The sequence below is a fragment of the Helianthus annuus genome, chromosome 9, assembly GCF_002127325.2.
Source record: "Helianthus annuus cultivar XRQ/B chromosome 9, HanXRQr2.0-SUNRISE, whole genome shotgun sequence".
NCBI classification, from domain to species: domain Eukaryota; kingdom Viridiplantae; phylum Streptophyta; class Magnoliopsida; order Asterales; family Asteraceae; genus Helianthus; species Helianthus annuus.
This window is the reverse complement of record NC_035441.2, coordinates 1750476-1822564: the sequence shown is the minus strand read 5'-3', so window position 1 is coordinate 1822564 and position 72089 is coordinate 1750476.

The window sequence follows — 72089 nt, the reverse complement described above, 5'->3', positions numbered from 1 at the left end:
CCAATATCAAGTATTATTCTCGGACCCATTAGAATTCATTAAACTCGGTCCATGTGTGACATTATTCTCGGACCATATATCATCATTATACTCGGACCAACCAATTAATCATTAAACTCGGACCACTTGCTTACATTATACTCGGACCACTTGCCTACATTATACTCGGACAAGGGGTTCCAAGCTTAAACTCGGACCACCTAATCATCAAGTAACTCGGACATACAACATCCATTAAACTCGGTCCAAGGGAATTGATTAAAGTCGGACAAGGTTAACTTAATTAAACTCGGACCAAGGTTAATTTACTTAAACTCGGACCAAGGTGGTCCATTTATACTCGGTCCATTACAATTCAATTATATTCGGACCACTCTAAGTCTTTATACTCGGACCATTCTAATTCATTATATTCGGATCATGTTATACCTATTAAACTCAGACAATCAATAACATGAATTCCAATACAGGAGACGATCATATCAGTTACGTTCTCATACGATGCAAACCCTAACTCATGCATTTTCACAACGAACTGATCAATTAACAATCATCCATTCATCATATCTAGCATCTTAAATCATCAAGAGAATCGATTATACGATTAACACATCATCAAAATCAGAATAATCATACTCAATTTAGTGTACAGAACCATCAAATCAAGGCTAGGGTTTACAAGAATTCACAAGAATCAAGAATTTGAAACAATCAAACAATCAACCATTAATCACAACAATGATTAAACAATTACCTTGTGTTGATGCTAGAGAAAGAAAGTAATCAAACTTGTGGTGCCTTGCCAATGATTTGGTGATGATTGCTAGGAGGATTAGAGAGTTGCAAGTACGTGATTTAGTTTTGTGTGCAAAATGATTAGAGAAATGAGATTAGGGTTAAGTATTTAGGATTTCACTAATTACCATCTACATCCCTAAGTATTATAATTTACAAATGCACACCATCTCATAACTGTTTCATAGTTCCACCACCAAGTTTACACATTTGACAAGTTTCACAAATAACCAACAACTATACACAATCAAACAATCAAAACATATATAATTTCATGGCAATCAATACATGATCGTGCAACAAATACGAAATAGAAATCTTGGAAATTTTGAGTTGTCACAGATGTTAACCACTTTGTTTGATCGAAATCCATGGTGTTATGAAACTGATTAATTGTTAATTGATATGACAAGTTTGGAAACTGTTAAATAGATTGTAACTGATTGCTTGATAATCGGAATGATTGGAACCGGTCGCACAAGACCTCTTAAGCATACAAGAGGTCCAATCGCACAATACGATCCAATCACACAAGGTGGTCCACTCGCACAAGGCCCCTTGGATCGCACAAGTTGGGCTGGGTATACATACTGGACTGGGCTGGTACGGGTCACACAAGCCCAATCCCAATCGCACAAAGCACCTAGTTGCACAAGCCCTCCAATCACACAAGTAGTAAACTCGTTTAACTGTTTGGGTCGGATGAACGTTTTGGGTTGGGCCTGTCTAATCGCACAACCCAACTCAGTCAAGATTGTTATATGTTAATTAACTTTGGGCCGTATGTTAGTTATTGGGCTGGGCTAGCTCATATCGCACAACCTGATCCGGGCCGCACAAGTCACTTATGTGTTAAATAAATATATATGGGCCGCTTATACTATTGGATCACATATATTATTTGGGTCGGGTACCATTGGGGTAAGTCGTTCAATCGCACAAATGTATAATTATATTATACTATTGACTGTTAGCGTGCAATAAGTATTGCCATGATCTATACGTGTTCCTAACGTGTTAACTTATATGATACATACGTGTATTACTTGAAGTCAAAACCTGACTTGTATAATAACCCTGATAGGACGTGGTTGACCACTTACTAGCTTACCTGTACTTTTGTGTATCTGCCGAGCAAACCAAGGTGAGTTCACACAGCCAAGGCATGGGATTCCCGGGTTGGGAATTGGGTTGGAATGTTTGATATGGAATGATTACTCGTACTTACGCAATCACTAGACTATAGACCATCGTCCTCAGGATAGTCAGGACACTTACGTAAAACCTACGTAAATTAGTATCTACCATTGTCTCCCGGGTCAGGAGGACACTTACGTAAATCCTACGTAACCTTATACCCACAACTGTCTTCCGGGTCGGAAGGACACTTACATAAATCCTACGTAAACCCCACGCGTACCATTGTCCTCGGGGAAGGGCACTCACGTAAATCCTACGTGATCTTGTACGTATTCCTGTTCTCGGATTAAGAAGACCACATGGTTGCACATAGTCTAGTAGGTACCATAATGGGAAACCCCCATTATAAAGGATAAATGTGAGAATCCCTCACCAGTAGTATATACTTGTATGGGAAGCCCCCACTAGATGAACATATGCATTATTGATACGAACTTACTTTCTGTGAACTCGCTCAACTAGTTGTTGAGTATCTGCTGCATGCCTTGCAGGAACTTAGGTACATTATGGAGCTTGCACAAGGAGGAGCAGGTCGTTGTGGGAAAATGGATCGTGATTACTTATGTCATTTCACACAATAATACTTATGATTGGGTTTTTACATTAATGCTTCCGCTATACTTAACTATGTTGGTTTTGATAAACACCTTTCGTATTGATGGGTAACTTTTACTATATACTTACATGTTCAATATGATTGGTGGCTTGATCCTGGTCAGTCACGCTCCCAAGCGGTGGTACTCCGCGTGTGGATTTTTGGGGGTGTGACAGATTGGTATCAGAGCCATTGGTTATAGAGAACTTGGTTTTAATATGGGAAAACGTTTTATTAAAACCAGACTATAACCAGAACAGTGCTCTCAACGATCCACAACGACGCTTCGCTCTACGTGCAAGACTCGACATCTTAGGTAATATGGTTTATGTTTACTGCCTGTATGCTAGAACTATGTAGAACTTTGCTTGTATTGCATCTAGATACACATGACACTATAGCATGAGAATCCCTACGTGCTTACTCTTTTCTGTCATCGCCCTATTCGCGAACCATTCTCATTTACGCTACTTTTGCAATGAAGATCATGTCTGGACGAATTAACATGACTCAAGCCCAGCTAAAGGCTCTCGGTCAAGCTCAAGTTGCTGCGGCACTTGCGGCTGCCCAAGCAGGTCAACACGCGCAGCAGCCTATCTGCACTTTCAAGAACTTCATGGACTGTCGTCCAAATACTTTCAGTGGTACTGAGGGGGCAGTGGGACTCCTCCATTGGTTTGAGAAGCTAGAGTTAGTATTCGAAATGTGCGAGTGCCCTGAGGCTCGCAAGGTCAAGTATGCCACTGGCACCTTGGAAGGAATCGCGCTAACCTGGTGGAACGCGCAGGTACAGATTCTTGGGTTGGCAGCTGCTAACGCCACACCCTGGAACGATTTTAAGGAACTTATCAAGAGGGAATATTGCACGCGTGAAGATATTCACAAGTTGGAAGACGAGCTGTATAATTTGAAAATGGTTGGGTCAGAGATCGAAGCGTATACTAAACGGTCGAATGAGCTGGCCGTGCTGTGCCCAACTATGGTGGACCCTCCAGTAAAACGCATCGAGATGTATCTCAAAGGGTTGGCACCAGAAATCCAGAGCCACGTAACCTCGGCTAATCTTGACAACATCCAGGCTATTCAACGCCTCGCTCATCGCATCATCGACCAGGCAGTGGATCAGAATAGGCTGCCTAAGCGTGTCAACGCTATTGCTACCGTCACTACTGTCACACCCCGACCGCGTATAACATGCAACCGCGGCGGAAAAAGTCGGGGAGTGTTGTGAACAGAATTAATTGTTTCATAACCATGGCGTACAAGTTGTATTTTATTTATAAACAAGAGTAGTACATTGTTTCAAAACAAGAAATACCAAGTTCGTAAAATATTTATACTAGCCTATCTTCATTGTTAGGCTCTAAGGCACAGGTCCGCCCTAGTATTGTGATCAACGTCTTATGGAACCACTCCTGAAAACACATGTGAAAGTAGGTACGTCAGCATAAAAATGCCTGTGAGATACATAGGTTTTGTGAAAATGTGATTCATGACTTGGGTTTAGAGAATGTTTAATAACAGTCAGTCATGAACCTTGTACTTTGTCTCGCTTTGTAAATCATTTGAAAAACGATAACATCAGATGATATATATAGATAAGTGCAAGGTTAAATGAGTAACCAAGTAAAATGAGTTGAATATGATAAGTTGTTTTGTAAGATGATGTTTTATGAAAAGTATGTTATTCGTAAAAAATGTTATATGTTTAAACTGAAATGATTTAGATAACGCTAAGATATGTAATATTATACAAACATTTATATATAGGAAGTACCGGCGGCGTATCCACCATGTTTGCATCATATTGCATACTCCACGTTACTCAAACCATTTACCCAAACCAATCTACCATGTAAATTGTTCATGTATAACCCAAATGTCAAGTGTTAATGTGGAAACCTTGTCAAATGTCTATGTTCAATGTAAATCACCAAATGTGTATGTCAATGTCAACGTGTTTATGTTCAATGTAAATCATGTAATGTGAAATCCCAAAATGTATCATGTATGGTAAGCGAAATGTATCAACTTAAACCATATGCACAAAACAAGTCGTTGAAGTAAAACGTGGTTTAAATCAACGTTATGTTCTGTGGAAAATGCATGCTCAATTGATATTAACATTTATGTGGTATTGTAAACTATGCATACATCCAAGCCTTGAGACTGCGGCGATAAACCCTTTAAACAAATTAAAGGTTTATCTAAGTTATGTATATCGAATTCGGTCATTCCTTCCAGTCCTATCAAACCCAGGACTTCAGGAATGGGAGTTGTCAATTCCTATGGTACCACTACCTACTAACGAATGGCGTAGCTAATGTTAATGAATGTATTGTCCCATGTTAAACAAACCAAATGTCATAACAAAATGAAGGCATGTGATGTAAACAATGGTACTAAATATGCTAGGTAAACATACGAAGCCGAAATGTTCATGTAAATCAATGTGTCCATATGCTGAGTAAACATATGCAACAGAAATGTTCATGTAAATCGATGTGTCCATATGCTGAGTAAACATATGCAACAGAAATGTTCATGTAAATCGATGTGTCCATATGCTGAGTAAACATATGCAACAGAAATGTTCATGTAAATCGATGTGTCCATATGCTGAGTAAACATATGCAACAGAAATGTTCATGTAAATCAATGTGTCCATATGCTGAGTAAACATATGCAACAGAAATGTAATGTAAATCAATGTACTAAGTACGCACACAATGGGCATACATAGCATAAAATGTAATGAAATCGTGTACTATAATGTACTAACAACGTAGCAGGTATATGATGTGAAAACATGGAAAACATGAATGTAACAGATAGGCACATGTGTTTCACCCCAAAACAGTTTGGAAAACAGTAAAAGAGGGGTCCTGAGATTGCTTTGTTGTTCTTGTGTAATAACCAGGTAATGCGAGAGATCACGGAATATCAACGACACCTAAATAGGTAGCGATGTTAATATACCGGACCAAATTGGAAGGATCGGACAGTACGCGGGTTCGTAAACCAAACAAGTATGGAGACTCGTGTAATATGGTTTGACAAAGCCTACATACTAAAATGAAACTTAACCTAAGTGCTTACGGTCCATCACGACCCGTTTAGGTAGCTTATGCTACCCTAACGCGTCGTTCGCGTAGAACGCGTTCGGAACGCCTAACATCGTGACCACAAGGTATAACCTCGAAAGGTTATAGCTATGGTCACCTAATGTGTTTGGTCGGATCCTAATGATCGACCAAATGGTTCGGGTTCGATAGTATAAGCGATGGTTTAGATCGCTTACCTTACGACCCTATATAAGCACTACACTAAAAGTGACGAGCTAAGCATGGTAGAACATGCTTAACTAAGCTTAGAAAACAGGTTCGGCATCAAAGGAAACGGCTTTGATGCTCACGAGTAGTTTGGTTACAAAACACGCAAGAATGCGCATTTTGGCCGAAACTACGGCTCGTCACTTAGCCTAGATAACGGGGTAATCAGTAGGTATGGTCACTATGGACCATAACCATCGTGATCACGCTCACGTTATGAAGTTCTAACGAACTTCGCATCGACCATAGGCTGGTCAACGCAGAAAGTCAACTAAACGTCGACTTTCGGACTCGAAAAGCGAATAAAAGAGCGAAAGAAGACTTACGGAGGGTCCCCGAGTGCTAATCTAGATCAAATAGCTCAGGTATGAAACAATGGTTTCAACTTAGAGCTTTAGATCTGATTCTTGTGGATTTTTACACAAAAGGGGGGGGGTATTTATAGGAAAAGTGGAACCGTTAGGATCGTTTTATCGAATATCGTGCCTTGATCTTGTGCGTACATGTGTTACTAGGCTAGATTCAGTGAATATGGCCCTTGGCCTTTCATTGGGTGAAAAGGCATTTGACCCTTTCGCAATCTGAAGAGCCAATCAGCATTAAATGTTGATTCTGCTGATCTGGGGACCCTTTACGGACCGTATGGGTTTTGCCTTACGGTCCGTAAGGACCTAGTTTGGCAGAATTACAACTTTAGTCCCTGCAGCGCCAAAACTTGGTATTTGATGCGTTTTTGGCACGTTTAAGCTCCGTTAACCCCATTTCAAAGCTCTAAAATGATGTTAAAGTATAGGGAACTGAAAATGTGCTCAAAAATATGTCGGATGTCGGTTCGTTTAGCCGTACGGTCGCGATGTTCGGTTAATTACGACGGAATGCGCATAAGCGCAAAAGACGATCCAAATTGCGCGACGAACGGATTTTTCTCATGCCATACACTTGGCCATAATATAAGGATGCTTACATAAATTTTTGGATGTCCAGATGTATTCAGAACATAAGTTATGCGCAAAAGTGCAAACTTGTGCACTTTTTGACACTTTTAGCCCCTGAATGATCCAAAAGTTTGTTTTAGCATACCAAAACCCTTCAAAGCCTATTTCTAAGCTATGTAAAGGATATTTATGGTATGTTTAACTTATGGAAATGTTCCGGAATGTTCGTTACAGTTCAAATTGGCATACTTTCGCAGTTTGTCAAGTTTAGTCCCCGTAAGCGAATTAACTTGTTTTTGCCATACCAAAGCCTTCAAAACTTATTTCTAAGTTATGTAAAGGTTATTTAAGGTATGTTGAGTATATGTTGATGTTTCGGAGTATTTGTCGCATTAAACTGAGTACGTTTACGCACCAGTTTGCGTATAATTCTCTAGAAAGTGATGTAGAGTTTGAAATTGAACAAAAGTCCAAACACGAAAAATGTATAACACAACAAAACAAATATTGGGATCAAATAAAATTATTTTATTGAAAATTGAACTGTTCACAATGATTACAGGCACAGATGTTACAGTCTCCCCTACTTGTGGAAATTTCGTCCCGAAATTTATTTAGAGGAAACTGATGGAAAAAGATGCGGATATTTTGCCTTCATTTGATCTTCACGTTCCCAAGTAAACTCGGGTCCACGTTTAGATTCCCAGCGAACCTTGACCAAAGGAATGCGCTTGCGTTTGAGCCACTTGACTTCACGTTCCATGATTTCCACTGGTTTCTCAACAAATTTCAATGTTTTATCAACACAAATTTCATCAAGCGGTATGTGGAGATTCTCATCGGCTAAACACCTCTTGAGATTGGACACGTGAAAGGTTGGATGAACATTTCCAAGTTCAGGAGGTAACTCAAGTCTGTAGGCTACCTTACCGATTCTTTCGACGATCCTGAATGGTCCAACGTATCTAGGTGCAAGTTTTCCTTTCTTTCCAAATCTGATCACACCTTTCCAAGGTGAGACCTTAAGTAATACACGATCACCGACTTGAAAATCCAAGGGTTTGCGTTTTAGGTCCGCGTAACTCTTTTGACGGTTTCTAGCTGTCTGAAGGTTATCACGAACTTTCTTTACCTTTTCTGTTGTCTCTAGAATGATGGCAGGTCCAGTAAGCTGAGCCTCGCCAATCTCATTCCAGCAGACTGGTGAACGACATTTTCGACCATAGAGAGCCTCGAAAGGAGCCATGTTGATGCTGGAGTGATAACTGTTGTTGTAGGAGAATTCAATCAACGGAAGATGTGAATCCCAACTACCACCAAAGTCGATCACGCAAGCTCTGAGCATATCCTCCAGTGTCTGGATTGTTCTTTCAGATTGACCATCCGTTTGCGGATGATAGGCTGTGCTCAGATTAAGTTGGGACCCCATAGCATATTGCATGGTTCTCCAAAAGTGAGAAGTGAAACGAGCATCTCTGTCAGATATGATGCTCAAAGGAACACCATGTCTAGCTACAGTTTCATCCACGTAGATTTGAGCAAGTTTGTCAGCCGAAAATCCTCACGGATTGGCAAGAAATGCGCTGATTTAGTAAGACGATCAACGATTACCCAGATGGCATCGTGACCTTTCTTTGTGCGCGGGAGTTTAGTAATGAGATCCATAGTAATGTTTTCCCATTTCCAAACTGGGATGTCTAGTTGTTCCAATAAGCCAGAAGGACGCTGATGTTCAGCCTTAACCTTAAGACAAGTAAGGCATTTTGATACGTATAAGGCAATGTCTTTCTTCATACCAGGCCACCAATACTGAATACGAAGATCCTTATACATCTTATCTGAGCCCGGATGAATAGAGTAACGAGACTTATGATCTTCATCCATAAGCAATGTACGAAGATCATCTTGGCTTGGGACCCACAAACGGTCCATGAAGTAATATGATCCATTGTCCTTCAGTTCAAGAGCAGGTGTTATGTGGTAAGGAAATTCCTTATCCATTAAACCTTGTGAAACACAAGCTTGTTGAGCCTGAGAAATATGGGCTTGGATATCGGTTTGAATAACAGATTGGACACGTACACAATGAAGCTTAGTACGTTCCTTGCGACTTAATGCATCGGCTACGACATTTGCCTTACCAGGGTGGTAGCGAATCTCGCAGCCGTAGTCGTTTAGAAGTTCAACCCAACGTCGTTGTCTCATGTTGAGCTCTTTTTGATTGAAGATATGTTGAAGACTTTTGTGGTCCGTGAAAATCACACATTTTGTACCGTACAAGTAGTGTCTCCAGATCTTAAGAGCGAAGACAACTGCACCCAACTCAAGATCATGAGTGGTGTAGTTTTTCTCATGTATCTTCAACTGCCTAGATGCGTATGCTATGACTTTGTTTCTTTGCATCAAGACGCATCCAAGACCTAATTTAGATGCGTCGCAATAAACGACGAAATCATCATTGCCCTCGGGCAATGTTAGGATAGGCACGTCGCAAAGCTTTTGTTTCAAAGTCTGAAACACTTCCTCTTGTTTGACTCCCCAATCAAATGGCTTGTTCTTCTGAGTTAGAGCAGTTAGAGGAACTGCAATCTTCGAGAAGTTCTCAATGAAGCGGCGGTAATAACCCGCTAGACCAAGAAAAGAACGAACTTCAGTAGGAATAGTAGGTGTATCCCAATCCTTAATCGCACTGATCTTGGAGGGATCTACATGAATACCTTGTTCGTTGACAATATGTCCTAAAAATTGAACTTCTTTAAGCCAGAATTCACACTTGGAGAATTTGGCAAAAAGTTGTTCTTTCTTTAGGAGTTCCAAAGTAAGACGAAGATGTTGTTCATGATCAGCTCGCGTCTTAGAATATATCAAAATGTCATCAATGAAAACGATGATGAACTTATCCAAGTAAGGTTTGCAGACCCTATTCATTAAGTCCATGAAAACAGCAGGAGCATTAGTCAGACCGAATGGCATAACTGTGAACTCATAATGTCCATAACGAGTACGAAACGCTGTCTTTGGAATATCTTCTTCATGCACACGGAGCTGATGATATCCAGATCGAAGATCAATCTTCGAAAAATAAGAAGCGCCTTGCAATTGATCAAAGAGATCATCAATGCGAGGTAGGGGATATCGATTCTTGATGGTAAGCTTGTTAAGCTCACGATAGTCAATACACATCCTAAAAGATCCATCCTTCTTCTTTACAAAGAGAATGGGAGCACCCCAAGGTGAAAAGCTAGGACGGATAATACCTTTGTCGGAGAGCTCCTAAAGCTGTTTAGATAATTCTTGCATCTCTGACGTGCAAGACGGTATGGAGCTCTGGCAACGGGATTTGCACCAGGTACGAGATCAATACGGAACTTGACTTGGCGTGCTGGAGGTAGACCAGGTAAGTCTTCAGGGAATACTTTGGAATAATCCCGAACGACAGGAATATCTGAAATAGACTTACCCTTGCCCTTATCTGCTGTAACATGTGCTAAAAAGGCTACATAGTGCTTTCGCAGATACTTCCGTGCTTTAAAACAGGACATGAGTTTGAGACCACCAGCAGGCTTCTCACCATGGACCTGTAGGATCTCACCTGTCGATAGCGGTATACGAACAATCTTCTCAGAACAAACTATCTCTGCGCGATGCTTAGATAACCAATCCATTCCCACTATAACGTCGAAGCTTCCAAGTTGCATTGGTGTGAGGTCAATAGGAAAAAGGTGGTCGTTAAGGTTTAACTGGCAGTTGCGTAGAACGGAATTTAGAACAATGGGTTCACCACTGGCCACCTCTACTGTCAAAGGCTTACCTAGTTTCGTTCTAGACACGCGAAGCATTGTCTCAAAAGACAATGACACGAAACTCTTGTCGGCACCCGAATAAAAAAGAACAGATGCTGGCTGATTATTAATAAAGAACGTACCGTTCACCACTTCGTTGTCTGCTTGTGCTTCTTGTGCATTCATGTTGAAGACTCGACCTTGAGCCTGTGCTGGATTCTGGTTTGCATTTCGGTTCTTGTTGACTAGTCTTGGACACCGATTTCTGTAGTGGGTCAGATCCCCACAATTATAACATGCACCTGGTGGGTAGTTTGGTCGTGCAGCCTGACCCTGTTGCTGAGCAACTTGTGGAGCAGGGTTCTGGACTGCGTGATTCTGAGCAAACCGACAAACATCGGCAAGATGACCCGACTTCCCACAGTTAATACAGAAACAACACTGATATTGTGGCTGGTGGTGACTGTTGCATCGATTGCACAAAGGTGCATTTCCTGAATAGGGTTTCTTGGCTGGAGGCTGGTTGGGAGCTGCCTGGTTAGCTTGGGCAGTGACAGCATAGTTTTGGGAAGCCTTACACTTCTTCGACCTCTTTGACGAACTAGAATCCTTTCCATTCTTGTTTTGACCTTTCTTGTTATCTTCCTTGTCAGCCGACTGCTTTTTGCCCTTGTCACCCTTCCGGTGTAACTTGTTCTTTCGAATCTGCGACTCAGTCAACGTCGCTGATAACTCGATTGCCTGACGTAGTGTGGTAGGGTTGCTACCAGTAAGAATGTCTTGTACTGAGTCAGATAGGCCGTCGATGTACCTTTCGATGGCCTTATCGAGTGGGGTAACCATGGTTGGGCAAAGCAGACTCAACTCTTCAAACCTATCAGTGTAAGCCCTGTGCTCACCACTATCTTGCCTCAAAACATCAAATTCCTTCTCTAACGCTCGTTGTTCATGACGAGGACAAAACTCCCTCATCATAAGAGCTCTCAGTTCAGCCCATGTCTGAGCTAGAGCAACTTCTGCACCTTGATCTCTCATAACCACATTCCACCATGTAAGAGCCCTCTTCTGAAACACGCTCGAAGAAAACTCGACCTTGCGATTATCCGGACACTGCACGTGGCGAAAAGTGTTCTCGATGCTCTCGAACCACTGAAGAAGCCCAGTTGCTCCTTCAGAACCACTAAACTTGAGTGGCTTAGCCTGGTTAAAATCCTTGTATTTGCATATACCATTGTTGTTTTTGTTGGCTTGGTTCCATTGAGCGAAGAGATTTGGGAATTGAGCAGCCATCTGCTGCGCAATAATCTCTGCCAGCTCGGCAGTGGCGATCTGGTTGTCGCGTCGAGGAAGCATTCTAGAAGAGAAAAACATGAAATGAAACGAGTGAGATGATTGGATGTAGAGAATGAGATGAAACATAATCAACAAAAGCAAAGATGGTGGTTATGCATCGCAACGCAAATAAGTGATATGAAATGTCTAGTCAAAGTAAATGGGTCAGAGTTAGTGTATTGCGAAGACATGCTCGCCTATAAGTGAACACTCACCCCAAGAGTTCCCAGGTAAGAGTGACTTGTCCGATTATGTGGATTTGTACGAACACTCTAGCCTTAGACAGAAAACTTAGGGTACAGGCATTCACCCTTCCAGTTCGCACGTGTTCACACTATTAACCCAACACTTTGACGGGATTTTTGAAAATCCAAAGGGGTTCAAAACCTTATAATAGAGGGTTCAAAACCTAGTAATCAATCATCCTAGAACAGATGATTAATTTTCAAAGCGGATTTGGAACCGAAGTTCCCGTTGTGGTTATCACCTAAGGATAGGTGATGTGCATGTTTTAAACTCTAAACACAAGATAACTTGTGTTAGGGTCCTAAAGTTATAGTCTAGGTCAAAGCATTACTAATAACCTAGTTCCCCATAACCATTGGCTCTGATACCAAATCTTCTGTCACACCCCGACCGCGTATAACATGCAACCGCGGCGGAAGACGTCGGGGAGTGTTGTGAACAGAATTAATTGTTTCATAACCATGGCATACAAGTTGTATTTTATTTATAAACAAGAGTAGTACATTGTTTCAAAACAAGAAATACCAAGTTCGTAAAATATTTATACTAGCCTATCTTCATTGTTAGGCTCTAAGGCACAGGTCCGCCCTAGTATTGTGATCAACGTCTTATGGAACCACTCCTGAAAACACATGTGAAAGTAGGTACGTCAGCATAAAAATGCCTGTGAGATACATAGGTTTTGTGAAAATGTGATTCATGACTTGGGTTTAGAGAATGTTTAATAACAGTCAGTCATGAACCTTGTACTTTGTCTCGCTTTGTAAATCATTTGAAAAACGATAACATCAACGAGTAACCAAGTAAAATGAGTTGAATATGATAAGTTGTTTTGTAAGATGATGTTTTATGAAAAGTATGTTATTTGTATAAAATGTTATATGTTTAAACTGAAATGATTTAGATAACGCTAAGATATGTAATATTATACAAACATTTATATATAGGAAGTACCGGCGGCGTATCCACCATGTTTGCATCATATTGCATACTCCACGTTACTCAAACCATTTACCCAAACCAATCTACCATGTAAATTGTTCATGTATAACCCAAATGTCAAGTGTTAATGTGGAAACCTTGTCAAATGTCTATGTTCAATGTAAATCACCAAATGTGTACGTCAATGTCAACGTGTTTATGTTCAATGTAAATCGTGTAATGTGAAATCCCAAAATGTATCATGTATGGTAAGCGAAATGTATCAACTTAAACCATATGCACAAAACAAGTCGTTGAAGTAAAACGTGGTTTAAATCAACGTTATATTCTGTGGAAAATGCATGCTCAATTGATATTAACATTTATGTGGTATTGTAAACTATGCATACATCCAAGCCTTGAGACTGCGGCGATAAACCCTTAAACAAATTAAAGGTTTATCTAAGTTATGTATATCGAATTCGGTCATTCCTTCCAGTCCTATCAAACCCAGGACTTCAGGAATGGGAGTTGTCAATTCCTATGGTACCACTACCTACTAACGAACGGCGTAGCTAATGTTAATGAATGTATTGTCCCATGTTAAACAAACCAAATGTCATAACAAAATGAAGGCATGTGATGTAAACAATGGTACTAAGTATGCTAGGTAAACATACGAAGCCGAAATGTTCATGTAAATCAATGTGTCCATATGCTGAGTAAACATATGCAACAGAAATGTTCATGTAAATCGATGTGTCCATATGCTGAGTAAACATATGCAACAGAAATGTTCATGTAAATCGATGTGTCCATATGCTGAGTAAACATATGCAACAGAAATGTTCATGTAAATCGATGTGTCATTATGCTGAGTAAACATATGCAACAGAAATGTTCATGTAAATCAATGTGTCCATATGCTGAGTAAACATATGCAACAGAAACGTAATGTAAATCAATGTACTAAGTACGCACACAATGGGCATACATAGCATAAAATGTAATGAAATCGTGTACTATAATGTACTAACAACGTAGCAGGTATATGATGTGTAAATATGGAAAGCATGAATGTAACAGATAGGCACATGTGTTTCACCCCAAAACAGTTTGGAAAACAGTAAAAGAGGGGTTCTATGTACTCACCTGAGATTGCTTTGTTGTTCTTGTATAATAACCAGGTAATGCGAGAGATCACGGAATATCAACGGCACCTAAATAGGTAGCGATGTTAATATACCGGACCAAATCGGAAGGATCGGACAGTACGCGGGTTCGTAAACCAAACGAGTATGGAGACTCGTGTAATATGGTTTGACAAAGCCTACATACTAAAATGAAACTTAACCTAAGTGCTTACGGTCCATCACGACCCGTTTAGGTAGCTTATGCTACCCTAACGCGTCGTTCGCGTAGACGCGTTCGGAACGCCTAACATCGTGACCACAAGGTATAACCTCGAAAGGTTATAGCTATGGTCACCTAATGTGTTTGGTCGGATCCTAATGATCGACCAAATGGGTCGGGTTCGAAAGTATAAGAGATGGTTTAGATCGCTTACCTTACGACCCTATATAAGCACTACACTAAAAGTGACGAGCTAAGCATGTTAGAACATGCTTAACTAAGCTTAGAAAACAGGTTCGGCATCAAAGCAAACGGCTTTGATGCTCACGAGTAGTTTGGTTACAAAACACGCAAGAATGCGCATTTTGGCCGAAACTACGGCTCGTCACTAAGCCTAGATAACGGGGTAATCAGTAGGTATGGTCACTATGGACCATAACCATCGTGATCACGCTCACGTTATGAAGTTCAAACGAACTTCGCATCGACCATAGGCTGGTCAACGCAGAAAGTCACCTAAACGTCGACTTTCGGACTCGAAAAGCGAATAAAAGAGCGAAAGAAGACTTACGGAGGGTCCCCGAGTGCTAATGTAGATCAAATAGCTCAGGTATGAAACAATGGTTTCAACTTAGAGCTTTAGATCTGATTCTTGTGGATTTTTACACAAAAAGGGGGGGGGGTATTTATAGGAAAAGTGGAACCGTTAGGATCGTTTTATCGAATATCGTGCCTTGATCTTGTGCGTACATGTGTTACTAGGCTAGATTCAGTGAATATGGCCCTTGGCCTTTCATTGGGTGAAAAGGCATTTGACCCTTTCGCAATCTGAAGAGCCAATCAGCATTAAATGTTGATTCTGCTGATCTGGGGACCCTTTACGGACCGTATGGGTTTTGCCTTACGGTCCGTAAGGACCTAGTTTGGCAGAATTACAACTTTAGTCCTTGCAGCGCCAAAACTTGGTATTTGATGCGTTTTTTGCACGTTTAAGCTCCGTTAACCCCATTTCAAAGCTCTAAAATGATGTTAAAGTATAGGGAACTGAAAATGTGCTCAAAAATATGTCGGATGTCGGTTCGTTTAGCCGTACGGTCGCGATGTTCGGTTAATTACGACGGAATGCGCATAAGCGCAAAAGACGATCCAAATTGCGCGACGAACGGATTTTTCTCATGCCATACACTTGGGCATAATATAAGGATGCTTACATAAATTTTTGGATGTCCGGATGTATTCAGAACGTAAGTTATGCGCAAAAGTGCAAACTTGTGCACTTTTTGACACTTTTAGCCCCTGAATGATCCAAAAGTTTGTTTTAGCATACCAAAACCCTTCAAAGCCTATTTCTAAGCTATGTAAAGGATATTTATGGTATGTTTAACTTATGGACATGTTCCGGAATGTTCGTTACAGTTCAAATTGGCATACTTTCGCAGTTTGTCAAGTTTAGTCCCTGTAAGCGAATTAACTTGTTTTTGCCATACCAAAGCCTTCAAAACTTATTTCTAAGTTATGTATAGGTTATTTAAGGTATGTTGAGTATATGTTGATGTTCCGGAGTATTTGTCGCATTAAACTGAGTACGTTTACGCACCAGTTTGCGTATAATTCTCTAGAAAGTGATGTAGAGTTTGAAATTGAACAAAAGTCCAAACACGAAAAATGTATAACACAACAAAACAAATATTGGGATAAAATAACATTATTTTATTGAAAATTGAACTGTTCACAATGATTACAGGCACAGATGTTACAACTACTTCAGCTACTCCTGCTACTCCTAGGGACAGCAAAAGAAAGTGGGAAGGGGATTCTAGTAAAGGTTCAGCATCCGTTCAGTCTCAAGCTCAGCAACAGAAGACTGACCACTACCAGAGTCCCAGTCAGCAATCCTCTGGTGGTCATAGACAGAGAAGATATCAGGGATTTCACCTCAAGTGTCACAACTGCAACAGACACCATAGCGGCCAGTGCAGCAAGGGTCGTTGTCAGAGGTGTCTCAAGATGGGGCACGAGGCCAAAGACTGCAGGAGCCCACGAGCTGCAAATCAAAACCAGTAACCTCAACTACCAGCTCCGCAGAACCAGAACCAGCAACAGCAGCCACAGCGTGGAAACCGGGGATGTTTTCAGTGTGGGGCTAAAGGTCACTTCAAGCGTGATTGCCCCCAATTGAACCAGAACCAGAATCGCAACAACAATCAGGGCAACGGGAATAACAACAACGGAGGAAACAACAACAATGGCAACGAAGCTCGTGGTCGTATGTTCGTGCTGGGTCAGGGCGACGCAAGGAACGATCCCAACGTTGTTATGGGTAAGTTTCTCCTCGACAATATTTATGTTACTGTTCTGTTTGATTCGGGTGCGGATACAAGCTATATGTCTGTGAAAATGAGTCAACTGTTAAAACGTGCACCAACACTTTTACCCACCAAACATGTAGTAGAGTTAGCTAACGGTAAAAGTTTAGAAGCCACGCACGTAGTTCAGGGTTGTAATCTTATCCTAGCTGGTCAAGCTTTCTCTATCGATCTCATTCCCATAGTTTTGGGTAGCTTCGACGTCGTGATTGGGATGGATTGGTTATCCCAACACCAGGCAGAAATCTTATGCAGTGAGAAGATAATCCGCATTCCTCGTTCTGGTCAAGAACCTCTCGAAGTACAAGGCGACAAGAGTGGTGCAGTGGTTGGCATCATCTCCTTCTTGAAGGCTCAGAAATGCTTACGAAAGGGTCACACAACCATTTTGGCTCTTGTTTCGGATACACCGACGAAAGAAAAGAGACTGGAGGATATACCAGTTGTACGTGACTTTCCTCAGGTATTTCCTGAAGACTTACCTGGATTACCGCCTCATCGTCAGGTCGAATTTCAGATCGAGCTCGCTCCAGGAGCAGCACCCATAGCTCGCGCACCATATCGTTTAGCTCCATCGGAATTGGAAGAGCTGTCAAAACAGCTGCAAGAGCTCTTGGAAAAGGGCTTTATACGTCCAAGCTCTTCGCCTTGGGGAGCTCCAGTACTTTTCGTGAGAAAGAAAGACGGTACGTTCAGAATGTGCATCGACTACCGTGAACTCAACAAGGTAACGGTGAAGAACCGTTATCCTCTTCCGCGCATAGACGACTTATTCGACCAGTTGCAAGGGTCGAGTTACTATTCCAAGATAGATTTGAGGTCAGGGTACCATCAGCTGAGAGTCCGGGATGAGGACGTCTCCAAGACAGCCTTCAGAACTCGTTACGGTCACTACGAGTTTCTCGTCATGCCATTTGGGTTAACGAACGCGCCTGCTGTATTTATGGACATTATGAACAGGGTGTGCAAACCCTGCCTAGACAAGTTCGTCATAGTATTCATCGACGATGTTCTGATCTACTCCAAGAGTCAGGAGGAACACGAGCAGCATCTCCGCCTTATTTTGGAACTCCTTCGGAAGGAACAGCTGTACACTAACTTCTCGAAATGCGACTTCTGGCTTCGTGAAGTCCACTTCTTAGGCCATGTGGTGAACAGGGATGGGATCCATGTCGATCCATCCAAGGTAGATTCGATCAGGAATTGGCCGACACCGCGTACACCGACAGAAATACGCCAATTCTTGGGTTTGGCGGGTTATTATCGGCGGTTCATCAAAGATTTCTCAAAGATCGCTCAACCGCTCACATTACTGACGCAGAAATGTATCGTTTATAGATGGGGTAATACGCAGGAAACTGCTTTTCAGTACCTAAAGGATAGGCTTTGCAGCGCACCTATTCTCTCATTGCCAGTGGGCATGGATGACTTTGTAGTATTTTGTGACGCATCAATACAGGGTCTAGGTTGCGTATTGATGCAGCGGGATAAGGTTATTCCCTACGCCTCTCGTCAATTAAAGGTTCATGAACGGAACTACACGACGCACGATTTAGAGCTGGGAGCTGTTGTTTTCGCGCTTAAGATATGGCGACACTACCTGTACGGTACCAAGTGCACGATTTACACCGATCACAGGAGTCTCGAGCATATCTTCAAGTAGAAGGAGTTGAACATGCGTCAACGACGATGGGTTGAGCTGCTTAACGATTACGAATGCGCTATCAAGTACCATCCAGACAAAGCCAATGTTGTGGCTGACGCCCTTAGTCGGAAAGACACCCTACCGAAGCGCGTGCGAGCGCTACAACTTACCATTCAGTCTAGTCTTCCTGCTCAGATACGAGCTACTCAGATAGAAGCACTGAAGCCCGAAAACGTCAAGGCTGAAGCCTTACGCGGATCAAGGCAGCGAATGGAACTAAAGGAAGACGGCGCCTACTATGTAACGGGGCGTATTTGGGTCCCACTCTATGGCGGTTTACGAGAGCTTGTGATGGACGAAGCACACAAGTCTCGCTACTCGGTACATCCAGGGTCGGATAAAATGTACCACGATATCAAAACAACATACTGGTGGCCAAGTATGAAAGCTCTTATCGCGACCTATGTTGGCAAGTGCTTGAACTGTGCGAGGGTCAAGGTTGAATATCAGAAACCAGCGGGCCTACTTCAGCAGCCTAGGATACCTCAATGGAAATGGGAAGAAATTTCCATGGATTTCGTCACAGGCCTACCTAGATCTCAGCGTGGGAACGATACGATATGGGTGATCGTGGATCGACTCACCAAGTCTGCACACTTCCTGGCTGTAAAGGAAACGGATAAGTTCTCCACCCTTGCAGACATCTATCTCAAAGAAGTTGTTTCGAGGCACGGGGTGCCCACCTCTATCATTTCGGATCGGGATGCACGATTCACGTCAGAACTATGGCAAGCGATGCACAAATCTTTCGGCTCAAGGTTAGACATGAGTACAGCTTATCACCCTTAGACGGATGGGCAGTCTGAGCGAACGATTCAAACTCTTGAAGACATGCTTAGGGCATGCGTTATTGATTTCGGCAACGGCTGGGAAAAGCACCTCCCTTTAGTGGAGTTTTCTTACAATAACAGCTATCACACCAGCATACAAGCGGCTCCATTCGAGGCATTGTACGGGCGTAAATGCCGGTCACCCCTCTGTTGGGCAGAGGTGGGAGATAGTCAGACTACGGGTCCAGAGATTGTTGTGGACGCCACGGAAAAGATTGCGCAGATACGACAACGTATGGCGGCAGCACGAGACCGTCAGAAAGCCTACGCGGATAAGCGTAAAAAGCCATTGGAATTTCAAGTCGGGGACCGGGTATTACTAAAATTCTCACCCTGGAAGGGTGTGGTTCGTTTTGGCAAATGAGGTAAACTCAATCCGCGATATGTCGGACCATTTGAGATTATAGAAGGAATAGGCCCAGTAGCCTACAGACTGAACCTACCAGCTGAACTCGGGGCAGTTCATAATGTTTTCCATGTGTCGAACCTAAAGAAGTGCCTATCAGATGAAACCCTCATCATTCCTTTTAAGGAACTTACTATCGACGAGCGGTTGCAGTTCGTCGAGGAGCCTGTAGAAATCACGGACCGGGATGTGAAGGTCCTCAAACACAAGAGAATCCCTCTTGTTCGAGTTCGTTGGAACTCCCGTCGTGGCCCAGAGTACACCTGGGAACGCGAAGACCAGATGACAGAAAAGTACCCCCAGTTATTCGGAACCAATGCAACCACTACTGAGGCCGAAGCTACTACTGCGGAATTTCGGGACGAAATTCCAGATCAACGGGGGGAGGATGTGACACCCCAGGAAAACCAGTGAACGATACAATTTACCTAGCTTCCTCAGTAAGTGCATACCAAATTTCGGGACGAAATTTCTTTTTAGTTGGGGATAATGTGATAACTCGAAATTCTGAACCTATCTTTGTGTAACGTTTATGAACATAACACGACTATATGAACTTGATTGACTAAGTGAATGATTAATTGAATGTATGTTGTATGCTTTGTGTTATACAATGTGTGTATGTATTTAATGACCCGAACGCACAACACCACTCGATCACACAAGCCCAGTTGGGCTATACATTGTATTCGGATCAATGGGCAGCCCATTGAGGGTTCGGCCCATCCTCTACTCATTTACACTTAGGGTAGGGAAACTACCGCTCACTCTTTGCGAAACACAATACACACACAAGAACTCAAGTTCCTCTCTCTCCCTCACGAAACCCGACGGCAGCAACACCTTCCTTTGTTCGAAGCCCTCTTAAACGGGATCAATCTTTGTTCTAATCGGTTAGTGTGTTGTTAATTATTTACTTGTATGATGATTGATGTTATGATGCTATAACCTTATATGATAGTCTAAGGTTTTGTTAATGGAATCATTGATGATATGGATTCATAAGATTGATTATGATGGTAAATGATAGAATGAAGTGTTTATGAAAATAGTTCACGGGTTACTAGATTGAAGGGTTAGTTGATTCGTTTGATTTACATGAGGAATTGGTTGACGTTTATGATTTGGATTGCATGATCTAGAGTTAGAACCGAACACCTAGTGATCGGCTGTGATGTGATATATGTTAAGGATTGTGTTTGATGTTCACGTTATGATTAGGTTAGGGTTCATAAGAGTTGGATGTTAACCACTTTGTTTGATCGAAATCCATGGTGTTATGAAACTGATTAATTGTTAATTGATATGACAAGTTTGGAAACTGTTAAGTAGATTGTAACTGATTGCTTGATAATCGGAATGATTGGAACCGGTCGCACAAGACCTCTTAAGCATACAAGAGGTCCAATCGCACAATACGATCCAATCACACAAGGTGGTCCACTCGCACAAGGCCCCTTGGATCGCACAAGTTGGGCTGGGTATACATACTGGACTGGGCTGGTACGGGTCACACAAGCCCAATCCCAATCGCACAAAGCACCTAGTTGCACAAGCCCTCCAATCGCACAAGTAGTAAACTGGTTTAACTGTTTGGGTTGGGCCTGTCTAATCGCACAACCCAACTCAGTCAAGATTGTTATATGTTAATTAACTTTGGGCCGTATGTTAGTTATTGGGCTGGGCTAGCTCATATCGCACAACCTGATCCGGGCCGCACAAGTCACTTATGTGTTAAATAAATATATATGGGCCGCTTATACTATTGGATCACATATATTATTTGGGCCGGGTACCATTGGGGTTAGTCGTTCAATTGCACAAATGTATAATTATATTATACTATTGACTGTTAGCGTGCAATAAGTATTGCCATGATCTATACGTGTTCCTAACGTGTTAACTTATATGATACATACGTGTATTACTTGAAGTCAAAACCTGACTTGTATAATAACCCTGATAGGACGTGGTTGACCACTTACTAGCTTACCTGTACTTTTGTGTATCTGCCGAGCAAACCAAGGTGAGTTCACACAGCCAAGGCATGGGATTCCCGGGTTGGGAATTGGGTTGGAATGTTTGATATGGAATGATTACTCGTACTTACGCAATCACTAGACTATAGACCATCGTCCTCAGGATAGTCAAGACACTTACGTAAAACCTACGTAAATTAGTATCTACCATTGTCTCCCGGGTCGGGAGGACACTTACGTAAATTCACGTAACCTAATACCCACAACTGTCTTCCGGGTCGGAAGGACACTGACGTAAATCCTACGTAAACCCCACGCGTACCACTGTCCTCGGGGAAGGGCACTCACGTAAATCCTATGTGACCTTGTACGTATTCCTGTTCTCGGATTAAGAAGAACACATGGTTGCACATAGTCTAGTAGGTACCATAATGGGAAACCCCCATTATAAAGGATAAATGTGAGAATCCCTCACCAGTAGTATATACTTGTATGGGAAGCCCCCACTAGATGAACATATGCATTATTGATACGAACTTACTTTCTGTGAACTCGCTCAACTAGTTGTTGATTATCTGCTGCATGCCTTGCAGGACCTTAGGTACATTATGGAGCTTGCACAAGGAGGAGCAGGTCGTTGTGGGCAAATGTATCGTGATTACTTATGTCATTTCACACATTAATACTTATGATTGGGTTTTTACATTAATGCTTCCGCTATACTTAACTATGTTGGTTTTGATAAACATCTTTCGTATTGATGGGTAACTTTTACTATATACTTACATGTTCAATATGATTGGTGGCTTGATCCTGGTCAGTCACGCTCCCAAGCGGTGGTACTCCGCGTGTGGATTTTTGGGGGTGTGACAGTTGACGTTCGCATTCGGGTTTGCATTAGCATTTGCGTTTGCATTCACCAGTCTTGGACAGTTGTTGCGGTAGTGCCCAAACTCTCCGCAATTGAAACAGGAACCCGGTGGGAATCTTGCAGCATTCCCCTGAACCGGAGCTTTAAACTGAGCAGCCTGATTTTGTCCCAGACGACAATTATTGGCCAAATGCCCAAGCTTACCACACGTTGTGCATTGCTTGCAAGCTTGTTGTGCAACGTGGTGACCGTTGCAGCGCGCACAATGTGGTGCGGTACCTGCATACGTCTTCTTTGCAGGAGGCTGAGCCGGTGGGTTCTGTGTCGTAACAGCGAAATTCTGAGCATCCTTCTGCTTTCTCGACTTCTTTGTCGTCTCATCTTCCTTATCCTTACCCTTAGCCTTTTTCTTGTCTTTTCCAGAATCAGTCGTCTTCTTTTTATCACCCTTGCGGGTGAGTTTACCCTTCCTGATTTGAGATTCAGTCAGGGTAGCAGACAACTCGATTGCTTGACGAAGGGTAGTGGGATTAACACCGATCGCAATATCCTGAATGGAATCGGGCAAACCATCGATATATCTCTCGATTGCCTTCTCCAGAGGGGTAACCATGGTGGGACACAACAGACTGAGTTCCTCAAAACGATCCGTGTATGCATGGTGTTCAGCCCCATCTTGCTTTAAATCATCAAACTCTCGTTCTAAAGCCCGAATCTCGTGACGGGGACAAAACTCCTTCATCATGAGAGCCCGAAGCTCATCCCACGTTTGTGCCAATGCCACTTCGGCACCCCTATCGCGCATAATACCATTCCACCAGGTAAGCGCTCGCTTCTCAAACACACTAGAAGCAAATTCAACCTTCCGCGCATTCGGACACTGGACGTGTCTGAATGTGCTCTCGATACTCTCAAACCACTGCAAGAGCGCAGTTGCTCCTTGCGACCCAGAAAACTTTAGAGGTTTAGCAGAATTGAAACTTTTGAAACTTCATGGCGCATTGTTGTTGTTGTTGTTGTTGTATACCTCGTGGACTTGGGTCACAATGCCTGGAAGTACAGCATCCACTTGCTGAGAAACCAAGGCTGCGATTTCTTCAATAGTGAAAGATTGTGCTTCACGTCGAGGAGGCATTGTCTAATAAGGACATAAGAGAAACGAGTGAGGTTGAAAAGAAAAGGAGGTATTGAAAATACCGTCAAAATAGCAGAAAGGCGATCATTTGTCAGTTACCTCGAACAAACAAATGACACGGAGTGACTAATCAAAGTAAATAGATCAAAAATAATGTATCACCGAAGACATGCTCGCCTATAAGTGGACACTGACCCCAAGAGTTCCCTGGTAAGAGTGACTGGTCCGATACAACGGATTTGTACGAACACTCTAGCCTTAGACAGAAAACTCATAGTACAGGCACCCACTCTTCCAGTTTGCACGTGTTCACACTATTTAGACCCAAACTCTGACGAGATTTCGAAAACTTAAAGGGTTCAAAACCTTATAACAAAAGGTTCAAAACCTAGTAATAAATCATCCTAGAACAGATGATTAATTTTCGAAGAGGATTCGAAAGTTTATGTTCTGATTGTGGTTGTTACCTAAGGATAGGTGACGGTATTGTTTTAAGATCTAAACACAAGAATCTTGTGTTAGGGTCCTAGGAAGGTTATAGACTAGGTCAAAGCATTACTAATAACCTAATTCCCTATAACCATGAGCTCTGATACCAACTTTTCTGTCACACCCCGACCACGTTAAAACAACAAAACGTGGTGGAAACGTCGGAGAGTGTTGTAACAGAATCATTGTTTCAAAACACACGGAAATTTGAAGTTTCGTTTTATTAAACATTAAACATTTACATCGTCTTGAAATCTAACAAACAAGTTAAACATAGTCTATCATTGTTATTAAGTCACTAAGGCCTTGTCCAGTCCTATGTGAGTGCATCCTATCAATCAACATCATTCAACAATACTTGAAACATATGTGAAAACAAAGTCAGCAAAGAAATGCTGGCGAATATATAGGTTTTATGAGAGTGTCGGATTCACGGCTAGTTTATATGTTGTAGTACCTCGTTAGACTTAAAGAGTCAAAATACTTACCTTGTTTTGAAAAGTGTATTACAACATAGATAACCAACTCAAATCAAATTGGTTATAGTTTGTTATAAAATCTCATAGCCATGATTCTTAACCCAAAACATTTAGTTAAATCAATTTGTAAAAATCTCGTAAAAACTCGTTAACAAAACTCGTATGGTTTATATCATTTCAAAAACCTCGTTTGTGTGACAGCGTCTCAAAATCGTTTACCCAAGAGAACTAAATAACGCCACGGTATGTAATATGTTGAAGACACTTATATATAGGAAGTACCAGCGACGTATCCACCATGCTTTCAACATATTACACCTGTCTCGGTATCTAAACACTAACCAAAAACCAATCGTTTACCCAAATCGTTTAACTCATTAAGATAGTTTCAAAATCGTTAACTCGTTTAAAATCGTTTAAATCATCTCGCATTAAGTAACCACCAAAGGGTAAGTTAACTATCATCTCGCATTAACTAACCACCAAAGGGTAAGTTAACAATCAACAGATTCGGTCATTACCCACCTAACCAACACATAACCATGGGTGCAGTCTGATAATGGGATTTGTCAGATCCTATGGTACCATAACCTAATACTGGTCGGTTTGGCCAAACTTAATGGATATTATTCGTTATGTAATTACAACCAACAAGCTTGTTCACATTATCAAAATCGTTATTAGTTTTAATAAAAACCATCTTAATCGTTTTTGGAAAACATTGTTTAAACATTGAAATCATTTAACACATATGGATCACCCCAAAACAATCGAAAACAGTAAAATAGGGGAACTATGTACTCGCCTGAGAATGCTTAGCAGTCTTTGAACAACAACCAAGCAAAGCTAGAGGGAGCACGGAATCAATCGGCAACCTAATAACTATATAAATAAACCGGACCTAAGTCGGAGGATCGGATAGGATGAGGTCTTGTAAACCAAATGAGTTATTGGAAATCACATGACATGATTTAACAATGCCTACATACTAAATTGAAACCTAACCTAAGTGCTTTCGACCCGTTACGACCCATTAAGGTAGCTTACGCTACTTTAACGCGTCGTGCGCGCAAACACGCGTTCGAGAAGTCTAACTAGTCCTATGACAAGTACTATATGCCCATACTTGTTTAATTATGTTACATAATTAGTTATGTGTCAAAAGTTTAGGTTACATATGCTTAATTACCAATTATGTATGAAAAGGGTATTTTGGTAATTTACTAAAGGCATAAAACTACCTATCATGCGACTAATTAACCCTAAGTGACCATAAGGTATAACCTCGAAAGGTTATTCCCTACCCTATTACGGTCACAAAACATGTTTGGTCGGATCCTAATGATCGACCAAACGGGTCGTGTTCGAAAGTCTAAGCGGGTGTTTAGTCCGCTTGACTTACGACTCTACACAAGCACAAAACTAAAAAGTGACGAGCTAAACATGTCAAAACATGTTTAGTTAGGTTAGAAAACAGGTTTGGTATCAAAACAAACGGTTTTGATACCTAAAAGTAGCTTGGTTACAAAATACGCGAGAAAACGCATTCTGGCCGAAGCTACGACTCGTCACTGAGCCTAGATAATGTGGTAATCAGTAGGTATAGTCACTAGGGACTAAAACCATCTTGATTACGCTCACGTTATGAAGTTCAAATGAACTTCTCATTGACCATAAACTGGTCATTGCAGAAAGTCAAACGCAGTTTGACTTTAACAATAAAAACGAATGAAAAACGCGAAAGAATACTTACAGAAGGTCCCCGCAAGATATGAACCCGATTCTCTCTCAGGTAGGAAGCATATACTTCCACTTAGAGAGCTTGAATCAAATTCAAATGGGAGGAATGAATGAAAACATGGTGGGTATTTATAGGAATCGTTCGTCGAAAAACGTGCTTTGATCTAGACCTTAGATGTGGGCACATGGTTATAAAAACCATGGGAATACTTAAAACGATCAAATGGTATTGCAAGACAAGGATCAAAACCATCCATGTGTGGCACATTGTTTTGAAATACCATGGATGCCTAAAAAAATGGACCAAGTTCAATGTATCTACAAGAATTTTCAAAAATGGTCCATGCACTTGTAAACCTTGATATTTTTGGCACTTTTAAACCCCGTTAACCCCATTTTAAGGCTCTAAAATGAAGTTAAAGTATAGGGAACTTAAAATGTGCTAAAAAATATCATGGATGTCGGCTCGTTTGGTCGTACGATTGCGTTGTTCGGTTAATTACGACGGGAGTCGTAACGAACGCAAAAATGATCCAAATTGCGCGACGAATGGATTTTTATTACGCCAAACACTAAAACATAATATTTTAATGCTTACATAAATTTTTGGATGTCCGGATGTATTCAGAACGTAAGATATGCGCAAAAATGCAAACTTATGCACTTTTGACGCTTTTAGTCTCTATTGATCAATAAAGTTTATTTTAGCATACCGAACCCTTCAAAGCCTATTTCTAAGCTATGTAAAGGTTATTTAGGGTATGTTTAACTTATGATCAAGTTCCGGAGTCTTCGTTACTATACAAATCGGTATAGTTTCGCAATTTGACACAAATAGTCCCTGCGATCGAACAAGGTTGATTTTAACACACCGAACCATCCAAAACTTATTTCTAAGTTATGTGGAGGTTATTTAAGGTATGTTAAGCCTATTTCACTATTACGGAGTGTTTGTTGCATTAAACTGGTTATATTTACGCATTAGTGCGCGTATAACCTTCCAGAAAGCGATTTAGAGCTTGAAATCGAACGAGAATTGATATGTGCAAATGATACACGTATTTATACAAATCCCAAGTATGAAACACAATATTTCATTGATTTGGTATTTGTTTGATGGCCATGGAGGCACAGATGTCACAAATTTGGGATGTCAGGATCTACTCCAGCTTCCACCCCCATTAGCGACGAATCATGGGATAAACCCTAATCTCACCGGAGAGAAGGTAGATGAAACATTGTATCGTTCCATGATCGGTTCGCTGATGTACTTGACTGCTTCAATACCCGATATAATGTATCCAACCTGTCTCGCAGCAAGATTTCAATCTAACCTAAGAGCTTCGCGCATGGTGATTGTGAAAAGGATACTACGCTACCTGAAAGGAACTCCATCATTGGGGTTGTGGTATCCAAGAAATTGCGATTTCACGCTCGAAGGGTATTCCGATTCCGACTTCGGATGCTGCAAAATTAACGCAAAATCAACAACAGCGGGTTGTCAGTTCTTTGGACCACGTTTGGACACCTGGCAATGTAAGAAGCAGACCTCTGTGGCTCTATCCACATGTGAAGCTGAGTATGTCTCTTCTAGCAGTTGCTGCTCTCAGATCTTGTGGATCCAGCAACAGATGCGCGATTACGGTTTGCAATTTCTTAACACCCCTATCTTTTTTGATAATAAGGCAGCGATTAACATTACGAAAAATCCAGTACATCACGCTAAAATGAAACATATCGAAATTCGTCATCACTTCATCCGAGATTGCTTCGAGAAGAAGTTGATACGAATTGAGAAAATCCACACTGACAATCAAAAAGCTGATTTACATACCAAAGCGTTTGATAAAACTCATTTTAAATATTTGTTAAAACGGAATGGTATAAAGCTTTTATCGGTGTCGGATGGAATCATTGGCGTTGATGAAGGTACTGTTGTAGATAATGATGAGAAGCAATCTGCAACGGTTTGTCGATTGATTACTTGTTTTGGTATTTAGGGGAAGTAGGTTATTTTCAGAAAATACAAAAACAGTACAAAATTCAAAAATCCAAAAACATGAGAAAATTTCAAAATCCAAAAACAATAGAAAACCGAAAAAGAGTTTGTGTAAAAAGGGAAAATGATAGTACATCGGCTTGACAGTTACAGTACGCTAAAGATTTGTAAAGGTTCAAAGTATTAAACAGTCTCGCTGATGATGTGTCGATAGGTTTTTATACATTTAGTAAATCTTGTTTGGGATATAAACCTAAAATTCAAACCTGCTTATTTTGTGGGGAATAAATCTTGGATATATAGGTAACCCCTGATAGGTCTTTATTCTCAGTGATATCTGGGGTATTATCCCGGGACTTCTGATTTTGCGGAAGCAATGGCCTAGTCCTCGTATAATAGTTTCTACGCGCTTTAAACATAAAGCTCACCTTCAGCATAAAAAATGACCAAACATTGAAAAATGCTAATCATGTGCTATTGAAGAAAAGATTCTCTAAAGGGAACACACCTAAAGTCGAACCGTCATCTCTGTGCTGAACGGAAGTTCTGACCTGAGCTCTCACGGTTTCGCATTTACCCCTTACAGATATCATCTGTGGTATACTCACTTGTAAGACTGAATATTGGGATCTGGATAAGGGAGTATATTCAAGAGGTGGGACACACATATAAGTTTAAGTATTTAATTCACCTAAATCGTATCCTGAACAGATTGAACTTTGTATGAAAATTTAACAGGATCAACATATCGACAATCTAAGCGAAGTGTTTAAAACTTAGTATGTTATCAAGCTTAACAGTGCTAGTAACTTGTCGTCAGCTGATATGATTCCCTAACACGCTCATCAAAAATATGTCTGTAAATAATTTACTTTCCTTGCATTCTATTTCTATATTTCATTTCTAGTTTAGAAATTCTACTAAAAATCCAAAAAGATTTTATTTCTGCATTATTTTCCGACAAACCAAAGTAGAAAGTTGATTGTTAGATTCACAAATTTGAAGTAGATACAGGAAGTTTCTGGACTGGAAGATGAGGAGAGCTTATCATGATAAAATCTGATTTGAAAAGTCAAAAACAAGTTCATTAATTTGAAACTTGTTATTTTCAGAAAATATTTTGAAGAATTTAAACTAAATCAGTTTTGTTTTTGTCACAGATCAACCAAGGTCATTAAGTTGGACTTGGTAGATGAATTGAGTAATCAGGGTCATTGACTTGGACCTGAATACTTAGTTGCATTTTTAAAACTGATAAACAGCAAAAGAAGTTAAAATGTGAAAAGTTTGTAATGTTATATGTTTGAGTTACAGGAGTCAAGTTCCCTATGGCAAAGAAAATATCAAAGTTTGAACCAGAAGTCCCAGTTTATCGAAAGGGGGAGTCTAGGTTCTGGAACAACATTCAAAGGGGAGATTGAAGATTAGAGATTGAAAATTAGAGTTTGAAGATTGAAGATTGGAGGATGCTTTACAATGTCAAGACATATTGGAGCAGGGATCGGTAGATCAAGACTAAAGACTAAAGACTGAATGCTAAAGACTTTGTCAACATCCAAGGGGGAGTCTGTTGGTGCACAAATGTCTGTTAACTTCGTCTTTATTGAGTCTTGTATTGTATTAGTTAGATCAGGGCACGCAAAACGAGAAATGAAGTTTATAGGTAATTCCGCTTGGAATTGTAATTCCACACGGAATGGTAATTTTGCATGAAATGGTAATATCACTTGAGTTAATTTCGCACGGAATTAAGTCTCGTTTGAACTGTTTCGAACGGAATTAGACGCCTATAAATACTGAAGTGCCTGTGTCATTTAGAACGGAATTAGTGTGTATGTTTTCAGAGCCGAGGTGCTGCCGGATTGTTATCTGATTTGTAAAAGCTCTGGAAATCAATAAGAGAAGATATTTAGAAAGTATCAAGCTGTGTTACGGCAATTTCATTGATTCTGCCTTTGATTTTGATGTTGAACTCTTCAGATTGACTCGTTAGCGTTACATGACGATCCAACAGGGTTCAATATATATTAGATGTTGGACTTTCGTCTGAGTCCTAAAGATGTCGTTTAGATATTTTCTGCGGATCCTGCGTTTTCGTCAGAATACTAGTTTACTAGGTGCTTTTCTAGTAGTTTCGATGCATTGTTTAAACCATTTCAAATGTATTGAATAAAAATGAATCATGTGCATCCTAAGTAAGTATTCCATGAGTATTCAAAGTGTATGTTATGAAATACGCAGTTCGGGTGTTCAAAATGCATAAAAATGTAGCTAAAAATGAGTACTTTAAGTGTATGAATGTTGCCGGAAAGTGGTAGTTGTCACAGAAGAATCGGTGGGCGCCAATGAAGAAACAGTGGTTCGAGTGACCGGAATCAATCGGACCAGGGGTTTAGTTCTGCATAAAAAGGGTTAGTCCTCTCACTTGATTCAGGGTGTAACTGAGCTTCTTCTCCTGTGATCTCTGCAGAATAGAAAGCCATTAGACTCGCCACGGGGAGAATGGGGGTTCTCTCTATGACCACCCTCCTGCGTGAGAATAAGTACAGATCTCAATGATTAAGAAAAAGTAGTGAAAGTGAAGTGAATGTAACTTGAGAGTTCATACCTGACTTGACTTATTTATAGCTGGATTTGGGCGGGAAAATTTGTTGACAGAGATAGTAACGGAAAGCATTTTCCATGAGCGGTTATGCCCTTTTTTCGTTGATTACTAACGTCACGTCCATGCATGTCACACCCCGACCACGTAAAACAACATGTAAAACCCTGTCAGGATCTATCAATGATATCAACTTAACTTGTGAAGGTGCGGAAAAACAATCACAAGGTGATTCAAGAACAAATAACAGTAAATGACTAATGATGTAAAGAAAACACAAACCAGAGATCTTGCATTCAAATTTCAACAATGACGGATACAAGAATCTCTCAACCGATTACGGTTCCCCTTGAGTCGCAACCTTCAATCTAACCAACAACCTCAACCAAGAGGTTGAGATTGGTTTAAATACAAAATCACTAGGCTAAACCCTGAGCCCATTGCGACATATAGCATACTAACCCAACCCATACATAATCGGCCCAAACACATAAACTAAACAAATATATAAACAACCCTTAAACTACGTAAACCTACATGTATAAACCTTCAGGTTCCAACAATCTCCCCCTAGGTTTATGCATGCAGGTTCTTGACGTTTCAAGTATCACGATTACCACCCAATCGATCCTTAAGACCACCAAAACCCTCCTTGCGAATATGAATGACTGAAGCAACAGCTGCAGTCCATCCCTTGGCGATTTCTTCATATTTCTCAGTAGCTCGAATTTGGTTTTGAGCCAACACTTCTAAATCCTCAAGAGCAATGTTAAGCACGTCCACTTGATCCACTAAGCGAAAATTGACATCACCATCACAAACGAACACTGCCTGACCAAGACGCTCATCATAAGCCCAGAAATGTAGAGACTTCAAAGCACCTTTAGGAATCTTCTTGACCAACGGAATCACCTTCTCTTTGTCAGTCACAGGCCAGTGCACTATTTTCATTCGCTTCTTAGTAAATGGATCCCTAACTCCTTTAACCGGTTTAACGAAAGATTCAGCAGTGCGCATTGATGGAAAGTTATGCAGAACTTCCCTCTTCAGTCTTTGAAAAAACACATGTCTAGGACCTCCAGGTTTATCATCAACATATGGTGCATTCGACAATTCTGTCAGATCAACCTTTGTAAATGATTGAAACTGACCTGGGTGTTTATACCATTCGACAGGACCTACTTTCCTCTTAATCCACCATCTTTTTCGATCATGGTCAAAACCCCAGCTAACCACTCCTGAACGATTCCCAACTTGATCCTTAAGAGTTTCACCAACATCCATCAAATGGTGAGTTGCCTGAGCATCAACATCATCTGGGTTCAGATTCTTGTTCTTTAAGATCACCAACTCTCTTTTCTTCTTAATTCTTTCAGCCTTTGCTTTGTCTGCCTCTGGATCAGTAACTCTTTTGAAGTATTGTTCCATCGCAGCATTTTTCTCAGCCTCATCCCTTTCAAAGGCTTTCCTTCTGTTCTCAACATCAATAGGGTCAGAAAATTCCTGCCCGAATTTCTTTTCAAGTTTTCCTCGTAAATCATAGACCATTGAAAATAACAAACTGACATCTCCTTGAAGTTGTTCAATTTGTTGATTCTTTTGCACTATGATGTCTTCAAGTTGGATAATCTTGGCTTCTTTATGAATTGAATCTTGCTCAACAATAACCAATCTTTTCTTCATCTCTCTCATGCTTATAAACTCATCATCATCACTTGAGTCATCATCAAAGGGCATTCTTACTGGTTCTTCAGGCCTTTTACCACTTGAACTGCTAGGCATATCTTGAATAACGTTAGAAGGACCAGCAAAGTCAGAAGCACCAAGTGACATAATATCAACAGGCTCAGTAACATGAACTTCATCAGAAACATCGGTGGCATCCATATCAGTTCTTTGAGCATCAGCATCAAACTCAAAGATGCCTGCGGTAGAGGTGGTAGTATCAGTGACATTCTTCTCAAAATCAAAATCATAAAGACCTTCAACATCTTCATCAGTAATCAAGGGTTGATCTTTGTTTTTCTCAATATACATTACGAGCCGAGGATCCCTCCTTTTCCGCTTCAAGGGTAGGGAATCAGGATCCTTTGGGTTTTCATTGGACTCTTCATTTGGAACCGAAAGATCAGAAGGAGGATTTCCCATCTTTTCAGTCACAGACTTTAATAACATAGCTAAACTGTCAGCAGAAATCACAAGTGGAGCAGTTGAAACGACAGCAGTAATTCCAGCTTCAGGTGGAAGTTCTATATCCTCATCAGAATCACACATAATTTCAATGCCTTCCTCTTCAGAGTCAATTGTCACAAACTCAGTCTCAGGCTCATCTTCAACACCTCTCTGAACATCATGCTCTTCAGCAACAATAGCATTAGCGGGCCCAACATTTTCTTGAATAGGTTGAGATATAACTGGATCAGCAGCAATATCTTCAGTCTCAGCGAATTGACCAAACTTCTCCAGCGGAATCAGTCCTTCAAACTTCTCTTCAGTACCCTTCTTTGGAGTAAGAGCACCAAAACAAGCAGGACCCATCGGCTTCAACTCCAAAGTGTTTCCAGATTTCACCAACTCAGGATAACGTGCATTGAAAATCATTTGTAGAAATCTTGGATACATGAAAAATTTGTCCTTCCTAACCCCCAGCACATTCCTTTTCATCGCTTCCAAAACATATTTCTAATAATTGAACGGTTCATTAGTTATCACACAGACCAGAGCAGCAGCTTGTGTACTATTCAGCTGATCAGTACCCCCTCTATTCTTAGATATGCACAAGAGAAACATGTGCAGTAAAACCCTCCAATACGGATGAACGAATTTCTTAACCAAGGGTGGAGATCTTCCTTTATAACTCAGTCTAGGCAATAAAGCCTCAATTGTACCAGCTGGAACCTCTAACGAATCTGATTCTTGATCATTGAACTATAACACTTCTCGAATCATCTGCTCTGACACAGTAACCGTCATCTTCTGAACTTCAGAGACAATAACTCCCTTTCCTTCAACTACCTCGATTTTCGCGTTCTTCCAGAATTCTTGAATGAGACTTTCATTAATGACTGGATTATCTCGTAAAGGGTGAACAATGCGGCAGCTGTTGAGACCTTTCATTAATGAGGTATACAATCTCCGATGCTTCTCTGGAGGAGGTGCCAAATATCCTGCCTGATTGTGTGTTGTAATGAACTTTAAATCCATGATCTGCACAAACCAGAAGTGTATTACAAACACTTATAAATTTCACAAGAATTTAAAATTCGAAGTCAACATATTCAACTTTAACAGCTCAGAATTTTCTAATTAGGACTCGAGATCAGATATTGTTGACTCGGAAACATGAGTCGAGACTGTAGGTTCTCGAGTTGCAGTCAGGAACCGCAACTGAGATCTTGAGTCGAGACCTGAGTAGAAACCAAGAGATCTGAGTCGCAAACATGAGATTGCGACTCGCAACAGCTGGTCTCTAGTCCTTATCTGTTGTCTGAGTCGAAACCACACAAACACTTTGTCGTTTAAACGATTTGGATCAAATCCCATAACATCATCAGAATTGTTTGAAGACCAAATTATATTCAAATTAGGGTTCTTCAATATCTTCAAATCTTCATCAGAGTGTCATCAAATCTTCATAATACCTGCAAATCTTCAAGAACATTATCAACATACCTTCAAATATCTATGAGTCCAGACCGAAAACACCAAACTCACTGACTCGAAACCGGAGATCAGAGGTTATTCGCCGGAATCTTTGAGAGAATTTCTTGAATGTCTCGAGTGAGATATGAGGTCTCGACTCGAGACCTTGCACTTATACTCAAACCCAAACAAGTGGGCTTGGGCCGAACACTGGGCTTGGGCCGGACACTGTTAATTGGACTTTAAGGTTTTTATAACAATTTTAATCAAATCCATTTAGACTTTCTGAGCATGAATTGTAAAAAAAACCTAAAAACAAAAATAAATAATAAAAGAATCATTATTTACAAAAAATAAAACAGGAAAAGAACATAGATTACTCAGGGATCAAATCACGAGGTTTCGGGCTTGACATCACTTATCAACACTGATCTACTACCGAATGATCTAGACGATTGCCGGTATATTTTTCCACCTAAACTCATTTTCCCAGACCTATTCCATACAACTGCCTGTAACATATTTTATCATGTTTTGATTACTTAACAATGAACACACAGGCTAATACTAGTCAAATCCTGGAAATATAAACAGTACACTCTATCATGCAAGTATCTTCCCTACCACATATTTCACAAGTCCCATCCAGATCTCTGAAAGCTTAACTGGGAGTAAGTTGAGAAAAGAACAGAATAGATCTTTTGCAGAGATGATATAATATACAGATCAAATGAGTTTTTCTCAATTTGATATAGGTTTATTTGGGTTTCTTTTGGGCACTAGAGGGCCTCTTTCGGGTGTTTTAGATCTACAGCGCGACAACGTACAACTAGGTCAACATATATTTGGATGCAGCAAAAGCTGTCGTTGCCTAGCACCTCCAGGTCAGCATATATCTGGATGCAGCAGAGGAGGTACACGACTTTTTTAGAGAAGATTTCAGAGTCAGATCAAAAATGTGTGTATCGGGACAACATACAAACATTCAAATAGATATGCACTAATTCCAAGTGATTTTCTTTCCTGTGGTCATGTACTATTTTAGTTCTAAACAGAAACAACTAATGTTTTCAGTCTAAAGAAGAGAGCCTACCAACACATCAATACTAGAGCCAAACTGTTTCGATACTGGTCTTACATGAGTCAGCCCTTGACCATAATGTGAAAATTCATTTCATTTCCCAGTCATGCAACACCTCTTTTTGAGTTTTTTCAAATTTTTAATGTTTTTGTGTTTTTGTATTTTTCTCCCCCTAAATTTGTGCATAAAAAAACTACCTAAGAATAGAAAACTCTATGAACAAATTTACATACGAAAAGAAAACAAACATGCTCAGTCCGTGAAACGGACCATTTTCAGAAAATCCACAAGCACTCTGAATTTCGAGCTGCTGACAGGTTTGGTGAACAAATCGGCAGCATTCGCATCTGTGTCGATTTGTTCAAGAGTAATAAGACCTCTGTCGAAGCAGTCTCGGATAAAATGAACTTTTATATCAATGTGCTTGGTTTTGGAGTGAAAAACAGGATTTCGAACAATTTGAATGGCAGCATCATTATCGCAGTAGATAGTAGTGTTAAGATAAGTCAAACCATAGTCCTGCAATTGATGTTGCATCCACACCACTTGAGAGCAAGAAGCAGAAGCAGCAACATACTCGGCTTCAGCTGTGGATATCGCCACTGTTTGTTGTTTCTTGCATTGCCAAGAAATGAGCCTATCGCCCAAAAATTGACATCCCGCAGATGTAGATTTCCTGTCACTGTCAGTACCTCCAAAGTTGCTATCAGAGAAAGCAAACAAGTCAAATTGGAATCCCTCGGATACCACAGGCCAAACCGAGGTCGGCCTTTAAGATACCGAAGAATTCTTTTAACAGCAGTAAGATGAGAAGTTTTAGGATTAGCCTGATAGCGTGCACAGTTGCAGACGACAAACATGATATCCGGACGGCTAGCTGTGAGATACATCAATGACCCGATCATGGACCTGTACTGAAGTTGATCTACAGAATCTCCTTCTTCATCTTCAGTCAATAGCGGCCTTTCTGCCATTGGTGTTTCAGTAGGCTTCGCGTCCGTAAACTTGAATTTTGCTAGCACGTCATCCACATACTTCCCTTGATGGATAAGAATCCCTTGAGAACTCTGCTTGACGTGTAAACCCAGAAACAGTGTCATTTCCCCGAGAGCACTCATTTCAAATTTCTTCTTCATAACTCTCTCAAATTCCTTGCAAAGATCCTCACTTGTAGACCCGAAAATAATATCATCGACATAGATCTGAACTAAGATTTGATCCTTTCCCACTTTCTTGATAAACAGAGTCTGGTCTATCGTGCCACGCGTGTACCCATGAGCCAAAAGATGTTCAGTTAAGGTGGCATACCAAGCCCGAGGAGCTTGGTGTAATCCATACAAAGCCTTGTCTAGCTTGTAGGCATATTCTGGATGGTCTGGATGCACAAATCCTGGTGGCTGCTCAACAAGGATTTCCTCCTTCACATATCCATATAGAAACGCGGTCTTGACGTCCATCTGATATACAGTGAACCCCATGAGCGACGCGTAAGCCAAGAGGATTCGGATGTCTTCAAGTCGGGCAACCGGAGCATATACTTCATCATAATCCAGACCTTCAGTTTGTCGAAATCCCTGAACTATCAGCCTTGCTTTATTTCGAACAATAACTCCAGCAGAATCTTGCTTGTTTCGAAATACCCATCTTGTTCGAAGTTTACGCTTTCCCTCTGGCAACTTGACAAGTTTCCATACTCCAAGCTTCTCAAACTGGTTCAGTTCTTAGTGCATGGCATCTACCCATCCTGGTTCCTGCAAAGCTATATCAATAGTTTTAGGTTCGATTTGAGAAAGATAGCAAGAATACAAGCAAGTATTGATGATTCTGGATTGACTCCTAGTTAAGATTCCTGCATTCACAGGACCGATCACATTCTCTATAGGGTCATTTCGCTGGACACTTGTAGGTATGGCCATGTCTGGAACAGTCTCGTCTTCAGAAGCAACATCTTGATTATCAGCAATGGTGTGGCTAGTCTCCCCCTCATTAGGTACTGCAGTATGATGAACGAATGGAGTAGCGACAGTGCAATCCTCAGGAATGGATTCAGGAAAAAGTGAAGATCCTGAACCATTGGGTGCAGCACCACTCGTTGAAGCACCTTCAGGGGAGTGATGGGACATCTGCTGAGGCGAAGAATGTGGAGTGAAAACGATTCCCGGGGGATCAATGGTATGACCTTTTGATCCTCTTTCAGCTTGTTCCTCTTCCACAGAGTCACCAAATGACAGCGGTTGTTGCGGAGTTGACATACCTGCACCTGTAGGGACACTTGGTAACATGTTAAAGGATTTAAACAAAGTAGCATAATCATATAACCAGACTGGACTAACTCTATCATCAGTAGAATTTTCTTCTAGCCATTCAATGTTGCACGACTCAACGACCTTTTTAGTAACTTTGTTGTATACTCTATAAGCTGAGCCTTTAGCGTAACCAACAAAGTAACAATCGTCTCCTTTGACTTCAAACTTTCCATTGGTGTCCATTAGCAGTAACACACATGGACAACCAAAGATACGAAAGTGTGAAACCGAAGTTTTATGTCCTTCCAGAATCTCATAAGGAGTTTTCATATGACGTTTATTGACTAAAGCATGATTCTGGAAATAACAGGCCGTGCTAACAGCTTCAGCCCAGAAGAAACTGGGAAGCCTTGAGTCAGCCAGCATAGTACACGCAGCCTCTATAAGAGTACGATTTCGCCTTTCAGCAACACCATTTTGTTGTGGAGTTCGAGGAGCACTGTACTGCTGATCAATTCCCTTTTCTGCACAGTAAGTATTCATGGTAACATTTTTGAACTCCGTCCCATTATCGGATCGAATCGCCTTCACTTTCGTACTAGCTTGATTTTCCACCAAGGTGATAAATTGTTTGATCAAAACTGCAGCCTCACTCTTGTGACTTAGAAAGTACACCCAGGTATAACGTGAGTAGTCATCGACTATCACAAGACAATACGCCTTCTTGCCAATACTTAAAACATTCACGGGACCAAATAGATCCATATGAAGTAATTCAAGTACAACTTTGGTTGAGGGTGTAGGCTTGGATTTGTGTGGCTTCCGATGAGCTTTTCCTTTAGCACAGGCAACACATTTTTCTACCAACATAAAGTCTTTGATTGGCAGATCACGGACCAGTTGACCTTTGGCAAGACGATTTAAATTTTTCATGTTCACATGTCCAAGACGACGATGCCACAATAAACCATCATGTTTTGATATCTTTGAAAACAGACAAGTAATCTCTTCACACGGCTTCTTGTTCATATCGATGACATAAGCGTTTCCTCGTCTCTCAGCAGTCATTAAGAACCAATCTTCAGGAATGACGATTCCTGGCTTCAATACATAGCATCCTTTCTTTGTAAAATGCACTGAATTTCCTCGGTCACAAATTTGTGAAATGCTCAACAAATTGTGTTTCAGTTCAGGAACATAATTCACATTTTCGAAGCTTAAGACACCGTTTTTCACTGTTCCCTTCAATGTGATTCTACCAGATTCTCCTACCGCAAAAGAGACATATCCCCCGTCAAATTCTTTTACATTAACCAGCTGAGACAAGTCTCCCGTCATATGCCTGGAACAGCCACTATCCATGTACCAGAGGCGCACGGTAGTCCTCCATAGCTGTTCCTGCACGATTTGCGAGATTAGTTAGATTTGGGAACCCAGCCCATGGTAGATCTGGGTTTTCCATGTGTATCAATGTACGTTACTTTTTGCCAAACTAGATTATATTTATTTAAAAAATTTGATTTGTCTTTGTTGACAGAAGAGTTCGCACACATGTTTGACTGGGCACCCTTGATTTTTGGTCTCCAATGTTGATGTGACCACTTGAAACGATAGTTATCAAAAACATTATGTTGGTGTCTTTGAAAATTTTTGTGATATTGTTGATTTCTTTGTTTGGCTGCATTCCAGTCAAAATCAGAGGGCTTGGTCCTACGACTCTTATTCTTCATTGCCTTAGTCTTTGTGACTTTCACGGGCTTTGAACAACATGTTCGATTAGACTTAGCCTTCTGATTGTTAAAGCCCTTATGCTTAGATGACGTCCTTAGGAGATGGACACAATTTCGTGCGATGTGTCCTGCAATTCCACAGTTGAAACATGTTTGTCGTTTCAATGTGTGGAGATTCGGGGTTTTCTGAAAATTGTTCCTGATTTGCTTTTCAGGTTTGGCGAATTTAGCTGGCTTTCGTTTTGAGCAACCTGGATTTAGCTGATTGGAAGTTGCACAAGCATGTGATGTAGGTTGAGATTGAGACGTAGCTTTCTTACTGTGATTACCTTTTTCTTGAAAATCTGATGATTTGAGTTCAGTTTTATTTGGTAAACCATCGGTTGAAGATTTTATGTCCATTTCAACATTTAATTCATTGTCGATGGATTTTGATTCAGTTTCAATTTCAGAAATGGTTGAAATTTCACTAACACATGTTTCTTCAACATGTGCATCAACGGTTTCCAATGGGGTCCCACTAGATTCAACATTAGGGACTCCCACTAAGACCGATTCAGAAGAAGAATCAGGATATTCTTGATTTTCTTGAGAAGAAGTTTTAGTGGTTTCACTGAATGTATCCTGAGGGACCTCGCCTGCAACACTATCATCTGACAGATTAGAACCATCACATTCACAATTATTAACTGAAGAAAACTCATCACCAGAATTAATGTTCACAGATTCAACACAACCATCATCAGTCTTGCCCAAAACATCAGGCCCATTAGAAGCTAAAGAAAGAAACATGCTAAAAATATTTTGTCCCAAAACAATATCAGGATTATTTTCATCAAAACAAGGTTTTTGTAAATCAGAATTTAAAACTTGTTCTCCCCCAAGAGTGTCTTCACATTTCAAGTCAACCTTTTCTGCACATGCAAACGACTGGTTAGGATCAACATTGCCTTTTAAGACGAAATTCATTGAAGGAGATGGTCGTTTATTATCAACAAATTTGCTGTTGATTGATGACTTATCGGTTTTTGGACCGTAAGTCATCTTGCCCTCATTAATTAACTCCTCTTCCGTGAAAGGCATATAAGTATAATTATGATTGTATGGAGGAGGAGTTTTAGTGTATCCCAAACCAGCCCCTTTCTTTTCTTTGTACTCTAGTTCTATGTCACAAATGTTCTTGACCAAATTACTAGAAGTGTCAAATTTTTTAATATTAATTTCATTTACCTGATATTTGACCTTTAAATCTTCTAGTTCTTTGGTCAAGTCACTAATTGTTGCTAGAGCATCTAAAAAATTACAATTTTTTGCACTGAGGTCTTCTTTTAACTGAACTATATCTTTTCTTTGGGCCTCAATTTTCTTTGTAAAGCTTTTCATTTTTGGCCAAAGTAAAGTTTTTATTTTTAAGATCTTGGTAATCTTGAATAAGTTCAGCATTATGTACCCTATAAGCCTCAACTCTTTCTATGCATTCAGTGGTACATAAAATAGAACGTACCTCCTCAGCAGTGAGTCTATGAACAGGAGCTGACAAGATTTTGGTCATAAAAGCCAGATTCTCAGCTGGAGGCTCAACATCTGGCGAAGAATCCTTTTCATCTGACGTCATGAAAGCTATGTTTTCAGTGACACTCTGGATTTCTTGTGGAGAGATGTTCAGGCGTTGAATTTCATCATCCCAATTAAAATCTGCACTTGGTTGAACGACAAGGGCTGAACTCTGAGTTCCTTCACCAGCAACAGTTGAAGAATCATTTGTCGTTACAAGAGCCCTTTCAGGGTTTGGCGGAGCAGGATGCGCAGGTGTATGATCTTTGTTGTTGTTCGACTTAGGACAGTTTCGTGCCAAATGTCCTGGTTCATGACAGTTGTAGCAGCGTAGCTTCAGTGAAACAGTTGCAGAGTTTGAATAAGGAGTACCCCCACCTATTTCTGCCAGTCTTATTAGCGAATTTTTGTGCTCTGAACGCTGCCATTGCCATTTGCCAGGTGATATCCATCTCCTCCACATCATCAGGATGATACTGATATAGATCATTCAACGACCAGCTAGGGGGTTGTATTTTACCTGCGACAAAAGCATTTAAACAATTGACAACGGAAGCAGCGATCTCCAGATTTTCTTTGGATTGCTGAGTAAAGAAAGCAATGAGCTCGGCTTTTGCTGAAGGAGTTGTGGCAATTTTTGTTGCGGACGACGAAGGACTTGAGCTAGAGTAATGCACAGTTGTGGTCGAACAAGAAGAGGTCTTTTTCGATCCATTTTGAGAAATCAGTGCGGCGTTGTCGTTGCTCGAATTGGTAGAAGAAACAGAAATACCTTCTGCCAGCAAGCTGGACTTGTGATTATTCTCCCTTTGCTTGTCATCCAGCTCACATGCCTTGATATGAGAAATCATTTCAGTCAAAGTGCATCTTGCAAGATCTTTCGTCCGCTTGATCATTGCAACGTGATTATCCCAGCTCTTTGGCAAAGCATTTAGAAGTTGTCGGTTCTGAGCAGCTTTTGAAGGAAAAATTTCTTCTAGATCCATTTGAGTGACAATCTTTGAGAAACGCTGAATCTGATTCTCAATAGTTTCCCCATAGATGTAATTGAAATTATTAAAATTTTGTCTCAACAAGTTCCTTCTGCTTTCCCTCATGTCTTCATTCCCTTCGTACACATCAATCAATGCTTCCCACATTTCTTTTGCCGATTTGCATGTGCGAAATCCCATAGCGATGTCTGACCCCAGTCCCATGGTCAAGTAAGATGTTGCCCGATTATCTTCCTCTTCTATAGCATAGTCTTCATCGGTATACTCAGCACGAGGTTTCTTGACTTTGACTCCAGGGTTTGTTTCCTTCTCATACATAATTTCTCTAGGACCTCTTTCAATACACCTCCAAAGTTTAGGTTCCTTAAACATGAAGCTGCTCAAAACGCCACTTCCATTCTGGAAAATCATTTGCATCCAACAACCTTGGAATGCGAGAACTAGTTCCGATTTTGGAGTCCAATTCTTGCTGAGCATTTGTGACAGCTAAGTCATTAACTTGATTACCAGATGACATGTTTTCTTAAAAGGTAATTAATTAAATAGGTGATTAATTAATTATTTTTAAGTCCAACAGTCCAACAGTTCAAATGTTCATGTCCAAGTAAAGTTGCGAGTCGAGATCACAATTGTGAGAGACAACTCGAGACCTAGTTGGTTGCGAGTAGAAACCAGATCCACACAAGTCGAGATGAGGAAGATTGCGAGTCGAGACCGGAGCAAAATCAATCGAGACGGTTGATGATTGCGAGTCGAAACCAAACCAGCACACGTCGAGACCTTTGTTGATTGCGAGTCGAGACGGAAGCAGCACAAGTCGAGATCTCAGTTGATTGCGAGTCGGAACTTGCAAAACAGATATGAGATAAACACTGTTGACGCGTAATCCCTGATTTTCAGCACTTTTTAAATTCAAAGATATCGAAATCTTTGAATTTTCTTTGATCACCAACTCCGAGAAATCAGCTAACAGATTTTCTGAAATCACACAACCCAAAATCAGTACTGTTTTTAACAATTTACCAAGAACAGTTTTGAATATATGATCCTTTTTCGCTGCAAAACAGACACCAAAGCGTATTAGTAACAAATGATGTTCTTGAATCTGATTGATATCAAAACCGAACCAAGAATGGTTTCTTGGCTCTGATACCAATTGTAAAACCCTGTCAGGATCTATCAATGATATCAACTTAACTTGTGAAGGTGCGGAAAAACAATCACAAGGTGATTCAAGAACAAATAACAGTAAATGACTAATGATGTAAAGAAAACACAAACCAGAGATCTTGCATTCAAAGTTCAACAATGACGGATACAAGAATCTCTCAACCGATTACGGTTCCCCTTGAGTCGCAACCTTCAATCTAACCAACAACCTCAACCAAGAGGTTGAGATTGGTTTAAATACAAAATCACAAGGCTAAACCCTGAGCCCATTGCAACATATAGCATACTAACCCATCCCTTACATAATCGGCCCAAACACATAAACTAAACAAATATATAAACAACCCTTAAACTACGTAAACCTACATGTATAAACCTTCAGGTTCCAACACAACAAAATGTGGCGGAAACGTCGGGGAGTGTTGTAACATAATCATTGTTTCATAACCATGGATTTAAACGTTTCGTTTTATTGAAATTTGAAACAAAACATGAACAAATAGACTTACATGGTTATTAAGTCACTAAGGCATCGTCCATTCCTGTGTGAGCATACATCGATATCATCATCAAACATCATCAACTATTGTACCTGAAACACATGTGAAAATACGTCAGAATAAAAATGTCGGCGAGTAGATATGTTTTATATGAGTGTCAGATTCATGGCTCGTTTTACATGTTGCAATACTTATTTTAAAACCTTGTTTTGAAAAGTATAGCATTGCGACATAATTAACCAACTCAAATCAAGTTAATTATAATTTAAAAAAAATCTTGTAGCCATGATTCTTAACTCCAAAGCATTTGTTAAATTAAACCTAGATTTGTAAACCGTTTTTGAAATAAAAACTCGAATAGAATATATATATCGTTAGAAAAACCTTGTAGTATAACTTTGTTTTGATAACCTTTCCCAAGTGATCTAGTTAACGCAATGATATATAATGTAATAAAAGCACTTATATATAGGAAGTACCAGCGGCGTATCCACCATGCTTTTAGCACATTACACCCGCCCCGTTACCTAATCACTTCCTTAACCCAACGGTTCAAACAGATTTCAAACGGTTCATGTCAATCAATAGATACAAATTGTTCACACGGTTCAACAGTTACAAACGGTTCACATAATTCAACGGTTACAAAAGGTTCACAGAATCAAATGGTTACAACGGTTCACATAGTCAAATAGTTACAAACGGTTCAAAATGTAATTCAATGTGTCCATATGCTGGATGAGCGTATGCAGCAAAATGAAATGTAAAATAATATACTAAGTATGCACTAAATGAACATACATAGCATAAAAATATAATGAAATTATGTACTAATAGTGTACTAATGAACATAGCAAGTATATGATATGAAAACACGAAAGTAACAAGTAGGCACATGTGTTTCACCCCAAAACAGTTTGAAAACAGTAAAAGAGGGTTCTATGTACTCACTTGAGGGTGCTTAGAAGTCTTGAACAACAATCAAGCAAAGCTAGAGGGATCACGGAATCAAACAACACCCTATATAGGTAACTATGTAAATTACCGGAGCTAAATCAGGAGATCGGATTGAATGAGGTTTCGTAAACCAAATGAGTGTAGAAACTCATGTAATATGGTTTAACAAAGCCTACAATCTAAAAGGAAACCTATCCTAAGTTGTTACGACCCGTTACGACCCGTTTAGGTAGCTTACCCTACTTCAATGCGTCCTTAGCGTAGAACGCTTTCGGAACACCTAACTAGTCCTATGACAATTATATGCCTTAACATGTCTAATAATGTTTCCTAATCAGTTTAGATGTCAAAAATTATGTTACATATGCTTAAAATGAATTTATACGTAAAAAGGGCATTTTGGTAGTTTTCCTAAGGCATATAAACTACCTATCATACAACTACTTAAACGAAGTGACCATAAGGTATAACCTCAGAAGGTTATTCCCTATACAACTATGGTCACCTAAAGTGTTTGGTTGTAACACCCCAAAAACATAAACCCGTATATTATAAAGTTCAAAGAATAGATAAACAAAGGTTTACCAACTAGGAAATTTAACCTAGTTAAATTTCTAAGTCTTGAATTAATGCATGTTATGGTTAAAATAATTAAAACTAAGGAAAATCATAATTAAAGGGGCTAAACATGTCAAAAACCCAAAGATATGTTACTAGTAGTAACAAAACTAAACCAAACACACCAATTTGGTGGTCTGGTCGACAGAAGCAAGAAAAAAGGGGCGACCCCCATTGTTCCAAAACCCTAACATCACGATTTCTTGCAAATTGAAGCCTCAAATCAGCCCTAAATCAAGTCTTGAACACGAATTAGTGATCCTCATCGCAAGAGGATTAAGAGGTATGTAAAATTTGATGAGAATTCTCTACTTGAAATCCTCATGAATTTAAGCAATCTGAAATTTGTTGATGCATGATAGTAATTTAGTTAGATTAATGATGATATAGTGTCTAGGAGTAAAACCTAGACAACTACGTGTGAATTTATGCCCAAATTCAGGAAATTCCATGAATCCATGGAAGCTAGGTTATGGGTTTTATAAGATGATGATGAACACTAGGATTTGAATGATAATTCTAGTATAAATTTCATTATAGAAGGTAATTCCTGTGATATTGATGCTAAGATGTGTGCAAGGTTTACTAATTAAAGTGAAATTTGAGGTTTAATTGCAAGTCATGAACTTGGAAATGATGGTAGGAAAATATGACCCGTTAGGTGTTTGTTGAAATGCCTAAGTGAGGGTTTTTATGCTAAATTTGATGAAAACGCAGAATTTGACCATGTCTTATAAATGATGTGATTATGGTCGTGAAAAGAATTCTAAACAAGTTAAAAACTGAATTTATTAGGCAAAGAGTCCGGATCATCAAGCGGACAAGCCGGAGAGAATTCGCGGGGAAAAGGCGCGCTTTAAAGGTATGAAATTTATCGTTTCATTACATTTTACATATCGATAACTTTATGAGTTGGTTAAAGAGGAATAAAAGCATGATAACCGAGAATTTACCATTATGTCATGAAATTGGCTATTGCCCTAAACATGTTATAAACATGATGTCTAGTGTCCGTAAGGTGCTTACACTATGCACCTAAACGGGTCAAACAAGTTTTGAGAATAAACACGAAGCATGACTTTATTATAATGTGCAAATAATACATGAGGTATAGGCCGTGTAGCGAATACTATAAGACAAACTTATAAACCTTGTTCTTATTTTAGACGCTACGTTTTGGTTTGAATGCATGATTATAGTACAAAGATCTATTAGAAATCTTGTAATCTAGCGTGATTGTTAATTTCCATTACATGCCCAACTAAGTTATAAATGAGCAATGTGATAACCGAAATACAGATATGAAGAACTAGCCCAGCCATTTAACTATTTATGCGAAAGTATGCTGTTTCGTCACATAATGAACCAGCAAAATCCTGCATTTTAAACAAAGGAGTTATGTGCAGAGTCTACCGTAAATTACGGTGGCACCGTAATTTACGGTGACCTGCAAAATTGTTACGGTGGATTCCTACTGAGTTACGGTAGGCGCCCAAACGTCCAGAAGCCACCGTAATTTACGGTGATACCGTAAATTACGGTGGAGCCTTGTTGAAGAAAATTTATTTCTTGTTTTGAATAAGTTTTCGAATCTAATCCAATTACGTGTTCTATCATAGTTAAAAACTCTAATGCTTGTTGAACACATTAGCTTTCAGGTACCCAAGTGAAGGATGAAGATCAAGCATGTCAATTCGAACCGAACACTCTAGCAAACGCTTCCGCATATAACCTTTTGTTTTAAAAACCATGTAAACAATTGTAGTTAATGTCTTGGTTATGATTTTGTAAAAATTGTACATGTTTGTGATGTTTAGTTTGGATTAAAATGATGAAAGTTTTTGTTAAGTCAATATTTTGACATTAAATGCAAGAAAATGTTTAACAATGTATATAAATTGGGTTTTATAAGCCGGGTCTTACAAGTTGGTAATCAGAGCTTAAGGTTGCCAATAAGTGTTCGGTTCAAGCTTGATCAACATCCGGTAAGAGTTATTGCTTAAGTAAAATTTAGAAGTATAGAAATAATTCACGAACGAATATACATGGAAAAGAGTGTGTAAACACACTCAAACACAAGAAAAGCATGAAACAAGAATAATAGAATCAAGAGTGTGTAAGCACACTCAAACACGAGAAAAGCATGAAACAAGAATAATAGAATCAAGAGTGTGTAAGCACACTCAAACACGAGAAAAGCATGAGACAAGAATGATTGAGTCAAGTTGCGAACTTGATCAAATCAAAACAAGTAAAACATGTATTACAAATGAAATGTTTAACAATATATGTAAACATTTCAGTATCAAAGATGGCAAGCGGAGGTGACGGAGATGCGGTGCCAAGAGTCACCGAACAGATGAGAATAGTGATTGCCGAAGAAGTTGGAAAGGCGATCGAAAACAGCTTGTCGAACTTCATTGATAAAATCCAAAATACGGTTTTATCAGTGGTAGAAGAGAGAATCAAGAAGCTAGAAGATAATTCAAATCTAGCAAAGGAAAAATCCGGGGAACGAAAACCTTGTTAATACAAGGAATTCATAGCTTGTAAACCGCCTATCTATAATGGGGATGTTGATCCAATCGTGTGTCAGCGATGGATAGGCGATATCGAGGGAGTGTTCGAGAGAACACATTGTGATGAAAATGACTATGTAGCTTATGGTACGGGTCAGTTAAGAGGTCAAGCGAAGGATTGGTGGGATAATAAAAAGAAGGAGATTGGAAACGAAGCGGCTAAGGCCATGACGTGGGAGGAGTTTAAGACGCCGTTTCTTAAACAGCATAGCCCCAAGCGGTTATAAACAAGATCAAGGAAGAGTTCATGCAACTCAGACACAAGGGTGAATCCATAGACAAGATCACGAGGGTGTTTATGGACAAAATGAAGTTCTGTGACGATCTGATCACGAACGAAGAACAAAAAGTTTATTACTACCATAACATGCTAAGCGCTGAATATAGGGAGTTCATAACCCCTTCAAAGTATGAGACCCTTACCGAGATTGTCAATGCTGCTCGGGAAAGGGAGATTGAGTTGAAGAAGAGTATAGAGCGGGGTGAACGAAGGGCACAGGATATAAATCCAAGCCCTACCAAGAAAGCAAGAACGAATGAAACGTCAAAGAAATCAGATGCAAAGGGCGGTACACCAAGTTGCAAAATCTGCGGCAAGAATCATAAGGGTGAATGTCGCTTCAAAGATAAGCCTTGTCCTATATGTCGAAAAACGGGACATATGGCTATATCATGCCCGGAAAAAGTGACCGTTTGTTACAACTGTTACCGAACGGGTCAGAAAAGATCGGAGTGCCCAGAATTGGCGGGAAGGAAAGAAGGGCAAGACTCAAAAGGTGAAGCCGCAAAAGCCAAAGCAAGATCCTTTCAATTGACCGCTGCTGAAGCAAAGGTCAAACCTGACGTGGTCTCAGGTATATTCACTATAAATTCAATTCCCGCACGTGTGTTATTTGATACTGGTGCGAATAAATCCTTTGTTTCATATGGGTTTATTCGACACCCTTCATTTGTTCTAACAAAATTACCTATGCCTTTAGAGGTAGAGATAGGTAATAATAAAAGCTTTATTGTCTGTGATGTATGTAAAAACTGCACGATGAATATTGATGACGAGGAATGTGCAATAGACTTGATCCCGATGTCGATGGGAGAATTCCAAGTGGTAGTGGGAATGGATTGGCTATCCCGTTACCACGCAAAAGTGGTTTGTTTCCGAAAGGAAATAAAACTAACTTCTCCTAGCGGAAAGCAAGTTACAATATATGGAGAAAAGGGAGGTAACCCGGTGATATGCTCAATGCTAGAAGCTCGCAAACTCATGAAACATGGATGCAAGGCCTTTATGGTATATGCGAGCGAAACGGAAAAAGAACTCCTCAAAATTGGGGATGTACCGGTCGTGCGAGATTATGAAGACGTGTTTCCGGAAGAACTACCGGGGATACCGCCAGAACGGGAGGTAGAGTTCGGAATCGAGTTGATTCCGGGCGCGAAACCCGTGGCCAAGGCGCCATACCGACTTGCACCGTCGGAGTTACAAGAATTGATGTCTCAAATTCAGGAATTTCTTGACAAGGGATTTACCGACCGAGTGTGTCTCCGTGGGGCGCACCAGTCTTATTCGTGAAAAAGAAAGATGGCAGTATACGCATGTGTATCGATTACCGGGAGTTAAACAAACTCACAGTGAAGAATCGATACCCACTTCCAAGAATTGACGATTTATTCGACCAACTGCAAGGAGCAAGTTGGTTTTCCAAAATTGATCTCCGATCCGGTTATCACCAATTGAAAGTCAAGGAGGAGGACGTACCCAAAATGGCTTTCCGTACGAGGTACGGGCATTATGAATTCCTCATAATGCCTTTCGGATTGACCAATGCGCCCGCGGCTTTCATGGACCTCATGAACCGGGTTTGCAAACCCATGCTAGATAAGTCGGTAATTGTATTTATCGACGACATTCTGGTATATTCAAAGAGTGAAGCTGAGCACGTGTGTCATTTGTGGGAAATATTAGACACACTCAGACGAGAGAAGCTGTATGCAAAATTCACGAAGTGTGCTTTCTGGTTACGGGAAGTACAGTTTCTTGGGCATCTTATTAGTGCTGATGGAGTACTAGTAGATCCGTCAAAGATAGAAGCTGTGACGAAATGGAGCCCTCCAAGAAATCCCTCGGAAATCCGAAGCTTTTTAGGGCTTGCGGGATATTATCGGAGATTCATACAGGATTTCTCCAAAATTGCCTTACCCTTGACCAAATTAACTCGTAAGGAGGAAAAGTTTGTGTGGGGCATTAAGCAAGAGGAAGCTTTCCAAACACTCAAGGAAAAGTTGACCCACGCTCCGGTACTGACCTTACCGGAAGGGACTGAAGACATGGTGGTTTACTCGGACGCTTCTCAATTGGGGCTCGGATGCGTGTTAATGCAACGAGGCAAGGTTATCGCCTACGCCTCGAGGCAATTGAGGATTCATGAAAATAAATATCTGGTTCACGACTTAGAATTGGCGGCGGTGGTGTTTGCCTTAAAGATATGGAGACATTACTTGTACGGAGTAAAGTTTACAATCTTTACCGACCATAAAAGCTTGAAATATTTCTTCGACCAGAAGGAATTAAACATGCGGCAAAGGCGGTGGTTAGAAACCGTCAAGGACTATAACTGCGAAATACATTACCACCCCGGTAAGGCCAATGTAGTTGCCGATGCGCTGAGTCGCAAAACAGATTATGCCCCGATACGGGTACGATCAATGCAACTGGTTGTGACTTCAAGTTTACTAGAACGAATTCGAGAAGCACAAGATGAAGCCGTAAAGGCGGAAAACTGGAAAAAGGAAAGAATTATTGGTCAAGTTAAAGACCTTGAAGTGGGCAGTCACGACCTAAAGACTCGTTTTAATAGAATCTGGGTTCCTAACACATGTGGCGTTAAGAAGCTTCTACTTGATGAAGCTCATAAGTCCCGTTATTCCATTCACCCGGGAGCGACCAAAATGTATCATGACTTGAAGCAAAATTATTGGTGGCCCAGAATGAAGCGAGACACTGTTAAATACGTGGAAAAATGCTTGACATGCCTACAAGTCAAGGCGGAACACCAAAAGCCGTATGGTAAACTCCAACCGTTAGAAATTCCGGTTTGGAAATGGGAGCAAATCACGATGGACCTATTGACTAAACTACCTAAAACAAGTCGTGGTTTTGATGCTATTTGGGTGGTCGTGGATAGGTTAACTAAAAGCGCCCACTTTATTCCGATTCGTGAAACGTATACATTTGAGAAAATGTCAGAGGTATACACCAATGAAATCATAGCAAGGCATGGGGTACCGATATCCATTGTATCAGACAGAGACACTCGGTTTACTTCGAAATTCTGGCGTGAATTCCAAGAACAGATGGGAACTAAATTGTTCCTTAGCACTGCTTATCATCCTCAAACGGATGGGCAGAGCGAAAGAACAATACAAACATTGGGTGATATGCTACGGGCTTGCATTATTGACTTTGGGGGTAGTTGGGATGTCCATTTACCCTTGGCCGAATTCGCATATAACAATAGCTATCACGCGAGCATTAAAATGGCCCCGTATGAGCTATTATATGGCAGAAAGTGTCGGACTCCGGTATGTTGGGGAGAGGTGGGCCAGCGAGGGCTAGCACCAACTGATATAATTCGAGCTACAAATGCGAAAATCGACATAGTTCGGACGCACTTGAAAGCGGCTCAAGACCGGAAAAAGGCATACGCAGATAAGAGAAATAGACCGATTGAGTTTCGGGTTGGCGATATGGTCATGCTAAAGGTTTCCCCATGGAAGGGTATTGTCAGATTCAGAAAAAGGGGGAAGTTAAGCCCGAGATTCATTGGGCCATTTAGAATCATTGAACGAGTTGGTAAGGTAGCTTATCAACTTGAATTACCCGAAGAGTTGAGTGGGATTCATAACACATTCCACGTATCACATCTCCGGAAATGTTTGGCCGATGAGACCGCTCATGTCCACTACGATGATATCGAAGTGGATAACAGTCTCAACTATGCGGTAAAACCGATTGCGATTTTAGATCGTAAAGAGAAAAGCTTGAGGAACAAAGTGATACATCAAGTCAAGGTCAAATGGGACCACCGAAAAGGGTCAGACACTACTTGGGAACCCGAAGAGGAGATGCGGCGTCTCTACCCTACATTATTTGGTATGTAATTCGGTTTCGGGGACGAAACCCTTTTAAGGGGGGTGGACTTGTAACACCCCAAAAACATAAACCCGTATATTATAAAGTTCAAAGAATAGATAAACAAAGGTTTACCAACTAGGAAATTTAACCTAGTTAAATTTCTAAGTCTTGAATTAATGCATGTTATGGTTAAAATAATTAAAACTAAGGAAAATCATAATTAAAGGGGCTAAACTTGTTAAAAACCCAAAGATATGTTACTAGTAGTAACAAAACTAAACCAAACACACCAATTTGGTGGTCTGGTCGAGAGAAGCAAGAAAAAGGGGCGACCCCCATTGTTCCAAAACCCTAACATCACGATTTCTTGCAAATTGAAGCCTCAAATCAGCCCTAAATCAAGTCTTGAACACGAATTAGTGATCCTCATCGCAAGAGGATTAAGAGGTATGTAAAATTTGATGAGAATTCTCTACTTGAAATCCTCATGAATTTAAGCAATCTGAAATTTGTTGATGCATGATAGTAATTTAGTTAGATTAATGATGATATAGTGTCTAGGAGTAAAACCTAGACAACTACGTGTGAATTTATGCCCAAATTCAGGAAATTCCATGAATCCATGGAAGCTAGGTTATGGGTTTTATAAGATGATGATGAACACTAGGATTTGAATGATAATTCTAGTATAAATTTCATTATAGAAGGTAATTCCTGTGATATTGATGCTAAGATGTGTGCAAGGTTTACTAATTAAAGTGAAATTTGAGGTTTAATTGCAAGTCATGAACTTGGAAATGATGGTAGGAAAATATGACCCGTTAGGTGTTTGTTGAAATGCCTAAGTGAGGGTTTTTATGCTAAATTTGATGAAAACGCAGAATTTGACCATGTCTTATAAATGATGTGATTATGGTCGTGAAAAGAATTCTAAACAAGTTAAAAACTGAATTTATTAGGCAAAGAGTCCGGATCATCAAGCGGACAAGCCGGAGAGAATTCGCGGGGAAAAGGCGCGCTTTAAAGGTATGAAATTTATCGTTTCATTACATTTTACATATCGATAGCTTTATGAGTTGGTTAAAGAGGAATAAAAGCATGATAACCGAGAATTTACCATTATGTCATGAAATTGGCTATTGCCCTAAACATGTTATAAACATGATGTCTAGTGTCCGTAAGGTGCTTACACTATGCACCTAAACGGCTCAAACAAGTTTTGAGAATAAACACGAAGCATGACTTTATTATAATGTGCAAATAATACATGAGGTATAGGCCGTGTAGCGAATACTATAAGACAAACTTATAAACCTTGTTCTTATTTTAGACGCTACGTTTTGGTTTGAATGCATGATTATAGTACAAAGATCTATTAGAAATCTTGTAATCTAGCGTGATTGTTAATTTCCGTTACATGCCCAACTAAGTTATAAATGAGCAATGTGATAACCGAAATACAGATATGAAGAACTTGCCCAGCCATTTAACAATTTATGCGAAAGTATGCTGTTTCGTCACATAATGAACCAGCAAAATCCTGCATTTTAAACAAAGGAGTTATGTGCAGAGTCTACCGTAAATTACGGTGGCACCGTAATTTACGGTGACCTGCAAAATTGTTACGGTGGATTCCCACTGAGTTACGGTAGGCCCCCAAACGTCCAGAAGCCACCGTAATTTACGGTGATACCGTAAATTACGGTGGAGCCTTGTTGAAGAAAATTTATTTCTTGTTTTGAATAAGTTTTCGAATCTAATCCAATTACGTGTTCTATCATAGTTAAAAACTCTAATGCTTGTTGAACACATTAGCTTTCAGGTACCCAAGTGAAGGATGAAGATCAAGCATGTCAATTCGAACCGAACACTCTAGCAAACGCTTCCGCATATAACCTTTTGTTTTAAAAACCATGTAAACAATTGTAGTTAATGTCTTGGTTATGATTTTGTAAAAATTGTACATGTTTGTGATGTTTAGTTTGGATTAAAATGATGAAAGTTTTTGTTAAGTCAATATTTTGACATTAAATGCAAGAAAATGTTTAACAATGTATATAAATTGGGTTTTATAAGCCGGGTCTTACATTGGTCGAATCCTAATGATCGACCAAACGGGTCGGGTTCAAAAGTATAAGCGGTTGTTTAGACCGCTTACCTACGACCCTACATAAGCACTAAAACTAAAGTGACGAGCTAAACATGTTAAAACATGCTTAACGAGGTTTGAAAACAAGTTTGGTATCAAAACAAACGGTTTTGATACCTAAAAGTAGTTTGGTTACAAAATACGCCAGAATACGCATTTTGGCCGAAACTACGACTCGCCACTATGCCTAGATAACGTGGTAATCAGTAGCTATAGTCACAAGAGACTAAAACCATCGTGATTACTCTCATGTTATGAAGTTCAAATGAACTTCATGTTGACCACAAACTGGGCAATGCAGAAAGTCAAACAATGCTAAAAACGCGTAAAAGAACGAACGATGACTTACAAAAGGTCCAAGAACGGAAGTTTGACCCGATTATTCTCAGGTATGAGGTGAAAGCACCCCCAACTTAGAGAAATATCAGATCAAATGTGACATTGAGAGCAAAGGGGGTGGGGTTTATATAGTTTTTGCACAACCGTTAAGATCGTTCATCGTAAAACGAGCTTCGATCTCATCCGTACACATGTGCCCATGGTTTTGTGAAACCATGGGAGCCCCTTGTTTCATTAAAACCATATGCAAATGAGGGGAACAACTGGAACAAGCTGGTATTTAGATTTTTCATTTTGGGCCCTTCCTAAGATAACTATGGCAGAATGTCAATTTTGGTCCCTAAATGTGCAAAACTTGGTTTTTAATGCATTTTTGACACGTTTAAGCCCCGTTAATCCCATTTCAAGGCTCTAAAATGATGTTAAACAATAAGGAACATGAAACATGCTCAAAAATATCTTGGATGTTGGTTCGTTTGGTCATACTGTTGTGTTATTCGGTTAATTATGACGAAACACGAATGATTGCGAAAAACGATCCAAATTACGCGACGAATGGAATTTGTTGGTGCAGTATGTCTATTGACTTCGTCTTCTATCGAGTCATGTAATGTAATAGGATAGGATAATCAGTTCTCGGGGTACTAGAAACAGATTTTAGTGGGTTTAATGTTAATTCCGCTTGAAAGTGTCAAAGGCATGTTCAAGAGAAATTAACAAAGTTAATTCCGCTTGAACGTGACTTGGTCTTTTCAAGCGAAATTACAAACACTATATATAGGAGCATGTCCGTTTCATTTAGAGCAGAATTAAGGTCTTGTATTCGGTAACGAGGTGCTGCCGAATTGTCTCCAGGTGCTGTAATTCTATTAGACTAATACAAGAGACATTTATAGTTACATCGAGCATCCGTTTCATTGATTCCGCCTCTGATTCGGATAAACAACTCTTCTGATCGACTCAGTCAGGTCGTACAACGATTCTATAAGTGGTATCATAGCACAGGAAGAACAGTTCAGCTTGATTGCATCTGTTTTCTGACTTCTACACCTTCTTTTTCAAATTAGACAAGATTTCATGGACAAAATGGACAAAATTTTTCAGTAGTACATGCGAAACAGTGTTTTAACAAAGCCTTGAGAATATCAGGCCTAAATTCGGCTTAAAAGTAACTAAATTGGACCTAAAACTTAATTCCGCTTGAACGAACCTTCTGATTTCGTTTGAGATTAGCATGTGATTCCGCTTGAATCTACTATTTCGCTTGAGAGTTCATCTGATTCTGCTTCAACGTGTTATTTCGCTTGAAGATTTCGCTTGAAAGAAGTGATTCCGCTTGAAAGTGGAATTCCATTTGAAATTCTGATTTCGCTTCAAGTTGTGAACTCGCTTGAAAGTGTTATCCAAGTGATTTCGTTTGAAATCATTATTCCGCTCCAAAGTGATTCCGTTTCAACTAGTGATATCGCTTGAGATCCTTATTCCGTTTGAAAGAGGATTTTCGAGTCAAGATCATTTCACGTCAACCGAGTGTCAGTTTATTTCCAGCTGTTTGATATTGTTTAAACTGATTATGTTTGTTTGATTTTTCGTCTCTAGGATCATATCATGGCTGAAGAATTTTTCAAAACGTTCTACAATGCGTTTACCTTAGATACGGTTGAATCTTCAGAGGTTATAACCAAAGCGTTAACAAAAACCATCAAAGAAAAAATTAAACATGACAACTTTTATGGAACCTATTCAAAACCACCAAAGCTTGATAACATTGAGGACTATGTCTGCTGGAAAGAAAGGTTTATCAACTGGACGAAAGCATATGCACATGAGAGCTGGTTTTGCTTGGAGTTTGAATATGATACACCTGTGAATGACAAAGGAGAAGAAATTCAGATCAATGACTTTTCAGAAGAAGACAGAAAGAATTTTTCATATGAAGAGAAGATGATTGCTTTGATCCAACAATCAGTTCAGTATGACATTTTTCACTATTAATTCATGATGGGTCATCAAAATCTGTATGGAAAGCTTTGCAGGTGAACGCTGAGGGGGGTAAACAAATACATAAAAACAAAATTGCTTTACTAAAAAAGGAATTTGATTTGTTTGATAGCTTAAAGGGAGAGTCAGTGAGGCAAATGATTGAGAGGTTTTGCCATTTAAAAATTGAACATGAAAGATTTAAAGTAGTAAAAACAAGAGAAGAAACTATTGATAAAGTGATAGAAGCGTTACCACAAGCTGATCAGTGGCAAACGTTTGTTTTTATCTTGAAAAATGATGCTTTGTATGATTCAATTTCTCTTGATGTGTTGTTAGAAAAAATTGAAAGTCATGATCTGGAATTGCAAAAGCAAAGCAAGATGAGCAGTTTGTCGCACCATTAGAATGTTGGTCTGTACTACAAAGGCAATTTACCTTCGGTGAAAGGTGATAGTTCACCAAAGACAACATTCAGTGGTGAGAAGATGAAAGAACCACAAACAACCTCATCAAGCTACAATTCTGGATATCATTCATCTTCAAAAGCAAGTCCTGCAGAAGCAGAGGAAATACTGTGCAACATTGCTCTCAAACAGAAGAATTCTTCTGCAATGAGTATCAATGCAGCTAAGCAGCAAATGAGTTTCCTTGCATCGGTTCTGGAGCCGTATGAAGGTCTTGTAGCTGGAAAAATTGGAAACTCAGAGTTAACCAAAGAAGACTATGACCAGATTGATCCGGAAGAAATGGAGCTCATAGAAATTCGTTGTTGTTTAGCAAGCTGCATCCGAAGAGCGCAGAGGTATATGGAGATTACTGGGAAACAATCATTGGGTGGTCCGTCAACGAAGCTTGGATTTGACAAATCCAAAGTGACCTGCTTCAGATGTAAGCAAAAAGGTCATTTCAAAAGAGAATGTAGAAATTCTGAAGTTGCTGAATTGGAGAGACCTTTCAATGATGATTATTACCGAAAGACAATTTATCATCGAAGCAAAGAAGAACCGAAAATGATTGAAGATAAATCCAGAGAATAGTCAAGAGCTTGTGCAGTAATTCATGATGATGATGGTTTTTGATTGGAGCCAGATTTGTCCAGAAGAATATCGTTTGGAAAATATTCGAAAAACAGCTCAAGGCAAATCTATAACAGAGAGAAAACATTAAGTTTTGGTTGCTGAGATTCAAGAGGAAAACAAAGAAAAAGACACAGTTGAAATAAAAGAGAACTCGAGAAGAGATTTTAAAAGAGAAAACAGAAAGAGAAAGATTCATTGTGGGGTGCAGAATGGAGAAGATGCAGGAAGAATATGAAAATGCAGTAAGTAACAAATGATGGGATAAGAAGCAAGAATGTTTTGTCAATAAACAACCAAAATCCACCTGCGGAGTATCACCGCTTGGGAGCGTGACTGACCAGGATCAAGCCACCAATCATATTGAACATGCATTTAATATTAAATAAAGTAAATGAAAACCATCCATTCAATACAAAAGGTGTTCAAACATTAAATCGTTTCAAAAGTGTTGCGGAAGCATAGTAAATAAACCAGTATCAATAGTTTTAAGTATCACAATAGTAAAGCGGAAGAGCCACGATCCTTGTCCACAACGACCCGCATCTCCAGTGCAAGCTCCAAGTACCTAGCGATCTGCAAGGCATGCAACAGAATGATCAACAAACTAGTTGAGCGAGTTCACATAAAGAGAATGCGTAATAGTAAGTTCATTTGTAATAGGTGGCTCTACTGGGCCGTTTGTATATTTTACTGTGGTGGGTTCCACGTTTTCCTGTGGTGGTGTTCCACGTTTTCCTGTGGTGGGGTTCCACGTTTTCCTGTGGTGGTGTTCCACGTTTTCCTGTGGTGGTGTTCCACGTTTTCCTGTGGTGGTGTTCCACGTTTTCCTGTGGTGGTGTTCCACGTTTTCCTGTGGTGGTGTTCCACGTTTTCCTGTGGTGGTGTTCCACGTTTTCCTGTTAGTTCGCGACCATAGTCTTTACCGACCAGGGTGTGTGCGAAGGCAATTTATCAGTTCGTTCGCGACCATAGTCTTTACCGACCAGGGTGGGTGCGAAGGCAGTTGAGTAGTTCGTAAGCATCAACAGTTTAATCGTTCGTTACAGTATCAAAGTATGCACAATTAATCATCCAACCCATTCCCACCCTGGGAACCCATGCCTTGGCTGTGTGAACTCACCTTGGTTTGCTCGGTATGCTAAGTTATGCGCTCACTAGTAATTAATCACGTCCTACTGTACGCACGTATAACAAATCAGTTCATGTTCACAATGATTCGCATGCAATATAATGTTCACGTAACAGTCAGTTTGTACATCGGCGCAACACGTACCATTTCCTAGTTACTCATCAGCTAGTGCACACAATTACAAATGTAAACATTCATCATCAAGCATGGCATGTCAAATAGTTCATGTATACATTCCATCCTTCGAAGGATGTTTATAATTGCTACTATCCTTCGATCCACTGTTAACTTTCGACACATCAGTGATCTTTCGACACTTACAAGTTTTCACAGTTATCTTTCGGACTAGTTGGTATGTTTCGTACCATCAGTCATCTTTCGACCTAAGGTATCTTTCGGTCAACTTAATTATGTTTCGGTCATATCTATCCTTCGGTCAATGCTATGTTTCGACTACAAGCATCTTTCGATCAATCAACAGTTACGTTTTCACAATCAGTTACGTTTTCACAGGAACAGCAACCCTAATCATCTGTACAGCCGTCATCATCATTACCAAAACATCAGAATCATTTAGCACATCTAATCATAACGCAATCATCCAGAAATCATTGTCTAGCATGAACCTAGTTTAAACGTATCACGAAACCGGTTAACGCACATTAACACATCATCAAACCCTATGTGAAATCTATATCGATATTCAATCGTATTCAAAATCATAATATTCAGGCATGTATCAGTTCAGGTTACATCAACAATCAAGAACACACTACACGTGAACACATACGCATATAAACGAACGATCGAATCAAATAGATTTTACTAACCGAAATGAGGGTTTGGTCGCAAGGGTCTCCTGTGGTTACTAGCTTGCCGTCACAGTTTGGAGAGCTCTAGGGTTGGGAATATGATAGAAAATGACAGCCGATACATGCTGATACGTATTTATACGTATTACAGAAATGGGCCAAGCCCATCTGAAAGACTGGGCCGAAGGATCTGGGTTCCAGTCGAAGGATATGGTCTTGGTTCGAAGGATATGTTTCGAGATCCTTCGAACCGGCAGTTGATCCTTCGAATCGAAGGATATCTTTCGGGGTCCTTCGATTGGCATAACATGTTTCGATCTAAACTAAGTGTTTTAATAATATTCTAATAATAACTTTAATACCACAGCAAGTAATCACATATGTGCAACACGACAATTCATTTCATCAAAACACAACGTGTACAATTACAAGTCCATAATCCAAACAACTAAACAGTCAAAGTCAACGCGCATTTAATGCGAAAGTGAAAGTCAGAAACTCGAGTTGTCACATTATCCCCAACTACTTGGAAATTTCGTCCCGAAATTTGGTATGCACTCACTGAGGAAGCTAGGTAAGCTGTATCGTTTACTGGTTTTCCTGGGGTGTCACATCATCCCCCCGTTGATTTGGAATTTCGTCCCGAAATTCAGTAGTAGTAGCTTCAGCCTCAGTAGTGGTTGCATTGGTTCCGAATAACTGGGGGTACTTTTCTGTCATCCTATCTTCGCGTTCCCAGGTGTACACTGGGCCACGTTTGGAGTTCCAACGAACTCGAACAAGAGGGATTCTCTTGTTTTTGAGGACCTTCACATCCCGGTCCGTGATTTCTACTGGTTCCTTGACGAACTGTAACCGCTCGTCGATAGTGGGTTCCTTACAAGGAAAGATAAGGTTTTCATCTGATAGGCACTTCTGTAAGTTCGATACATGAAAGACATTGTGAACTGCCCCGAGTTCAGTTGGTAGATTCAATCTATAGGCTACCCTGCCTATTCGTTCTATGATCTAGAATGGTCCGACATACCGTGAATTTAGTTTGCCCCGTTTGCCAAAACGTACTACACCCTTCCAGGGTGAAACTTTTAGTAAAACCCGGTCCCCGACCCGAAATTCCAATGGCTTTCTACGCTGGTCCGCGTAGGCTTTCAGACGGTCGCGTGCTGCCGCCATGCGTTGTATCTGTGAAATCTTTTCTGTGGCGTCCACTACAATCTCTGGACCCGTGATTTGACTATCCCCCACCTCTGCCCAACAGAGAGGTGACTGGCATTTACGCCCGTACAATGCCTCGAATGGAGCGGCTTGAATGCTGGTGTGATAACTATTATTGTACGAGAACTCCACCAAAGGGAGGTGCTTTTCCCAGCCGTTGCCGAAATCGATAACATACGCTCGAAGCGTGTCTTCTAGAGTTTGAATAGTTCGCTCAGACTGCCCATCCGTCTGAGGGTGATATACTGTGCTCATGTCTAATTCTGAACCGAAGGATTTGTGCATCGCTTGCCAAAGCTCTGTCGTGAATCGTGCATCGCGATCCGAAATAATAGAAATGGGCACCCCGTGCCTCGAAACAACTTCCTTGAGGTAGATATCTGCGAGAGTGGAGAACTTATCCGTTTCCTTAATAGCCAGGAAGTGTGCAGACTTGGTGAGTCGATCCACGATCACCCATATTGTGTCGTTCCCACGCTGAGATCTCGGTAGGCCTGTAACAAAGTCCATGGAAATTTCTTCCCATTTCCACTGTGGTATCGTAGACTGTTGAAGTAGGCCAGCTGGTTTCTGATATTTGACCCTGACTCTCGCACAGGTCAAGCATTTTCCAACGTACGTAGCAATGTGGGCCTTCATACTAGGCCACCAATATGCAGTGCTGATGTCGTGGTACATTTTATCCGACCCTGGATGTACCGAGTAACGAGACTTGTGTGCTTCGTCTATTACGAGTTCGCGTAAACCGCCATAGAAAGGGACCCAACTCCGGCCCGTGACATAGTAGGCGCCGTCCGCCTTTTGTTCCATTTGTTGTCGTGAGCCGCGTAAGGCTTCAGCCTTGACGTTTTCGGGCTTCAGGGCTTCTGTCTGAGCAGCTCGTATCTGAGCAGGAAGGCTAGACTGAATCGTAAGCTGTAGCGCTCGCACGCGCCGTGGTAAAGTGTCCTTTCGACTAAGGGCATCCGCCACAACATAGCGCATTCGTAATCGTTAAGTAACTCGACCCATCGTCGTTGACGCATATTCAAATCCTTCTGCTTAAGGATATGCTCGAGACTCCTGTGATCGGTGTAAATCGTGCACCTGGTACCGTACAGGTAGTGTCGCCATATCTTAAGCGCGAAAACAACAGCTCCCAGCTCTAAATCGTGCGTCGTGTAGTTGCGCTCGTGAACCTTGAGTTGACGAGAGGCGTAAGCGATAACCTTGTCGCGCTGCATTAACACACATCCCAGTCCCCGAATGGATGCATCACAATAAACCACGAAGTCGTCTGTGCCCTCTGGCAATGAGAGGATAGGTGCACTGCAAAGTCTATCCTTTAGGTGCTGAAAAGCAGTCTCCTGGGGCTCTCCCCAGCGATAGGTAACACCCTTCTGTGTCAGTAGCGTAAGTGGTTGCGTGATCTTTGAAAAGTCCCTAATAAACCGTCTGTAGTAACCTGCCAGACCCAAGAATTGACGTATTTCTGTCGGTGTACGCGGTGCAGGCCAGTTTCTGATCGAATCTACCTTGGATGGATCGACATGTATCCCATCCTTGTTCACTACGTGGCCTAAGAAGTGGACTTCACGAAGCCAGAAGTCGCATTTTGAAAACTTTGCGTACAGTTGCTCCTTTCGAATAAGTTCCAAGATAAGACGTAAGTGTTGCTCGTGCTCCTCCTGACTCTTGGAGTAGATCAGAATGTCGTCGATAAAGACAATAACGAACTTGTCAAGATAAGGTTTGCGCACCCTGTTCGTAAAGTCCGTAAATACGGCAGGTGTGTTCAATAATATCAACCCATCCATCACATCAAACATAAAATATAGTAGTTAAAATAATTCATAAAACCCAAGACATTTGATGTTCAAACCAAACTTTGTTCGAATAGCGGAAACATAATAATGAAAAAAAAACCCAAAAAGAAGTTATAAGTTCAAATATCGTTCATTGCGTCTCCCTGACCAATCATGTACACGCTGCCCCGGCGTCATGGTTTCCATTGCTTCCCCCAACACTTTCCCCGTTGTCATCCCTGTTTCCATGGTCGTGGTTTTGAGTCTGATCCTGGTTTAATTGAGGGCAATCGCGTTCAAAATGACCTTCAGCCCCACACTGGAAACATCCCCCGTTTCCACGCTGTGGCTGCTGCTGTGTGCTCTGTGGAGCTGGTAGTTGCAGTTGCTGGTTCTGTGAAGGTTGAGGCAGTCGTTGTTGTTCTTGGGTTACAGGACGTGAGTTTCGACAATCCTTTGCTTCATGACCAATCTTGAGACACCGCTGGCAACGACCCCTGTTGCACTGGCCACCGTGGTGTCTGTTACATTTGTTGCACCATGGGTGAATTCCTCGATATCTTTTCTGCCCATGACTACTAGAAAACTGCTGTTTGGGGCTCTGGTAGTCATCTATCTCTTGCTGCTGCGTCAGAGGTTGGACCAAAATTAATCCCGTGCTCAGGTTTTCATCCCACTTGCGTTTGTTATCTCTAGAAGCACATGCAGTATCAGTCTTAGCTCGTTTCGGTAGTTTGTTCTGTTCTACAGCCTGGTCTGTGAGACGATGAGCCAATCGAGTGGCTTGCTGGATAGTGCCAAGGTTAGCTGTGGTCATATGATTCTGAATTTCGGGCACCAGACCCTTGAGATACAGTTCGATGCGTTTGGTGGGAGGGTCTACCATAGTAGGACAAAATGTGGCTAATTCATTCGATCTCCTCGTATAAGCTTCAATTTCAGACCCCACCATCTGTAGGTTGAGGAACTCTACCTCTAGTTTGTGGATGTCTTCACGACTACAAAACTCTTCCTTAATCAGTTCCTTGAACTCGTTCCAGGGGGTGGCATTAGCAGCTGCCAGCCCTAACATCTGAACCTGTGCTTTCCACCAGGTAAATGCAGCACCTTCGAGTGCTCCAGCAGCAAACTTTACCCTACGTGACTCAGGGCAATCATGCACCTCGAAGTCAGTTTCGAGTCTCTCGAACCAATGGAGGAGGCCTTCAACCCCCTCAGTTCCGCTGAAGGTACAAAGCTGGCAATCCTTGAGATTTTTGAAGGTGTAAACAGGGGACTGAGCGTGTTGACCTCCCGCTTGTATGGCTGCAAGTGCCGCAGCAATTCGTTCGTTAATGAGAGCCGTCAACTGGGCTTGTGTCATGTTGATATATTCGGCCATGACCTTTATGGCAAATGTAACGTAAGTGAGAATGGTTCGCGAGTAGGGCGATGACAGAAAAGTGTAAGCACATAAGTATTCTCATGCAATGACAAGTTGTGAGCAAAGTAATGTAAGCATACTACGAGCAAAGTTCTATGCAATTCTAGCATGTAGGCAATAAACATAAACCTTATTACCTAGGATGTCGAGTCTTGCACGTGGAGCGAAGCGTCGTTGTGGATCGTTGAGAGCACTGTTCTGGTTATAGTCTGGTTTTAATAAAAACGTTTTCCCATATTAAAACCAAGTTCTCTATAACCAATGGCTCTGATACCAATCTGTCACACCCCCAAAATCCACCTGCGGAGTATCACCGCTTGGGAGCGTGACTGACCAGGATCAAGCCACCAATCATATTGAACATGCATTTAATATTAAATAAAGTAAATGAAAACCATCCATTCAATACAAAAGGTGTTCAAACATTAAATCGTTTCAAAAGTGTTGCGGAAGCATAGTAAATAAACCAGTATCAATAGTTTTAAGTATCACAATAGTAAAGCGGAAGAGCCACGATCCTTGTCCACAACGACCCGCATCTCCAGTGCAAGCTCCAAGTACCTAGCGATCTGCAAGGCATGCAACAGAATGATCAACAAACTAGTTGAGCGAGTTCACATAAAGAGAATGCGTAATAGTAAGTTCATTTGTAATAGGTGGCTCTACTGGGCCGTTTGTATATTTTACTGTGGTGGGTTCCACGTTTTCCTGTGGTGGTGTTCCACGTTTTCCTGTGGTGGGGTTCCACGTTTTCCTGTGGTGGTGTTCCACGTTTTCCTGTGGTGGTGTTCCACGTTTTCCTGTGGTGGTGTTCCACGTTTTCCTGTGGTGGTGTTCCACGTTTTCCTGTGGTGGTGTTCCACGTTTTCCTGTGGTGGTGTTCCACGTTTTCCTGTTAGTTCGCGACCATAGTCTTTACCGACCAGGGTGTGTGCGAAGGCAATTTATCAGTTCGTTCGCGACCATAGTCTTTACCGACCAGGGTGGGTGCGAAGGCAGTTGAGTAGTTCGTAAGCATCAACAGTTTAATCGTTCGTTACAGTATCAAAGTATGCACAATTAATCATCCAACCCATTCCCACCCTGGGAACCCATGCCTTGGCTGTGTGAACTCACCTTGGTTTGCTCGGTATGCTAAGTTATGCGCTCACTAGTAATTAATCACGTCCTACTGTACGCACGTATAACAAATCAGTTCATGTTCACAATGATTCGCATGCAATATAATGTTCACGTAACAGTCAGTTTGTACATCGGCGCAACACGTACCATTTCCTAGTTACTCATCAGCTAGTGCACACAATTACAAATGTAAACATTCATCATCAAGCATGGCATGTCAAATAGTTCATGTATACATTCCATCCTTCGAAGGATGTTTATAATTGCTACTATCCTTCGATCCACTGTTAACTTTCGACACATCAGTGATCTTTCGACACTTACAAGTTTTCACAGTTATCTTTCGGACTAGTTGGTATGTTTCGTACCATCAGTCATCTTTCGACCTAAGGTATCTTTCGGTCAACTTAATTATGTTTCGGTCATATCTATCCTTCGGTCAATGCTATGTTTCGACTACAAGCATCTTTCGATCAATCAACAGTTACGTTTTCACAATCAGTTACGTTTTCACAGGAACAGCAACCCTAATCATCTGTACAGCCGTCATCATCATTACCAAAACATCAGAATCATTTAGCACATCTAATCATAACGCAATCATCCAGAAATCATTGTCTAGCATGAACCTAGTTTAAACGTATCACGAAACCGGTTAACGCACATTAACACATCATCAAACCCTATGTGAAATCTATATCGATATTCAATCGTATTCAAAATCATAATATTCAGGCATGTATCAGTTCAGGTTACATCAACAATCAAGAACACACTACACGTGAACACATACGCATATAAACGAACGATCGAATCAAATAGATTTTACTAACCGAAATGAGGGTTTGGTCGCAAGGGTCTCCTGTGGTTACTAGCTTGCCGTCACAGTTTGGAGAGCTCTAGGGTTGGGAATATGATAGAAAATGACAGCCGATACATGCTGATACGTATTTATACGTATTACAGAAATGGGCCAAGCCCATCTGAAAGACTGGGCCGAAGGATCTGGGTTCCAGTCGAAGGATATGGTCTTGGTTCGAAGGATATGTTTCGAGATCCTTCGAACCGGCAGTTGATCCTTCGAATCGAAGGATATCTTTCGGGGTCCTTCGATTGGCATAACATGTTTCGATCTAAACTAAGTGTTTTAATAATATTCTAATAATAACTTTAATACCACAGCAAGTAATCACATATGTGCAACACGACAATTCATTTCATCAAAACACAACGTGTACAATTACAAGTCCATAATCCAAACAACTAAACAGTCAAAGTCAACGCGCATTTAATGCGAAAGTGAAAGTCAGAAACTCGAGTTGTCACAGTGAACCAGTTGTTCCTAGAAGCGACATAGTTCATGATGATGTTCTTCTTGTAATCCCTCGATCCGGCGAATATTATTCTAATGTTGCGAAAGATAAGACATATGTAAAAAGGCTGGATAACATCATCAGGGATGCGATGACAACAAAACTAAGGAAGAGGAATGAAGAAAGAATGAAGAAGAACATTGAGAATTTAGTTGATGATATGAAGAAAGCTGCTGAAGTGAAGGTTGAAAAAGTGAAAGATGAAGATGAGAAAGTTGAGGATGGAAGATGTTTGAGAAAGCAAAGGAGATAAAAGAAATGGTTGTTGAGAAATAAGCTGTTACTAAAGAACAGCAAGTTAAAGAAGCCAAGAAGAAAAGGAAAGTTCGATAGAAGTGAAGATTGAAAGTTCATCAGATGTTGCTGATGTTGCAGTTGATGTTGTTGATGAGAAGCAGCAGAAAGAAGCTGATCAAATAGAAACAGAAGCAAACACCGAGGTGCCAATCATTGAGGTAAATTCTGATTCTGACATCTTAACGGAAACTGTTAAACAGTGCAAGAAATGCATGGAACCATGTAGTGCTTGTACTAAAAAAGATGAAAAGTTCAGAACAAAAGATCTTGAATTTACAAAAATCGAAAAAATTTTCAAAGAAAAATGCAAACAAATGTTTGAAAATGAAAAGGTTTTAAAAGAAAATAATGAAACGCTTTTCAGAAAAAAGAAAAAAATTAGAAAAAGAGAATGAACTTTTGAAAGAAAATGTTTCTAAAATGACAGAAGAATGTTCACAAAAAGAAAATATTTGCCAAGAAATGAAAAAGGAATATGATTCAATAAAATTGGCTTATCACATTACAAAAGAATCATATGAAAAAGTAAAAAGTGAAATGAAACTTGCTTAATCAAGATTAAAATACTGTTCTGAAACATCAAAGGAATTAAAACGAATGTATCAAACTAAACAAGGTGTTGTAAATTCTTATATTGAAGATGTTGCTAAACTTAAGCGTCAGATTGCTGATTTAGAACATGATAATAACAAATTAAAAAGTTATCACGCGTCGTCATATGTGCTTGAACATATTTTCAACATAAAATCGGATGGGAAAGATTCTGAGCAAAACACGAAAGGTATTGGCTCAGAGTTTCATCAAGTTCCACCACCGGAAAAGTTTGTGTTTTCTGATGATGAAAAGGTCGAAAAAGCTTTCAACATGGTAGATCAATTGCAAGATAACATTGATGTAACCTATTCCAAATCTGATGATACCAGTGATTCAGAGGTGGTAGGTAAAGTCGTTGAAAGTGTGTTGAAAGAAGAGTCGGTTGATGCAGGTAATTCTGAATCACAGGATGAAAATGAAGGTAATTTTCATGATGGATATCTGAAAAACACAAAATCCGAGAAAAATTTGAATGATGATTCAAAGGGATTGGTTTATTCCCGATTCAGAATGTGATTTCAGAAAAGGTTGATAAACTTTTTAAGATGGTTGAGATTGAGAAATCTGATATTCCAAAGTTTGCTGGTAAAGGTCACAAAGGTTCTTATAATTGTTGATGCATGGAATGTCTGTTGACTATGTATGCATTAAGTCTTAGGTCAAGATAAGTCAAATAGGAGCATGAAAGTCAAAATTAGGTTAATGTAATAGGTTTCGCTTATGTGTACAAGTTAGTGTGAGGTTTCGCTCATTAGGACTTGGGGTTTCGCTCCAATGGTACTTGGAGGTTTCGTTTTTACAGACACATAAGGGTTTCGCTCATATGGTCTGCCATATAAGCGAAATCTGTTGCCCTATATATACCTGATGTGTGTCTTCATTTTTAACCTTTGGAGCGAAACCTAGTCATATGCTGTGTAACAGAACTCTGTCAAAATCGATTTAGAAAGCATAAATAGAGAAGGAATCGAAAGAAACTGCTGTGTTACTTCATTTACATTGATTCCGCCTTTGTATTTGGAGATGAACTACCTTATACTGACTGTTTAGGGTTGGAAACCGGTCCAACAAGTGGTATCAGAGCTCAGTACGAGGAGTTCATACTACTACAGCTTGATTCTACCAGATTCTCTTACTTCTACTCACTTTCTCTCATACTTTTTCGATTTGAACTGGTTCCAACGGTTGAAATGGCCTGAATTTTGAATATAACGTGTGAAACGCAGTAATAACAAAACCTAGAAAGAATCAGGTTAAAATACGGCTAAAAAATTGTAAAAACAACCTAAAAACTTGATTTCGCTTTTATGTCATCGAAGAGGTTTCACTTTTAGATACTCCTAATTTTGCTCATTGATACATAGGGTTTCGCTCATACGGACATATCTGATTTCGCTTATCTGTCAAGGCCTGATTTCGCTCATAGGAACATCCCTGATTTCGCCTATACAGACACACTACTGATTTCGTTTTTGTGTCATTAAAACTGGTTTTGCTTTTTAGTCACCATTTTCAAAAATTTCGAAAATTTTTCTAAGTGTTTGCTGATTTTGCAGGTACATTCATGATGGATGACATATTCTTGAACCCGTTTAGCGACATGTACGCATTTACTGGAAATTCCGGAAACGATGATACTTCATCTAGCAATGCGAATGAAAACCCGCCAAAAGAGAAGAAAAAGGAAGCTTGGGAATCTAAAAGTGCCTTTGGAACCTTCAATAAACCTCCAAAGCTAATGGCTATCGAGGAATACAGTCGGTGGTCAAGAAATTTTGAAGATTGGTTGATGGCATTTGCATTTTCCAGCTAGAAAAGTCTGAAAAACGGTTATCACAATGGAAACAAGAAGGGTGAAACGTTATCATCATCCGAATAGATAGATTCGTTTGTTACCGAGCAGAAATGTGTCGCATTACTATTTCATTCTGTTCGTGAAGATATAATCTCTTTGATTGATTATTCTAATTCGAAAGATCTCTGGAAAAAGTTAGAAAAGAAATGTATAGGTAGTGAAGAAATTAAGAAAAACAAAAAGAAACTACTTAGGAAAGAGTTTGATATGTTTGGGTGTTTAAAGAATGAATCCGTTTCAAAAATGATCGAGAGGTTTGGGCACCTGAAGCTGGAATTAGCTAGACATGGAATTAAGTATCCTGATGATGAGCAAGTAGACAAGTTGTTTGATTCGTTGCCAGACGAGATGGATTGGAGATATTATGCTCTCATGCTGAAGAACACTATAGAGCCTGAAAAGTTAACTCCAGATTTGCCGATTGAGAAACTCGAGAGTCACGAGTTGGAACTGAAGAAGACATTCAAAGTTAATCACTCATCCTACCAGCAGAATTTGGATCTGTACTATCCAAAAAGCATGATGCCAAAAGCAACTTCTCCCAAAACTGCGTTTTCTGCTGAGAATGTGTCCACAACCAGCAAAGAAAGTTAAAGCAGTCAAAGCAGTGGAAATCACAGTGGTTATTAGAGTGGATCTTCATCATCGGCAAGTCATTTTGATGCAAAGAATCGTTTTCAATGTAACATCGCAATAGACTTAAAGAATGCTTAGAATTTTGACGAGGAGTCTGCTAAACAACAGATGATTTTCTTAGCATCTATGTTAGAGTCGTTTGAAGGGTTAGTAGGTGGGAAAATAGGCAACACCAACCTAACGAAAGAGGACTATGATCAAATAGATCCTGAAGAAATGGAATTAATCGACATTCGTTGGTGCATGGCTAGTGCGGTTCGTCGAGCAAACCGGCAGGAAGACAATTGGTGGTCCATCTACCAAGCTGGGTTTCGACAAGTCCAAGGTGACGTGCGTCAAGTGTAAGTAGAAAGGTCACTTCAAGCGAGAATGCAGAAACGCATATGTTGATGAGTCGGAGAACCCTTTCAGAGAAGATTATTACAAAAAGGCGATATATCATCAGAACAAATCGGAGCCGCCTAGAGTGAAGCAGGTTGAAGACAACAGAGAGAAATCTAGAGCTCTTGCGGTGATTTATGATGATGAAGGGTATGATTGGAGTAAAGAGGTTCTACCGGAGGAAGATGCGGTTGGTTACGCATTCATGGCGAAAAACGAAGCTATTCCTTGGAAAGACAACCGAACGGAAGAGCAAAAGTATAAATACAGAAAACTGCTGGCTGAAAACAGAATAATTAGAATATCTGGTATCTATCTGGAAGCGAAGAGAGCAAGAAGATCGGATCCGGACAGGGAGTGTTATCTTGACCCATATGGAAATATTGCAGTCGATGACAAAACTCTTGATCTGGAAGCCATAATCAAGGAGCTCAAAGATGAGGATGATTATTGGCAAAATAAATGGTGGGGAATTGGAGACGAGAAAGAGAAAGAAGAGAAAAAGGAGAAAGAAGAGATAGAGAAGTCTAAGAAAGTTGATACTGGGGTTATTGACACAACGCGGGAGTTAACTGCTGAAAACCTCGGAAAAATGGCTGACAAAGTGCTGGCTGCTAACGCACTTGAGGTAGACTCTAACTCCGTGTCTGAGTCAAAAAGCCAGGTCAGTTCAAACTTGTCAACAAATGTGTCAGGTAAGAAAATTGATGGAAATGTAGATTGAAAAAATTGCATCAAAGAATGCAAATTTTGTAATACAGTCACGTATCTCAACGGAAAGAAAGTTGATGATCTGACAGCAAAAGTCAGAAATGATGAGAATCAAATTCTTGATCGTGACAAGATGGTTAAAGCTTCAACTGAACGGATAAAAGAGTTGTTGGTGCAGTCATCTGTCGACTATGTCTAATGTCGAGTCCGGGTTGCGATGCGGATCTGGTCAAGCATGATGTCATCATGCTTGATGATGACATCATGTGACATCATCATTTATTACAACAGTTCATCAATATTCGAAAGTCAAGTCAATTTATTATGATCATCATCAAAGGCTTCAACAAACGACAAATGAACAATGGTGTTGAAAATTCAATTAAGTCCATGTATGTTGATTGGACCTTGAAATGGTCCAATGAGCTTCTTGCAATTTGTGGCCCAATGAGCATTCACCAAACAAAGAACCAATGAGAGAGTTCAAGAAATCAAAAGGATGATAAGGTTTACTTAAAAGTCATATATGTCAGATCGCTTTTAAGGCATCATTTCGGATCGCTTATACACAACATGTGGGGATCGCTTATTTGACAAGTTAATGGATCGCTTATAAGGTTTTTGTGTATGAATCGCTTATGTGAACTGTCATTATGAGCGGTTCTAGTTTACTATAAATAGGTTCAATGTTGATTTCATTTCTAACAACTTTCAGATCTGATACCGAGGTATTGCCGGTTTTTTTCTTGTAATCGAAACGTTGTAAAATCAATATACAAGAGGATTTAAGTGTGATACAAGCTGTGTACGCATCCGTTTCTTTGTTTCCACCTCTGAAACGGAGTTGAGCTCTTCCGAACGACTCGTTTAGGTCGAGATTCGATCCTACAATTGGTATCAGAGCCAAGGAGGAG